Genomic DNA, 53,585 nt, shown 5'->3' on the forward strand with positions numbered 1-53,585 from the left:
ATCCGGACGGATTCAAGCATTCACGCCACTCCTGAAGTTGAAGCCAGACCAGGAATTCATATGGGGAGAAGAACAACGCAAGACATTGGAAGATATTAAGCGATACTTGGTCTCACCGCCAGTCTTGGTTCCTCCTCAAACTGGCAAGCCGTTTAAACTGTATTTATCAGCCGATGAAAAAGCTATTGGGTCGGCTCTAGTCCAAGAGTTTGAAGGCAAAGAGCGGGTAATTTATTACGTCAGTAGAAGACTCCTGGATGCCGAAACAAGATATCCTCCGGTAGAGCGTTTGTGCTTGTGTCTTTACTTCTCATGCACCAAACTCAGGCACTATCTACTGTCGGCAGAATGTGTAGTCATATGCAAAGATGACGTAGTAAAATACATGCTATCACTGCCGATATTGAAAGGACGAATCGGTAAATGGATCTTAGCTTTATCAGAATTCGACCTGCGGTATGAATCAGCAAAAGCCGTCAAGGGTCAAGTCATGGCCGATTTCGTCGCCCAGCACTGTGGACCGGAGATCGCCCTCATGGAACTAGCGCCTTGGCAATTATTTTTCGACGGGTCATCATGCGGGGTCGGATCAGGAATCGGCATCGTTCTCATATCGCCTCGGGAGGCAAGCTATGATTTTTCTCTGCCGATAGAAACCGCCGCTACTAACAATCAAGCGGAGTACAGAGCTGTATTAAAAGGCTTACAACTATTGAGAGAAGTCAAGGCCGATTCTGTTGAGATCTTCGGAGATTCTATGCTTATTGTGGATCAACTAACCGGAATGGCTGAGTGCAAAGATGACGTATTAAGAATTTATCATGAAGATTGCTTACAGCTTTTAAAAGAATTCAGATCGGCAGTAATCGAGCATGTTCCAAGGGACCGCAACGAAGAAGCAAACAAACTCGCCTAGCACGCATCTGGGTATCGGCCGATTCTGGGCGCTATGGCCTTAGAACTTGCAGCCGACGACTGGCGTAAAGAAATTGCCGATTACCTGAAGGATCCGTCTAAAAAGGTGGAGCGACGAGTACGCTTTCATGCCACCAAATACGTACTGCTCGAGGATGATCTGTTCTACCGAACGATCGACGGAGTCCTTCTTAAATGCCTTGGGACAGAAGAAGCCAAGACTCTAATGGGAGAAATCCATGAAGGGGTATGTGGAGCACACCAATCGGCACATAAGATGAAGTGGATGATCAGGAACAACGGGTACTATTGGCCTACAATCCTTGAAGATTGTTTCAAATATTATAAAGGTTGTCAGGAGTGTCAAAAGTTTGGAAATGTCCAACGTGCACCCGCATCGGCCATGAATCCCATCATCAAGCTATGGCCGTTCAGGGGGTGGGGAATAGACCTTATCGACCAGATTTACCCACCGTCAAGCAAGGGGCACAAGTTTATTCTGGTGGCCACTGATTACTTCACCAAATGGGTGGAGGCAATCCCGTTGAGAGCCGTGACATCAGCTATCATGGCCGACTTCGTAAGAGACCACATCGTCTACCGATTCGGCATCCCTCAGACTATAACAACCGATCAAGGAACAATGTTCACATCGGGGGAATTTGAGGAATTTATGACCGATATGGGCATCAAATTATTAAATTCTTCTCCGTATTACGCCCAGGCCAATGGTCAAGCAGAATCCTCCAACAAAGGAAGAATCAAGTTGATCAAAAGGAAAATTGAAGAATATCCGAAGAAGTGGCACCTATGTTTGACTGAGGCCCTGTGGGCATACAGGATGGCCTGTCATGGGGCTACTAAGTTGTCTCCCTATCAGTTGGTGTACGGTCACGATGCAGTACTACCATGGGAATCGAGGGCAGGATCGAGGCGTATTTCGCTCCAAGACCAGTTATCGGCCGATGATTACTCATCACTTATGAAAAGGGAACTCGACGATTTGGCTAGCCAACGATTGAGGGCCCTGATAAGCATTGAAGAAAATAAGAAGAGAGTAGTCAGGTGGTACGATAAGAAGGTCAAAGTCAAACAGTTCTCCCCCGGAGACTTGGTATGGAAGTTAGTACTGCCGATCGGGTCGAAAGATCCTAAATTCGGAAAATGGTCTCCTACCTGGGAAGGGCCGTATAAAATCGGCAGATGCGCTCCAGGAAATGCTTACATTTTGGAAACAATAGAAGGAGAGGAGTTTACTAGAGCTCTAAATGGAAGGTACTTAAAAAGATACTACCCTAGTATATGGGTCGGAGCGTAAGAAATTGACCGTAACGCAATCACACGTAGCCGATACAAATCGGTTCAAAACACATAAGTCGACCGGATTGGCCGATTACATTCATTCAGTACGGGCGACGGATTACATGGCCGACAAAACATTAGTCGCCCTTAGAACAAAAAATACGAAAAACAAATTAGTTGTTCTTCTTGGTCACCTGCCCGTTCCGCTCCAACTCATTCACGACACGGGGACGCGAAGCTCCGGCCGTCGCAAGGATGACTGGCCGAGGGATCAGACGGTTCCTATCGGTAGGAGTTCGCTGGCTGCCGTTCCTTTCCTCGAAATCCAAGATCGTGTGGGCTGCCGAAGCGACGTCGTCTTCAAGAACGTCACGATAATGGCCCCTGACGGTTGGGGATCGGCGACTACTTTCGCTCACCACAGAATCCAGAACCATACGGGCTTCCGCAGTAACATGATCTTTGAGTTCCTCTCGGTGGGCCAAGATCAGCGCCTTGTCCTCCGATGACAATGGGTCCTCGGAGTGGATGCACTCGATGGCGCGCACGAGCTCCGGGCTGAGACGTTGAGGCTGAGACAAAGAAGGGATAAGAAGGAACATTCTTTTCCTAAAATCTAAGGGAAGGTAAAGGTCAAGGCTGCACCTGATTAACAGAAGAAGAAGATGATGAAGCCATGATGAAGCAGTCGCGCCGATGTGAAGAAGAGGAGAAGTAAGATGAGAGCCAGGTTAATGCTATCGGAAGTGGGCGCCGAGGTCGATATTTATGGGAAAAAATGCGTGGAAATCTGGTGAGGCCACGTCCCATCGGTAATAAGAAGGTAGTAAATAGAAAGGGCGTCGCAAGGGACGGTCAAAGAAGGTAGTAAATGTTCGTACAGAACAGTCAGTGTTTTACAGATTACCCAGAAGGGTATCGATAGCCGTGATGGCCCGACGCCGGATCTGATCGGCAGAATCAAGAATCCGTTGGTCTTCTTCCGCCGATCCAGGGACCTCCGATGCACTGCGATGAAGTCTCAAGGCCTCATGAGCAAGTCGCTGCCTCTCCCGTGTCAAATCGGCAATAACAGAGGGTAGCTCTTGGAGTTTACTCTCTTCGGCACTGATTGCTTTAGTCACTTGCTCCATCTCCTTGGCAAGCTCCGCCCTTCGACGTTTGAGGCGGTCTATCTCACCGATGATCGCCGGGCGGGAGTCTTCTAGAACATGGATACGCCGATGCGTTTCTTGGGCCTGACGCTTGAAAGCGTTTTCATCTTCACGAGTTTTGGCCAGTTTTGCGCGATCGGCCATGTGACGAAGGGCCCTGAAGACTGGGATCCTCATGGATTCGATGAAGGCCGCCGGCGCCAAGGCCTCCTCCGCCTCCTCTGGTACTCGCCCGCTGACGTCACCGAAGAGTTGCCGAATCGGCGAAGCATCTTCTACTAACCGGCCGATGTCCCCTTGGAGGAGGGATCGGATGGTGGAAAGTTTAGCTCGAACGTCATCAGGAACGGAGCTCAGGGCGACTTGGCGGGAAGCGACTTCTTCGTCATCAGAAAGTGCAACCGCGAAGGAAAAAAGGCTGTTGTCGGGGGAGTCTTGTTCCTAAGAAAATAAGGAAAAAGAATGAATCGGCGGGGAATCAGAGCAAATCGGCTGGTTGAAAGCTGGTTTAGGAACTTACCATTTTAAAGCGGATTTCTTCATGCTGCGCTTGTAAAGCTGTCGTGTCTTGCTCAGTGGCCTGCACCATAGGTTCATCTGATGAAGAGGACTCCACGACAATCGGCGTGGTGCTCGGACCAGCCCCCTGAGAAGAAATCGGTGGTCGAGAAGCGCTCGGTGTGCCGATGGCCTGCGTCGAAGAGTCGATTAAGTACATTACGCAAATACCCGAAGGAAATCCGTAAGATAAGTACTGTACCTCAATGGATGAAGGCGGGGGCGCATTGGTGTCCGGTTGAGTTGTCGCCGATTGTGGTATTTCCATAGGAGTGCTCTAAGAAGTACAAAGTTAAGAAGAGTTAATATCAAAATGACAATCGGAGATAGTAAAACTCGGACTTGACTGTATAGCTTCCAACAATAATGATGCGGCAGCCACTCCGGCTTGTGTGATGGCTTGAGTATCGGCACTTTGACTGACCTGGGAAGGCGGTGCAGTCAAAGTTTCTGCCGATACAAGCACAGGAGGATCCGCCGATTCCGTGCGAGCCCAGACTCGGCGACTGGTCTTTTTAGTGGTCCTCTTATGAACTTGCTTTGATCGGCCGGCAATCACGTCAACAGACGGAGCGTTATAGCCGATAAGAGGATAGGTGGTATATGGATGGTTTTCTATCAACCGTCTGCTGCGGCTGTGCGTTGGAGGGATCCGGTTCTCGGCCTAAAGAAACAATAAAATCATTAGTGTTCAATCATGTTGAAAAGAATAAAAATCGGCTATGAGAAATACCTCGGCGTTTGGATCAATGTTGGTCGGATCCAGAAGATTGCAGTATGCTGATGCTGAGTTGCAAAATAGAAATTGCTTCCATTCGGCCCACCAAAGTTTGAACGGCTGGACGGCAAATGGAAATAATAGCCAGTCATTCAAGTTAATCGTACTGGAGTCCGGAATTCGGTCTCGCAACCGACCATAATCCAGGCCAGATGTGAGCACATCTCTGAACTTGATTCGGCCAGCAAAATACACTTGTATCGGCAGTTGACCCATGCCGAATTGACGTGCTACAGTAGACGGGTTGTAGAATTCGTACGTAGGGGCATCCTTCCCTGAAAAGAAGTTGGCCGGTAGGAGTCCTGGTTTGATCAGTCCTTCATAAAGATCTTCATCAAACCGGCCAGAAGTTGAATTGAAGCAGGTGGGGAGCTCAAAGACTGGGTTGTCTCGCTGGTACGGAAACCAAATGGATGCTTCTTCATTAAATCCATTATAAAAGCACCGAAAGTACTCGGCTACCTTTGTAGCAGAATACGCACAACCCGGAAAAGCTGACGCCGCTTCACCAAAGGACATGCATCGGCGACGCTCGGTGGGGTCCTCAGCCGATTCGATATTGGGGAACGTCATATGGTCCACTGGTTGCCGGGTGATTCTGCTCATGTAAAGGTTCAACCATAGATTGACAAACCACCAAGGCCCGCCTGGATTGCCGATCGGTTCTCCCTTGGAAAGTCTTGTACCGATTTGATGAAGCATGTGGTACACGGCACCCAATAGATGTTTCCCGAGAGGAACATGGTCCCCTCTGGACAGTGCTTCAGCTAAGGGTTGGGTGTTGGTTGTTGGACCGGCGGCTCTTCCACAAAAGAAGTGTTTTTCTAGCCACATCATCAGGAAAGCTGTGTGCTCCCTGTTATCAATGGTACCGGTCTTCTTGTTACTTTTGATGAAGCCTTTCCAGCCGTCGATTCCCCTTGTGTCCAGCCGATGTGACGTTGTGGTCAAAAGGCGGAAGGGTGTGTCAGGGGAAGATATGTCCAGGCCGGTCAAGAGGACCACATCGGCCAGTGTGGGGGTCATAGGACCGTGCCCAAATAAGAACGCATTAAGTGCGTCAGACCAAAAATAGGAAGCCGCCGTCACTAACGGCTCATTTTTCTCCATTTGAGACAGGGAGAGGTTGATGCACTGGCCGATTTTGAGCTCTTCCCACGAGACGCTCTTTGACGCGGCCATCCGTTGGTACCATTCCCTCCAACCTGGGGTTTCATTCGGCCAGGATCTGAAAGTACCCACCCATTGATCTAAGTTCATATCGGATCGTTTGAAGGGTATCCGGTCAGTTTCCGAATTTATAAGATCTGTCGGATCTGGGTCTCCCATAGGACCAAGGCAAACAAGGCCAGGACTTCCCGTGAGGTGAATAGTAATTCTATGCCTAACCGCCTAAAAAAGGAAAAGGAGTATGGAAATGTAAGAAACAGATCTAAGATAAATACGTTGCCGATAGGGGAAGGATTCAGTATTTACCTCTGGGATGAAGTTCTGGGTAATCGGTGTGGTCGCCGATGCGGATGTGGATGACGGGGCCGCGATGGGGATCGCCATTGGGATTTCTGATGAAGCTCCTTCATCTGTGGGTAGAGTGACGGTCGTCGCCATCACTACCGGAGGCGCTATTTTTGGAGCATCGCGTGCGGGAGAGCTGCCGGAAGGGGCCGCCATTGAAGGAAAGAGGGAAGAAGTAACAGGAGGTGGAGTTAGAAAGCTTCGGTGGCAAGGGAAAGTGTCGAAAGAAGAAGGATGCGCGCGCGTTGGGAAAAGAGACGTGAGCTTGAAGATGAGGTGCGGTGAAGCGCTATTTAAAGGATGCCTGAAGGGGGGGTAAAAATGGAATTTTCACCGCGCCGGCGTTTCGAGTTCTTTGGGGGTAGTGGCTGTCGTGGGCGCCCGTTTCAAAAATTGCAATGATCAGCTGGGAGACCGCGAAACGGGAGGAGATTTTCACTGCGGCCGTTTCGGAAGGGAGGTTATAAAGAATTTCGAAGTAAAGGACTGTGTTTTACTCCGAAACTGGGGGGCATGTGTTGACGCCAGATTTCGTCACTAGTAAAATCGGCATCAAGAAGAGAGGAATTCGGGGAAGCGCAGTCGGGAATCGGCCAAATGGTGCTATAGTGCGAAATCGGTCGGTGACTTTTGTCTCGCTTTAGGACGAATGCACCAGAGTCCCAATCGGTAATCTTTTGCCGATAAGGAATCGGCCGATTAGGAGGGTGAATTAATTGGGCCTGTATGGGCTTGGAAAGGGATGGAAGGATAAGGTGGGGGTCAGCCCACGAAGCGTGGAGTAACTAACCTAGCACGAATTGTGCTTGTAGATATTTGTTTTCTGTTTGAATTAGAGATAGGATTCTAGTCGGTTAAGAAGTTATCTGTATGGGGCTATAAATAGCTACCTTTGTAAATCTGTAATCATCAACCAATCAATACAACAAGCTACTTTTTTCCTCGTATTTACTTTCAGGCGACTTCGCTGTCACTTTTCTTTTTTCCACGAGTTCGTACGGGTTGGCAGGGCTGCATCATCTTGATCTTCGGTCGATTCTGTAAGTCCCGTTTATCGAGTAATATCTAAGCTTTAACTCCGGGCGTATCGCTGTTGTTTTGTTTAGATTTATTCACTAGTTATCGATATTTGCTAGATTCATAGGTTTTTACCTGTTTTTCTAGTTCTTTATCACCAGTTATCCAGCTAGGAATCGGTAGTATCGGCTTTCTGTATTTTCTATCGTTAGATTCATCTATTGCCGATTAGATCTGTTCCTAGTGTTGTTATCACAAGCTTTGTACCGATCAATTTAGCAACTTCCTATCTACAAGGCTATAGAGATCAGGCTGTCTTATAGCCGATTTTATTATCACAGTAAATCGACCGATTCGCCGATAAACTCTCTCGATCGGAAACTTAGCCGATCGTAATTTCTGGACCTGACACGTGTTCTTCCTTGCCAATCAACAGGTCAGATTGGCTGGCACGCCGCGCGAACCGCACCAGGGCATTCACCCGAACAGGAGCTAAGCAGATTCTCCCGGGTCGTGTGTCGGTTGCTAGGATTCGGTTGACCGATTTCTAGCACCAACAGACAACAATCAAAAAAAAGAAAAAAAGAAAGAAAGAGACCAGCCCGCACGGGAGAAGGACGTCGATCCGATCACATGGGTACGCCGATCTTTTTTTTACCGAAATACCCCTGTACTTTGGGTAAAAGTGTATGTGGTGCCTTGCTGTTTCCGAGTCATTTTACCCCTATTTCTCAGTTTTGGGGCACCCTAAAAAAAAGAATCAAAATAGGAAAACAATAGAGGTGCGCCCTTTCCACCTTGGCCGTTTCTTTTCCTCTATTCCTTCTGGTTTCACTTGTTACCAGCAACTTTTGTTACGTGTTTGGCACTATAATTCAACTTTGCATTATTGTTTGATTGTGCTAATCCTTCAATTGAGTGCAGCCTTCCCAGAACTCCACATAGTTCTACGACGAGCATATTTTGTTTCTCCAAGCAATCGCTCCTCCAATCTTTCGCGAGTTCCACCGGTTGGTTGCAGTTCGCCCCTGTGTGCGTGGTAAGAACGGATAAGAATTTGATAACAGCACTAGTGTGAGCGCCTTGTGAGCCGTTACACCCCTGTTTTGTCGTCGGTTTCGTTCTTGTATTTGCGCTAACCATGGCAGATGATGTCGACGCGGGGGATAACCAGCTGCAGGGCATACAGGCACAAGTTGAAGGGCATGTCGCCGACATTCAGACGATTCATGAACGGCTGGACTCGACGATCTCCTCGACCACCAAGCGGTGCGATCAGCTAGACATTGCACAGACGGCCGCTCAGGCCACACTCGACACAGTTGTGGCACGACTCGATGCATTGCACACAACAGTCACAGAGTTGCAGCAGGGTTATTGTGGTGACTCGGAACAGGATGATGGCGACCGTCGAGGCCGTGCCCGCCGCGTGCCACGCCGTCCCGGTAATGATTCCTTTTCCAAGATTAAATTTAAAATTCCACCTTTTAATGGCAAATATGATCCTGCTGCATATCTTGATTGGGAATTAGAAGTTGAACATAAATTTTCATGCCATGATATTCTTGTTAATTCTCAAGTTAAAGCTGCTATTAGTGAATTTACTGATTTTGCTTTAATTTGGTGGCATGAATATAAACACAAACATCCCAATACCATTCCAACCACTTGGGATCAATTAAAAGCTGCTATGCGCCACAAATTTGTGCCTTCTTATTATGCTCGAGATTTGCTTAATAAAATGCAACGTTTTCAGCAAGGTTCCAAATCTGTTGAGGATTATTTCCAAGAATTACAAATAGGCATGATTCGTTGTGGGTTATTGGAGGAAAACGACGCTGCTATGGCACGTTTTCGTGGTGGTTTGAACCGTGAAATTCAAGATATACTTGATTATAAGGACTACACAGATATGACAACATTATTTGAATATGCTTGCAAAGCTGAACGTGAAGTGCAGGGACGCCACTCGAAGACATATTCTAACTCTTTTGCAGGAAGAAGCTCGACATCCAACTCCGCACCCGCTCTCCCTGCGCCACCCACGCACACCACTACACCGCGAGAGAGAACGGCCAAACCTGCAAGCGCTGCCCCTTCCATAGACGCCGCCCCTCCCACAGGCCGTACACGGGATATTCAGTGTCATCGTTGCAAAGGATTTGGCCACGTGTTTCGGGACTGTCCGAACAAGCGCACTTTGCTTCTTTGTGACGATGGTGAGTACTCTTCCGCTAGTGATTCTGAAGCTACTCAACATGCGATGCTTGCCACTGACCATGCAGCTATGGAGGTACATGTCAACCCGGGCGACACCGATAGGTATGAAAGTCTTGTTGTGCAGCGTGTTCTTAGTACACAGGTTGCTCCGTCCGAGAAGAATCAGTGACACACTCTTTTCCATACCAAGGGCGTTGTGCAGGAGCGGTCGATTCGCATCATCATCGACAGCGGTAGCTGCAACAATTTGGTGAGTACCACGCTGGTTGAAAAGTTGTCTTTACCCACTCGTAAGCATCCAAATCCATATCACATTCAATGGCTTAATGATGGTGGGAAAATTAGAATTACTCGATCAATCCGTGTTCCTTTTTCCATGGGTGCTTATTCTGATTTTGTCGATTGTGATGTTATTCCCATGGAAGCATGCTCTCTGTTACTTGGGCGACCTTGGCAATATGATACTGATAGCTTGCATCATGGTCGTTCAAATCACTATTCTTTCATGTTTAAGGCTCAGAAAATAATTATACGTCCAATGACACCTGAACAAATTCTTAAAGATGATCTTGCTAGAGCTGCTAAAACTGCTAAACAACTTGAACCATCGACATCTGTTAATTCTGAAATCAAGTTGAATGCTCCTGTTTTGCTTGCTACACATGCTGATTTTGATGAGTTACGCGCTGCTCCTTTGCCATGCTATGCCCTTATATGCTCTAGTATGCTCGTTTCACTTGATGATGCACCATCTTTGGATATTCCCCCTGCAGTTGCTAACATTTTGCAGGAGTACGCTGATGTCTTTCCAAAAGATTTGCCACCGGGACTCCCACCACATCGTGGCATTGAGCACCAAATCGACCTCATTCCCGGCGCACAGCTTCCGAACCATAGCAATGAATCAATGAGTGATGCTAACGTAGCAGAACAAGTTAAGAGACCCATGGCAAGAGAAGCACCGCCACAACCACGAACATCGGCAAGGCTCCGTGAAATGCGGGAAATATTATTGTTGGACAATGATGAGCCTGTGACATATGCAGAAGCAATGATGGACCCAAACTCTGAAAAATGGCAGAGTGCCATGCAATCCGAAATAGAGTCCATGGGAGACAATCAAGTTTGGAACTTGGTTGACCCGCCTGATGGTGTTAAAGCCATAGAGTGCAAGTGGATCTATAAGAAGAAAAAGGACATGGATGGAAATGTTCACATCTATAAAGCACAACTTGTCGCAAAAGGTTTTCGACAAGTTCAAGGAGTTGACTACGACGAGACCTTTTCGCCCGTAGTGATGCTTAAGTCCATTCGGATTATTCTAGCTATAGCTGCATATTTCGATTATGAGATATGGTAGATGCATGTCAAGACAGCTTTCCTTAATGGAAACCTAGCTGAGGACGTGTATATGATACAGCCCGAGGGTTTTGTCGATCCGAAAAATGCTAGAAAGGTATGCAAGCTTCAGAGGTTTTCGACAAGTTCAAGGAGTTGACTACGACGAGACCTTTTCGCCCGTAGTGATGCTTAAGTCCATTCGGATTATTCTAGCTATAGCTGCATATTTCGATTATGAGATATGGCAGATGCATGTCAAGACAGCTTTCCTTAATGGAAACCTAGCTAAGGACGTGTATATGATATAGCCCGAGGGTTTTGTCGATCCGAAAAATGCTAGAAAGGTATGCAAGCTTCAGAGATCCATTTATGGATTGAAGCAAGCATCTAGGAGTTGGAACATTCATTTTGATGAAGTGGTCAAAGGGTTTAACTTCACCAAGAACGAAGAAGAGTCTTGTGTTTACAAGAAGGTTAGTGGGAGCTATGTAGTATTTCTAATCTTATATGTGGATGACATATTGCTGATTGGAAATAACATTCCTATGCTTGAGTCCATAAAGACTTCACTGAAAAATAGTTTTTCGATGAAGGACTTAGGGGAAGCGGCATATATTCTGGGCATTAAGATCTATTGAGATAGATCGAGAAGGCTTATAGGATTAAGCCAAGATACTTACATTGACAAAGTATTGAAGCGGTTCAGCATGGAAGAGGCAAAGAAAGGGTTCTTGCCTATGTCACATGGCATACATCTCAGCAAGACTCAGTGTCCTTCGACTGCTGATGAGCAGGATCGCATGAGTAGAGTGCCATATGCCTCGGCTATTGGATCTATCATGTATGCAATGATAAGTACTTGCCCAGATGTTTCATATGCGCTGAGTATGACAAGCAGACACCAGTCTGATCCAGGTGAGAGTCACTGGACAGCGGTGAAAAACATTCTTAAGTACTTGAGAAGGACTAAAAATATGTTCCTCGTCTATGGAGGTGAGGAGGAGCTCGTTGTAACAGGTTACACCGATGCTAGCTTCCAAACCAATAGAGATGATTCAAAGTCACAATCAGGATTTGTGTTCATGCTAAATGGTGGTGCTATTAGTTGGAAGAGTTCCAAACAGGAGACGGTGGCCGATTCTACGACAGAAGCCGAGTACATCGCGGCTTCGGAAGCCGCGAAGGAGGGTGTTTGGATAAGGAATTTCCTTATTGAGCTTGGTGTGTTCCCGAATGCGTCCAGCCCATTGAATCTCTACTGTGATAACAATGGGGCAATTGCGCAAGCAAAGGAGCCAAGGAATCACCAGAAGACCTAACATGTAATGCGACGATTTCATCTCATTCTAGACTTCGTTAACCGGGGTGAGATCAAGATATGCAAAATACACACGGATCTGAATATTTCTGATCCGTTGACAAAACCACTCCTGCAGGCTAAGCATGATGCGCATGTAAGAGCTATGGGTATTAGATACCTTCTAGATTGACTCTAGTGCAAGTGGGAGACTGTTGGAGGTATGCCCTAGAGACAATCATAGAGATGATGATATTACATTTGTATCAATGATTTATATATTGTGTTCATTGAATATCCATTAAAGGCTACTTGAATTGATTTGCAATTATGTGAATTGTATGGAAAACTCTTTACTTGTATGGTTATTCTCAAGTTGTCCCTAGTTGGAGTTCATGTGAGGACACACATGAATATTAGACTAGCACATGTATTAGTTGATGACTATGTTTCACAAGTCATGGACATGGAGATGTTAAACTAATAATGTGGGCACATGTGGAGACATGTGCTAGGACTGACCCAACACGAGAAGTAGTTCTCGCTTTACACAACAAGTACGCTTTATCCTTAGACCTGAGATTGTCGCATGTACTCGAGATGTGAATCGACTCACTTAGGGGCTATCAAACGCTACACCGTAACAGGGTAGTTATAAAGGTAGCTTTCGGGTTTGTCAGGAAGCATGCTGTGAGACATGGTCAATCAAGATGGGATTTTCCCCTCTCTGATTGAGAGTGATATCTCTGGGCCCCTCGAGTGATCGGATCCGAAAATGCATGGCCATGCTACGTACGGTTAAGAGTTAACCTACAAAGGGATTCCGAATCACAGGATCGAGAAAGAGCGATCGGCTTGGAGCTAGACCAAATATCGTGAGGCAAAGGGAATAGCATGTACGTAATGTTGTGACGGTTCGTCTGATATGATCTTTGTGTGCGTATAAGAGTTGGCACGTCTTGCTAGAGGTCGCTACCGACTATTGGGCTGAGTAGGAGTACTCGGGCCATGTCTATACGTATCCAAACCCATAGGGTCACACACTTAAGGGGCTGGATCCAACCACTACAGCTGTGGTCCACATGGGGATATGACTACTCCAGCCACAACGATCCATCCCAGATGACATCAGATGACTTGTCCGTGGATGAAGTCATGGCGCGGTTGAGGGGCCTGTTCAAGCATGCGAGAGAGATCCCGGCTATTGTTTTGGAGTTATGCGCCGCGAACCCGCCAAGTAGTGTAAGTACCCATTGCTTTAGCCCCCGAGTACTAATTTTTGTACTTGTTGATTTTCTAACTTGTCTTCTCATGCAGGAAGAAGTTCACTTGTTCTGCTCTGCTCCTCCTCTACCTGGATCGGATGGCTCTGACACCGCTCCATGTGTACACATGACTACCAAAGTACAAAAGGTAGTCGAGGAGGAGGAGTCGAAAGGGTGCTCCTCCTTCATCAGCTCTGACTCAGAGGCTACTGGGGAATTTGTGATCAAGGCCCGACCGTCGGACAAGGTTGGGTCTTCTTCTGGAACATCCAAGCATGAAGCTGAAGATGACCTGGAGGCTGGTCTGGTGCCGCCGCCGAACAAGAGGCGTACCATCACCACCAAGCGTGTGGCGAAGAAGTCTGTCACCGTCGAGGACATCCCTCCTCCGATAATCACATTTGAAGAAGGATAGGATCCTGAGGACCAAGTACTTGTAAGTAATTTCCTTACAACCATGTCTTACTAAATGTAACATTGGCAGATTGCATATAGTCGAGGAGGAGATAGAGGTGGATAATACGACTAAAGAAGTCGTGCAGCAGGAGCTGCCAATGATTAAGGAGGTCATCGAGCTTGATGATGACGATGAGCTTCCCATTGCTAAGGCCAACCCTGTTAGCGCACAAACTACCCAAGGAGTGGAGACGGCGGACAAGCCTGGCGAGGTTCAAACTGTGATCAAACAAGCCACGCCAAAGAAGCCGTCACCCACATTCAAGCCCATGCTTGGTAGGGGAGCCCTCCTTGATGATTAAGAGCTCCATCAAGTAAGTACTAAAGTGTCACTCGAGTACTGATTGTGACTTGACTTTGTTGTGTAGTGTGTCTTGACACTTGTCTTTTGTGCAGTAAGGACCGTCGAGAATCAAGGAATCAATGGTGACTTAAGGAATACAATTTAGATAGGTTCGGGCTGCTAGATCGCGTAATACCCTATGTCCTGTGTGTTTGTTTGTATTGATTTTAGATGCACTTGGAGTTGTTCTGTTTGAGGGGGGTCCCTGCCCGCCCTTATATGCACGGGAGGGCAGGGTTACAAGTCCTAGTCCTAGTCGAGTACGGGTACAGAGTTCCACTCGGTTTGCCCCGAGTAGTTTCTATACACACACTTAACTAGTCCGAGTGGGATACGCCTATCCCCTTGTCTTGATCATATCCGAGTACATCCCTTAGTGGGCCGTCCAGGGTCTACTCGTGGGCCTGGGATGCATGCCCGACAAGCCCCCGAGTACTTTGTAGTCGTGCGCCATAGTCTCGAGTACTGTGGGCACTATCTGAGTAGTTCATCGTAGAGGTTGTAGTGTCCGAAGTGCTCGAGTACTGTCGCGTGGCTGGAAGGTACTCTTCTTGTTCCTTTGAATTGCTTCTTATTCCAAGAATTTTATATGGTAGTGCGATGACAATCGCACTTCATATAGAGTAGCCCCCGAGCCTTAGGTTGAGTCGAAGAATCAGGCTTAGGATCAATCCTGCTTCTTGGCTGTTTTTACACTTAGTAAGCTGAAAAAGAAAAATCTGACCATCGGGTACGGTACCCGCAGCCCCCGAGCACTTAGGCGATTTTTGTCGTTGAAGTGGTCAAAACCCGTTGAAAAGAGTAGCCGTTGGTTGTTTAAGGAAATTAACCTACTTTAAACCTTTCTGTTGCGTAACTGACGCTTGGAATCCAGAGGTGGCGGAGATATAATTGGGGGAACCCCTTTCGGTTAGGTTTACACACCATTGTAACAGATCTGCTTTTCTTCCTCCCCTGCTCTTCTGTTCCGCATTTGCGCCATCGCGATTGTGTAGTGCTGCAGCCGCCATTGCTACTCCCTTGAGAGAGATCCGAGGTTGAGAGCATTTTTCTGAGGTTGAAACCGGCGGATGCGCACCAAGATGGGGAAGAAACCTGAGAAGGCTCAGGGCAAGGCTCCGGCGGCGGGCAAGGTGAAATCAAAGAAGGGGAAGGAACTGGTGTTGCCAGCACCGAAGGTGGGGCTGACGAACCAGATTGCGCCGCCGCCGCGTGGAGCGATGTGGCAGCATTCGGTGATGAAGAAGGAAGTTGTTCAGGCGCTTGTCGAAGCCAAGCTTTTGCAGCCGAAAGAGGTACTCGAGTGGCGCCCTGCTTTTGTGAATGCGTGGCAGTTCGAGGAACACCCCAACGAGTTGGTGATGCTTGCACATTTTGTGGAGAGGGGTTTGGCAGTGCCCACCTCCGACTTCTTCAAAGGTATCCTCGAGTACTATAAGCTTCAACTTGTACACTTGAACCCCAATGGTGTACTGCATATGTCAATTTTTGTGCACCTCTGCGAAGTTTACTTGGGGGTTCCTCATAGCCTTGAACTGTTTAGGAAGTTGTTTCACTGTAAACCTCAGCCTAGTGCACTTAGGACGGAGGTCTTTGGAGGCGCCGGGTTCCAACTCAGAAACTCGGGTGCGTATATTGAATATAATTTGACTGACTCCCATGGGGAGTGGAAAAAGAGATGGTTCTATATTGGGAACCATAATCCTCGCTTGCCGGCGGTTACTGGTCACGCGCCAAAGCACGCAGAGAACTGGGTGAGCGAACCTGAAGATACCTCGGAGCTCGACCATTTGTTGTACCAGATTACCGAGTTGAAAGCACTTGGTCTGACTGGGATTAACGTGGTGGCCAGTTTTCTCAAGAGAAGGGTTCAGCCTCTTCAGAAACGGGCTCACTCAGGGGGTGAGTACTCGGGATTTAACGACCCATCGCATATGTCCGCTGAGGATATATATCCGACGATGATGTGGAAGCACTGCTGGCCAAGTTCTTCAGGAACTATCAAGGAGTACCAGTTATTCCTTCAGCTCTTCGTCAATACGATGCTTGGTATGGCCCTTCACTTGACTTGTACTTTTTGAACTTTTGGAATATTGTTTGAGTGTCGACTTGTTTTTGTAGTCCCGAGTTCTTGACGGCTACTTGGCGCAATAAGAAGAAGAAGAATCTGTTGCTGAAGAGTCAGAGGACGAGCCCTCTCCTCCTGTGAAGAAACACCGAGTAGTCCGCAAGATGTGTGCTACTAAGTCTACCTCAACTTCACCTCCTGAGAAGTCTCAGGGTGCCAAGGTATGTAGCCATGTACTCACTTGTAGCTGATGAATTTTAACTTGTAATCTTGTGATCACTTTGTCTTTCTCAAAAGGCTGGCGATGCGGCACTTGGTGGTGATGAGGCTTCTTCCGAAGAAGTAGTCGTGACCGACCAGGGCGTTGGTATTGCATCTGTTGAGAAGGTGCCAGAGGGGGTGCCGCCAGCGGATGCTGGAGTAGCCCCCGAGCTGACAGCCCAAGCTCCGTCGGCTACCATGCTGCCGGTCCCTAACCAGGCAGTCCTGGGTTTGCCTGTCGGAGGGGCTGGTATTGCGAAGGAGGTATCGCCAGTAGTTGCTACTGGTTCTTTGTTATCCAATGTGATTGCTAGTGGTGAGTTTTCTTCCCAACTATTTTTTGTTAGTCCGAGTTTGCTGTAGTCTTGACCCTGTTGTTTCTAGGTCTTGGCGAGAAGACAGCGCCAGCAGCTGCTCTCATGGCGCCAATTACTCGACCACCTATCGCCGAGAAGAAGCGTGTGCGATTACCACCACGATCAACTCGGTGAGTTGTTTATCCTTGGTGTGCATCTTCGAGCTTTCTTGAGGCCGTGAGATAACTTTATATTTTGATGTAGGGATGCGGAGGAGACTATCCCTGTCGAGGTAGGAGCAGAGTCGTGTCCCCCAACTACGCTTTCTGCTCCTTTGGAGGATTTGATTGTTGAAGAAGTATCCAAAGTTGATGCTAGTTGTCTTGGAGCTACCATGTCTATGCTTCAAGAGGTGATCCGCTCAGTGGAGGACCCCTCGGCCGCTTCGGGTTCAGGAAATATAACTTTGATGACATCTACTGGCGGAGCTCTGGCTGTAGTGGACATAGAGAAATCCAAAGAACCAACTGTTGTAGGTATGTAACTGGGGTCTTGGTATTGTAGTTGTGGTATTGAGTTGACTGATGCTTGTGTCTTAGGTACCGCCTTGGGTGCGGCTCCGCACGCTGTGAAGAGTACTGAGGGTCCAGTACTTGGGCTTCCATCTGAGTTGGAGTTTCAGAGGGCCGTTGATGTTTTTCGTAGCTTCTAGGTGTGTTTTCTTTGCTTTGTCTAACAGAGTTAATGATTAATGGACTTGACCGATTGCGTTGCTTTGCAGGAGCTGTATGACCAGATGCAAAGGAACACTCGGGCCCTTCAGGAATGAAACCATCACTTGGAGCAGGAGTGTGCCCGACTTATAGAATTCTTGAGGGTTCATGAAGCTGGAGCGAAATCCTTTGCTGTGGAGCGATCAGATCATGAAGTCTTGCAACAGAAGCTGGAGAGCCGCTACAAGTCTTTGAATAAAAAGTATCAAGGTGAATGCTTTGTATGTTCCGAGTATATCTGACTGTAGTCGGTTGTTTGAACTTGTTCGTTTTGCAAAACTCAAACGGAAGGAGGCCACTGCGAGTAGCGAACTCCTTGACTGGAGAAATGCGCACGACCGAGTAGCAGATGAGGCTGAACAGCTTCGGGCCGCGCTGAGGGAAGCACAGGCTGCTTGCGAGCATCAGCGAGATAGGAAGATTCAGAATGGGGTGATGCTTGCTATGGCCATGGTGGCATGCAGAGATCATGTCCAGACCATAGGAAGACTTCAAGGTGAACTCCAAGAGTTAACTGTTGTCGCCCAAGACTTGGTGAACGCCATTGCCCCCTTGGAAGAGAACGCAGGACCTCAATCGCTAGTCGAGCGCTTGAAGGCTGCCCCGGGTAAGGTGGCAGGCCTCTGCAAGGCTGTTTGCAAATAAGTCCTTACTGTGGTCAAGTCATACTACCCGAGGGCAGATTTGTCGGCGGCTGGTGATGGCATTGCTCGCAACTGCACAGAAGAAGCTTATGCACAGTACCTCGAGGAGGCGGAGCCAATTGCGTCCAAGATTTCTGAATTTGTATCGCTGGAAGAGCCTTGATCTTTTATGCACTCTTGTAAGTGGCCGGGTACTCTAAACAATACTTTGTCTGATGAATGAATCCTTGTACATACTGTTGTTGTTTGAAGTGGTTGTCTTAACGTGGGCGAAGAGTAGTTTATTCCATCTCGCCTGACCCAAGGTCCCAGGGTCAGACGTGCCCGACCTCTTGAGGATGGAACTCCACCTCGCCCGACCCTTGGTCCCAGGGTCGGATGCGCCCGACCCCTTATCGCAAGGCTTTGTATCGCCCGACCCCTTGGCTTAGAGGGTTGGATTTATCCAAGCCCCGGAGACAAGGATGCGTTTTGAGCGCAAACCATGCTCGGCTGGAGTAGTTCTGAGCTTTGAGTAGGCGCGGTGTTTGTCGAGTACCCTGCTTTTTGAATTGGGGGTGCACGGGTGTATTGTACTCTTTTGTCCTTTGTGGCGTGAATGCTTTCACGTGGGTAGAGTCAAGGGTCGTCAGACTCATCGATCATGGGTGCATAGTAACTCCTGGGTGTTTTGGTAGTTGTAGCGCTTGGCTATAAATAGGCCACCTTTGGAGGTCGACCCGAATCAAGCTTCTAAGTAGCAATGGATTGCCTTCGGTTGTTGTTGTTTGAGTGTAGAGAGCCTTCAAAGAGTATACCGGTGCTAGAAGATTCCTCGTAGATTGAGACCACCTTCCCTCCACAGACTCTAGCCCTCGTAGGGATAGCCGCGATGCTAGAAGAATCCTCGTAGGAGGTTTCATCGCGCGCCTCATCTTGCAGCTCGTGATCCAGCGGAGTACGCGCTGGAACTCGCGGGTGATGGGTGATGAGTGACGCGGTCTTTATCCCGCTCACTGTGAGGTGGAGGTGTGGTCGTAGAGTGGATTGGCTCGGCAAGGCTAGCAAAAGAGCAGCCTTGGTTCCCTCTTGGCGCGGCGCGCGGGATTCATCATTGCGCTGCCCAGGCAGCGGCGGTGCAGGAGTACCTAGCGTTGCCTTGGGTAGAGGACCTAAATATGGCTGCGTTTTGCGCAGCTTCCTTGCGTGTAGGTCCCTTCCATTGTAGTCAGCAGACCTGAGTGGCTTTGTGATATTGTAAAAGCCTGAGGCTTAAATGCAGCCCGCCAGTAGGAAGTTGCTTGCAGTCTTTTTGTATTCCGAGTACTTGTACTCGTATGTAACTTGATGTATCTTCGGGTGTGAGTAAAAAATTACTTTGCTGCTGAGGCTTTGTACCAGAGCTAGGATGCCTGTTGAGTTGGTAGTCTTGTTTCAAGAGTAGTGTGTCTTGAAGTCGGTAGTCGAGCTGTTGGCTCGAGTAGTTGACATGAGTTTTTGCTTTGAAGCGATTACTCGGGTGCTGCTATGGGTAGTAGCGACAAAGGTGTTCTATATTCCAAGAGTTTGGTACTTGTTCTCCTGAGAGCTCTTGTAGTTTGTAGGATCCAGGTCCCATAACCTTGGATACAATGTAAGGGCCTTCCCATGGTGAATTGAGTTTATGCAACCCTGACGTGTCTTGGATTCATTTGAGGACCATGTCGCCTAAGTTGAAAGATCGTTCTTTGATGTTGCGGTCATGGTAACGCCTTAACCCATCAAGTTATCTGGCAGATTGCACTAGTGCTGCACATCTTGCTTCTTCTAGACTATCTAGATCTATCCGCCTTGTTTCTTCTGCTAGTTCTTCATCGTATTGTTCGACTGAAGGAGATTGCCACATGACGTCTGCGGGTAGTATAGCTTCTGAGCCATATACAAGAAAATAGGGAGAGAGCCCAGTAGTCTTGCATGGTTGGGTTCGTAGTCCCCACAGAGCATTGGGTAATTCCTTGAGCCATTTGGCTCCTTTCGTGTTGCCGACGTCATGTAGTCGTTTCTTAAGAGCTTCGAGTATCATGCCGTTGGCACGCTCGACCTGTCCATTAGCTTGTGGGTGAGCGACAGAGACGTACCGGATGTCAATGCCACTATTTTCGCAATACTCCCAGAAGTCATGGTTGTTGAAGTTGGACCCTAGGTCTGTGATGATCCTGTTTGGAAAGCCGTAATGGTGTAGGATTTCATCCAAGAAGTCGAGGACTCGGTCTGCCTTGGGGCAAGTGACTGGTTTGACCTTGATCCACTTGGTGAATTTGTCGATTGCCACGAGTACTCGGTTGAATCCTCCTGGCGCAGTTGGCAGTGGCCCTATCATGTCGAGCCCTCAGCAGGCAAACGGCCATGTTGGAGGTATTGTGACTAGCTTGTAGGCAGGAACATGTTGCTGTTTAGTGAAGAATTGACAACTCTTACACTTCCAAACTAATTGTTTAGCGTCAGCCAGAGCCATTGGCTAGTAGAAGCCTGCTCTGAAAGCCTTGCCGACTATTGTTCGTGAAGATGTGTGGTTGCCGCAGATCCCCTTGTGAATTTCTTCTAGGATTTCTTGGCCATCCTCTCGGGTAACACACTTCATGAGTACCCCTGATGATGCGCCTTTCCTGTAGAGCTTGTCTCCGACTAGAACGTAGTTTTTTCCTCATCGAGAAACTTGTTCAGCTTGTTTTTTGTCAGAGGGTAACTTGTGATCCTTGATGTAGTCGATGAAGGGTGTCCTCCAGTCGACTTCTATCATCATGATTTCTTGAGTGACATCAGTAGTCTGGACTACTGGCAGTGTAACTTGTTTAGGTATGGACGGCTTGTGCAGTTTGTGTACGAAAATTCCTGCTGGAACCTCTGCACGAGTTGAGCCCATTTTTGATAACACGTCAGCGGCTACGTTGTTGTCACGGACGATGTGATGAAATTCCAAGCCTGAGAATTTGTTTTCCAGTTTGCAAACTTCTTTGCATTAAGTGTCCATGTTGTCCTTGTTTCGATCCCACTCGTCATTGACTTGGTTTATAACGACTAGTGAGTCGCCATACACCAGTAGCCTTTTGATGCCGAGGGAGATTGCAAGGTGAAGGCCGTGTAGCAGTGCTTCGTACTCGGCTTCGTTGTTTGATGCCTCCCAGAAGATTTGCAATACGTATTTGAGCTGATCTCCTCTCAGGGAGATGAGGAGTACGCCTGCACCGGCTCCTTCGAGTTTGAGGGACCCGTCGAAATACGTTACCTAGTGTTCTGGCCACTCGACTGGTGTTGGTACTTGATTTTCAGTCCATTCAACCATGAAGTCGACCAAAGCTTGGGATTTGATAGCTGTCCTTGGCTTGAAGTCCAAGGTTAGAGCTCCGAGTTCAACTGCCCATTTGGAGATTCTACCCGTGGCATCTCTGTTGTGGAGAATTTTGCCGAGTGGGAAGTCAGAGATGACTGTGATGTTGTGTTCTTGGAAATAATGGCGCAGTTTCCGAGAGGTGAGCAGGATTGCGTATAAGAGTTTTTGTATCGGTGAGTACCGAGTTTTGGAGTCCGAGAGTACTTCACTGACAAAGTACACAGGTCTTTGGACCTTGTAAGCGTGGCCGGGTTCAGACCGTTCAACTACTATTGCCGTGCTGATGACATGAGTAGTAGCTGATATGTATAGGAGCAAGTCTTCATTTGGAGATGGAGCAGTGAGTACAGGAGGCTTTGACAAAAAGTCTTTGAGGCTCGTCAGTGCCTTGTCTGCCTCTTTTGTCCATTTGAACTTGTCTTGTCATTTGAGAAGCTTGAAGAAGGGTAGTCCCCGCTCTCCAAGTCTCGAGATGAACCGGTTGAGGGCTGCCATGCAGCCTGTGAGTTTCTGCACATCCTTGATGCTAGCAGGTGCTTGCATGTTTGTGATGGCACATATTTTCTCTGGGTTGGCTTCAATGCCGCGATGGCTAATGATGAACCCGAGTAACTTGCCAGAAGGTACTCCGGAGACGCATTTATTAGGATTGAGTTTCCATCGGAAAGCTCGTAGACTAGAGAAAGTTTCCTCTAGATCGGCGATGAGTTCCTCCTGATTTCTTGTTTTGACGACTACGTCCTCCACATAAGCTTCGACATTGCGGTGAAGTTGCTTTTCGAAGAACATCTGTATTGCTTGTTGATAGGTTGCCCCTGCGTTTTTTAATCTGAAGGACATTGTCTTGTAGCAGAAAGCCCCAAAAGGTGTGATGAAAGCTGTTTTAGCTTGATCTTCTTCTTTGAGGCTTATCTAATGATAGCCTGAGTAGCAGTCGAGAAAACAAGTAAAGCGCACCCAGCAGTGGAGTCGACCACTTGGTCGATCCTAGGTAGTCCGAAAGGGTCTTTAGGACAGTGCTAGTTGAGGTCGGTGTAGTCGACACACATTCTCCACTCATTGTTTTTCTTACGAACGAGTACGGGAATGGCTAGCCAGTCGGGGTGAAAGACTTCTTTGACGAACCCTACCGCGAGTAGCTTGGCTAGCTCTTTTTTGATTGCTTCTCGTCTATCTTGAGCGAACCGGCGGAGTCGCTGCCGTTTTGGAGTAGCTTTGGGATCAACATTTAGAGAGTGCTCGATCAGCTCCTTGGGCACACCGGGCATGTCAGCCGGTTTCCAAGCGAAGATATCGTGGTTAGCCCGAAGGAAACTGACAAGCGCGGATTCCTATTTAGGATCTAGCCCTATTCCAATCAGGGTTGTCTTGGAGGAGTCACCTGTCTGGAGATCGACTGGTTTGAAGTCTTGCTCGCTTGCGGGTTTCACCTTTATAGACCCCGACTTGTTTTCTGGGATCTCGAGTTTGGTTGGATGGAGTTTCTTTGAAGCTGTGAAGACTTGTTGCATGGGACTAGGTGCTTGAGAAGTTGTGGCGATCTCTACGGCTTCTGTGTCGCATTCGTAGGATCGCCGTAGATCTTCCTGTAGCGTTAGTTCCCCCTTGGGCCCTGGCACTTTGAGTACCAGGTAAACGTAATGTGGTACGGCCATGAATTTTGTGAGTGCTGGCCTTCCGAGTATGGCGTGGTAAGATGTCTCAAAGTCGGTGACTTCAAATCTGATATACTCGGTTCGGTAGTGTTCCTTAGTTCCGAAGAGGACTGGGAAGACAACTTATCCTAGCGGTATAGCTGCGTTTCCAGGTACGATGCTATAGAAGGGTGAATCTGTTGGGGTGAGCATTTCTGTGATGTCGAGGCACATTTTCCTTAGAGTCTTGGCGAAAATGATGTTGAGGCCACTTCCGCCATCAATGAATACCTTTGTCAGTTTCGAGCCTCCCACGACAGGGTCGAGTACTAGGGGAAACCGGCCTGGTTCTGAAAACTTGGTCCATTGGTTCTTCCTGGTGAAGGTTATGGGCACTTCTGACCATTTTAGCAGTGTTGGATCTGTTGGTTCTATCGCCATGATCTCCCTGAGTACGAGTTTGCTGGCTCGCTTGGATGCGGTGCCTGGAATTCCACCAAAAATGACATTGACTATCTTGGAGGTGGTCTGGAAGTCGCCTTCCTCTTCTTCGTCGTTGTGGACTTTGTTCTTGCCCTTGTCCTTTATCTTGCTGTATTCTTCAAGGGGTGGTGGTGCAGGTAACTCTTGCATGACTCGGCGCATGCTGTAGCAGTCTATCGCCGAGTGTTTGCTAGTCAGGTGCCATGGGCACTGCTTTTTGAGTAGATCGGTGAAGGTTGTCCCTTCATCGTTTTTACGGGATCCCTTTTTCCCGGAGTTGGTCATGGCAGCAACGGTGTTGTCGGGCTTCCTTTTGCGATTCTGATTACTCAAAAAGTTATTTCGAGTATCATTGTGTCGAGTTCTATCCTGGTCATTGTTGTTGTTATCGCGTCCACGGTTGCGATGGGAGCCAAACCGTTCTCGCTCTTTGTCTTCTTCATCTGCCCACTGTTGTATCATGACTTTAAGGTCTTTGACATTAGCTGGTCGCCGTCGATCGAAGTCTTGGTATGTCCATCTATCATAGAGTCCGTTCTGGAAACACTCGATGACGTCTGTTTCTGAAATGTCGACTATAGTTGCCTTCTTTTCAAAGAATCGTCGCAAGTAGTCGCGCAAGGTTTCACCTTCTTTTTGCTTAATTTGGCTCAAGTCAATCTTGTTGCCTGGTCTAGCCATGGAGCCGGCGTAGTTGTTGGTGAAAGCTTTTGTCAAATATACCCAAGAGTCGATTGACTTGGGTTTGAGGGACTCGAGCCACGTTAGCGGTGCGGGTTCCATGCATATGGGAAAGTGGATGACTTTGGTGTCGTTATTGCCCCCGGCTGCTTGGACTGCTAGCGAGTAGCATCGTAGCCGTTGAATTGGGTCTTGCTTGCCATCATACTTGGTGATTCCTGTTGGCTTGAACTTCTCAGGTAGTCTTGTCTTCATTACCCTATTTGTGAAAGCAGGAAAGTGGTTGTAGTTGTCGACTTCTCGCTCACGTCGACTGTTGAGTATTTCTCGTAGATCACTGAAGTTTAACACTTCGTGGTTCTTTCGAGTAGGGCGAATACTTTTTACGGAGTTAGTGCAGCTGACTTCTCCGACGTCCTTCTGGCATATTGGGGCATTTTGTTTACTTGGGCCTTGGCTGTGTTGCCGAGATTGGTTAATGACTTCATTGTCATTTCTTTGAGCATCGTTGTTGTTGGCTGCAGCACCTCTGTTGCCTTCTTGATGAGCTGTGATGCGAGGAACAGATGGGATTGGTGATTCTGCGAGTTGTGCGATTAGACCGTTGCCGCGCTACATGAGCTGAGCTGTGGCCTCGTTGTCTCCGTCTCGGGGTATGAGCGTTGTTAAAAGATTGATGGAAGCGATTGCTGCAAGTGGAGTGGTATGTTCCTGAGCCTGAACTGCATCAAATGCTCTTTCAAGGTTTGTGATGGGAATATTTGTAGCCATCGACTGCCGTCGCTCAGCTCGAGTAGGATTGTGCATCCTTATTTGGTTTCTTTGATCGGAGGTTTCATTTTGTGGGGCGTCAGCTGTTGACTCGCCTTTTGAGATGTTGTCGAGTTGTGCTAATCGCCTGGGGTTCTGTTCTGGCTAGTATCCGGGTTGTTGTTTTGAGTAATAACAAAAACTTCTCTGTCCGGGTAGTAGCTTCCGGAGCTTGATGTTGGAATCTCTGTGGAACTTTCCTCGTGGTTGGAAGTGAGTGGGACGCCTTCCTGGTACGGGAGGTTGTCTATGTGAGCGACAAGGCATGACTCGTAGTCACGGGCAAGGGATGGTCGCATTCCTGGCCAGTGAACGAATCTACCTTGTGATGTTGTAGTTATTACCAGACCTTGGGCTGGTCTGGATAATGGTATCTCTGGGAGATAGGCCGAGTCGGAGTTGTCATCTTCGTCATTCCTGAGTTTGAGTTGAATTCGAGTGAGGAAACTCTGGTGGGTTTCGGCTGCACTGCGAAGTCTGTTTGGAAACCGTTTTGGAGTCGAAGTCAATTTGAGGAGCGACTGGGACCAACTAGTCCGAACCGAAGTCGAGTCCGACGCGTAGTCGAACTCGAAGTTGTCGAGTTTGAAATTTTGGTTTTTGCTGATCGAATCCTCCGATTTCTTCACCTAGACGCTGACGATTTGGCGCCGGAACGATCCAGCGCCGTAGGTGATGCAGAGCCAGGATCCAAAAACGAAGGTTGCACCCGCTTCGTTGGTGAAGACGGGCTTGATGATGACCGTTGCCATTGAGTTCGCACTGAGAAACTCGATGAGCTCCCCTACCTGGCGCGCCAGATGTCGGTGTTTTAGACCGGCAACCCGCATAGGGGGTACCCTAGGTGGTATTTTGTGCGGTAAGGGCCGTTGAGAATCAAGGAATCAATGGTGATGCAAGGAACACGATTTAGACAGGTTCGGGCCGCTAGATCACGTAATACCCTACATCCTGTGTGTTTGTTTGTATTGATCTTAGATGCACTTGGAGTTATTCTGTTTGAGGGGGGGTCCCTGCCCGCCCTTATATGCACGGGAGGGTAGGGTTACAAGTCCTAGTCCTAGTCAAGTACGGGTACAGAGTTCCACTCAGTTTGCCCCGAGTAGTTTCTATACACACACTTAACTAGTCTGAGTGGGATACGCCTATCCCCTTGTCTTGATCATATCCGAGTACATCCCTTAGTGGGCCGTCCAGGGTCTACTCGTGGGCCTGGGATGCATGCCTGACAGCATGGACATTGGAGGCCCGAGCTTGAAGTCTGCAACCGATGGCAGCAGCCGCTCGGCCCAAGACCTCATCCCAGCGCCTACAATTCCGCCGTCATAGGAGCAGTCTGCGCTGGAAGTAGCTCCAGGTGTTGTATCCCTTGTAGCTGCACTTATGCATGATATTATTGCGTCACTGAATGTCACTTTCATGCCAGCCCCCGAGCTGCCTATAGCCGAGCCAATCAGAGCGACTACTTCTATCGTTGTGGCTACATTTGTAGCCCCTAAGCCAGAGGAAAGCACTGAAGCTGCCATGGCAACTACTTCTTGAGTCATGGCTACCCGTGTAGCCCTCGAGCCAGAAGTAGAGGCTGAAATTGTTGGAGCTCTCCAAATTTTTTCGTCCGCCCCACCTTCTGAGGTGGGACCATCTACTAGCCACGCCATGGCCTCCATCTCATCTTCTAAAGCATGTCCTTCGAGAAGTTGTGCCCTGGTTCCTCTTGGTGTGTCTATTGCCGAAGAACATGAGGAACCATGGGTACCTTCGAAGGCTATACTTGAAGAACTGCAGCTACTCGATGACCCGCTCCTCGATGTGGAGATGGAAGCCACAATAATGGAGATGTACTGCCATGTAGGCAAATATGCAGTGGTAAGTCTTCTTCTGCTTTGTCCATAATTAAAAATTAGTACCCGTATCTTGACATGAGTACCTGCTCTATTTTGCAAGATGTAATCAAATCCTCCCGCCAGAAGTCGGAGACGCTCTAGGGCTATGGAGACACCGTGATGCGAGCGCAAGCACTCGAGCGAGAGCTAGCCAAGGAGCAGGAGTACTCATCACGGCTGCTCATGAAGTACGACAGTCAAGCCGTCGAGTATCGCAATCTTGTTCAACAAGCTGCGGACAAGAAGGATCGCCTCCAGAAGCGCAACAAGATGTTGAATCATCAGCTGAAAGGTAACTTGTTATATCTCGCTGGTCATCGAGTATTGATTGTACTTTGACAAAACTGAATTGCTCCTTGTGTTGTTTTTGCAAAGCTCCAGAAGGTTAAAGATGATCTCCAAGGCTGAGCCACGGACTAGCAGAACTCATACTATAGAGTGACGGAGCAACACGACAAGTCATCCGCTCTGTACAATAACCTAGAGCACCTCCTGGAGAAGAAGCAAAAAATGTGCGCCGACGGAGAATTGGATCTGGTGAACGCCATGAAGTACATCCGGGAGTGCGAGGCTGAGCTAGAGGCGACCAAGCTTGCTTTGAAGGAGCTGACAGAAAGCCGCTCAGCCGATCACTAATATGGTGGAGCCCCTGGCGGAAGGCATGAAGACCCACCCTCTAGCGGAGATACTCAAGGAAGTTCCTGCGAAGATAACCGGGTACATCTAGAAGATGGCAGAGTCGGTCTCGAAGTAGTTGTTGGCAATGGTGAAGTCTTTCTACCCGCAGGCGGACTTAGCTCCAGTTGCGGAGGGGATTGCACAAGACTGCTCTGATGAGTAGTTCCAACAATACCTACAAGAGATGGCTCCTGTTGCCAAGGAAGTAGCTAGTCAAATAGACCTTGGGTAGTTTGTATGTAAAGACACTGAATCATTGTAATATAAACATGATATGAACGAAAATATAAATTCTTTGAAGTCTTGTTGCAAATTTCATTACTGTCCACTTGTTTGAATTCTTTGTTTTAGTGCATCTCCCAAACTACCCTGATAGTTGCTCGTACGGTAGTCATGAATGTCTACGCTCAAGGCTACTCTTGTGAGCCTCTTCAGATACACGATGCACAGTATGTTTAGGATGCAACCCCTTTCTACAGAGTGACAGTACTCAGGTATCTAGGTAGTCAGACTCTTTAGGCGAGTAGACTCCTTAGGACTTCGTCAGCTGAAGCCTACCCTTGCAACCTCTCTGGGTTGTTCGGATGTTGTGCTCCCGAAGACCTAGAACTACAGTCTTGTTTTTACAAGCTGCGACTAGATAGTCTTATCTAGGAGAAAACTTGAGTAGTATAGATGACTTCCGAGTTGCTAACGACTTCTTTTCTGCAAGATGTCGTTGATGGATGGACTTGTCCAAGGAGCTGACTAGCTTATGAATTTGTGTGCGAACTTGTTTTTGCAAGTCGCGTGTGGACAATTGCGTCCAACGAGTTGAATAACTCGAAAATACCTTTTGCAGGCTTCTGACTACAAGCCGCAAGTTGGGTGATAGTACCCGGGGAGATAAATAGCTCTGTGAACCTACTTTTACAAGTTGCAATCAGGCAGAGACTAGTTGTTTTACGATGAAAAATAAATATGCTTTATTAAATTGTAATTGTACAATTGAGGCCGGTGGCCAATTTACATGAATATGCAAACTATGGGTAGAATTGACACAAGTGCTTGATGTTCCATGAGTTGTTGAGTTATTCACCAGAGAGAGTTTGTAGCCTATACGACCCAGGTCTAGTGACCTTGGAAACGATGAAAGGACCCTCCCATGGCGAATTTAGCTTGTGCGGCCCCTTGGTGTCTTGGATACGCTTGAGAACTATGTCGCCGGTGTTGAACGAATGTTCTTTGACGTTTCAATCATGATAGAGGCGGATTCCTTCAAGGTACCTTGCTGACTGGAAAAGTGTTGCATGGCGAGGTTCTTTGAGGCTGTCTAAGTCTAGACGCCTTGTTTCTTCAGCTGCGCCCTCTTGATACTGCTCGACTACTAGAGACTGGCAGGGAGAATGGCTTCTGATCCGTAGTCTAGGAAGTAGGGTGAGTACCCTGTAAGCTTGCAAGCTTGAGTGTGAAGCCCCCAGTGGACATTGGGATAGCTACTTGAGCCACTTGCCCCCTTAGAATTTCCAATGTTGTGTAGTCTTTTCTTGAGAGCCTCCATTAACATCTCATTGGTGCGCTCAACCTGGTCATTGGCCCGCGGATGAGCAATAGAGATGTACCGGACGTCGATCCCACTGTTCTCGCAGTACTCCCATAACTCTTGGTTGTTGAAATTGGAACCCAGGTCTGTGATAATGCATTTGGGGAAGCCATAGTGATGGACAATCTCGTCGAGAAAGTCGAGTACTCTGTCTGCTTTGGGGCAAGTCACTAGCTTCACCTCGATCCACTTGGCAAGCTTGTCAATCGCCATGAGTACTCAGTTGAACCCTACAAGCGCCGTAGGTAGAGGGCCAAATATGTCTAGCCCCCAGCATGCGAAGGGTCAACAGGGTGGTATGGTGATCAATTTGTAAGCAGGGATGTGTTGTTGCTTGGTGAAGAATTGACACCCTTGGCATCGGCGGACTAGTTCTTCAGCATCAGCGAGAGCTGTAGGCCAATAAAATCCTGCTCTGAAAGCCTTGCCCACGATCATTCTTGAGGATGCGTGGTTGATGCAAATGCCTTTTGTGGATTTCCTCAAGTATGTTCTTACCATCTTGTCGTGAGACGCACTTCATGAGTACTCCTGATGATGCGCCTCGTATCTAGAGCTTGTCTTCGACTAGAACATAATTCTTGTTGCGTCGTGAGACTTGTTCTGCTTCTGTCTTGTCTGAAGGTAAATTGTGCTCCTTGATATAGTCGATGAAGGGGGTTCTCCAGTCTACATCGATCATCATAACCTCTCGGTATGGTACGTCATGACCTCGATTGGTGGTTTTTGATGGTGCCAGCTCCGCTATGGATGGCTTGTCTAGTTCATGGATGAAGATCCCAATTGGAACTTGAGCACGAGTAGATCCAAGCTTTGATAAGATGTCCGCGGCTACATTGTTGTCACGGACCACTTGGTGGAACTCCAGACTAGAGAACTTGTTCTCTAACTTGCGTACTTCCAGGCAATACGCATCCATGTTGTCCTTGTGGTGATCCCACTCGTCGTTGACTTGATTGAATACCACCAGTGAGTCATCGTAGACTAACAATCGCTTGATTCCAAGTGAGACTGCCAGGCGGAGCCCATGCAGAAGCGCTTCGTATTCAGCTTCATTGTTGGATACCTCTCAGAAGATCTGCAAGACATATTTGAGTTGTTTGCCTTTGGAAGAGATTAAGAGCACCCCTACGCCGGCGTCCTCCAGCTTGAGTGATCCGTCAAAGTACATGACCCAATGTTCTTCCTGTTGCATCCCGATTGTGGAGGATTTCTCCCAAGGGGAAGTCTATGATGACGGAGATGTTGTTTTCCTGGAAGTAGTGTCGTAGCTTCCACGAGTTGAGTATTATTGCATATAGCAACTTTTGGACTAGCGGGTACTTGGATTTGGAATTTAACAGCACCTCGCTGATGAAGTTGACGGACCTCTGTACTTTGTATACATGGCTTGATTTTGGTCTTTCGACCACGATCACCGTGCTGATGACATTGGTAGTCGTGGCAATGTAGAGCAGCAAGTCTTTATTAGGATTTGGAACCGTGAAGACCGGTGGCTTGGATAAGAAGTCCTTCAACTATTGCAGGGCTTGATCTGCCTCCTCGGTCCACTGGAATTTATCTTGCTACTTGAGTAGTTTGAAGAAGGGTAGTCCCCATTCTTCGAGTCTTGAGTTTAATCTATTGAGGGCCACCGTGCATCAAGTCAGCTTCTAAACGTCCTTGATGCACGATGGAGCATGCAAGTTGGTGATGGTAGAAATCTTCTTGGGATTAGCCTCGATCCCTCGGTGGCTGATGATGAACCCGAGTAGTTTTCCGGAGGGCACGCCGAACATGCACTTTGTTGGTTTCAGCATCCACCGGAATTCTCGCAAGCTTGCGAAGGTTTCTTCTAGATCCGCAATGAAGTTGTCAGGATTTTTAGTCTTTACGACCACATCATCCACGTACGTCTCTACGTTGCAGTGTAGTTGATTCTTGAAGCACTTCTGGATGGCTCGTTGATATGTGGTGCCTGTGTTCTTCAACCTGAAGGACATTGTAGTGTAGCAGAAAGCTCTATATGGGGTGATAAACGCGGTCTTGATTTGGTCTTCTTCCTTGAGAGCTATCTGGTGATACCCCGAGTAGCAATCAAGAAACTAGAGTAGAGCGCATCCAGCCGTCGAGTCGATGACTTGATCAATCATAGGGAGCCCAAAGGGATCCTTTAGACAGTGCTTTTTGAGTTCTGTGTAGTTGACACACATCCTCCACTTGTTGTTGTTCTTCTTCCGCACCAAGATGGGATTGGCTAGCCACCAGAATGATAAACTTCCTTTATGAAGCCCGCCGCGAGTAGTTTGGCCAACTCCTTTTTGATTGCTTCTCTTCTATCATGGGCGAATTGATGTAGTCGTTGTCGTTTTGGCGTAGCTTTGGGATCCACATTTAGTGAGTGCTCGATCAACTTCCTGGGCACCCCCGGCATATCCAATGGCTTCCATGCGAAGATGTCTCGGTTGGTCCGAAGGAAGCTGACGAGCGCGGCTTCCTATTTGGGATCTAGCCCTGAGCCAATCAAGGCTGTCTTGGAGCTGTTGCCAGTCTTAAGGTCAATGGCTTTGATATCAACTTCGCTTGCCAGCTTGACCTTGGTGGGCCCCCGACTTCTTCTCTATAATTTCGAGTTCTGATGTGGACAGTTTCTTGGAAGTGGCAAAGACTTGTATCATCGAATTTGGCACTTGAGTAGTCGCTGCCAGCTCCACGGCTTCTGTGTTGCAGTCGTATGATCTCTTCAAGTCTTCGCGCAGGGAGACTACTCCCTTGGGTCCTAGCATTTTGAGTACAAGGTACACGTAATGCGGGATGGCCATGAACTTGGCCAATGCAGGTCTTCTAAGGATAGTGTGATTCGAAGTCTTGAAATCAGCTACCTCGAACTGGATGTACTCTCTCCGGTAGTGTTCTTTAGTCCTGAAAGTAACTGGCAAAACCACCTGACCAAGGGGTACAGCCGCGTTGCCTGGGACAATTACGTAGAATGAAGAGTTCGTCGGGGTGAGCATATCCGAAACGTCGAGGCCTATCTTCCTCAAATTCTTGGCGAAGATACGTTGACACCACTGCTGTTGGAGATATGCCCTAGTGGCAATCATTGAGATGATGATATTTCTTTGTACCCATGATTTATATTGTGTTCCTTGAATATCCAATTAAAGCTACTTGAATTGATTTGCAATTATGTGAATTGTGTGTGAAACTCTTTACTTGTATGGTTATTCTAAAAGTTGTCTCTAGTCGGAGTTCATGTGAGGACACACATGAATATTAGACTGGCACGTGTATTAGTTGATGACTATGTTTCACAAGTCATGGACATGGAGATATCAAACTAATAATGTGGGCACATGTAGTGACATGTGCTAGGACTGACCCAACGCGAGTTACATAGTTCTTTCTTTACACAACGTGTACGTTTTGTCCTTAGACCTGAGATTGTCGCATGTACTCAAGATGTGGATCGACTTACTTAGGGGCTATCAAACGCTACACCGTAACTGGGTAGTTATAAAGGTCGCTTTCAGGTTTGTCAAGAAGCATGTTGTGAGGCATGGTCAGTCAAGATGGAATTTGCCCCTCTCTATTTGAGAGAGAGATCTCTGGACCCCTCGAGTGATTGGATCTGAAAATGTATGGCCATGCTACGTGAGGTTAAGAGTTAACCTAGAAAGGGATTCCAAATCACAGGATCAAGAAAGAGTGGTCGGCTTGGAGCTAGACCAAATATCGTGAGGCAAAGGAAATAGCATGATGTTGTGATGGTTCGTCTGATATGATCTTCGTGTGTGTATAGGAGTTGGCACGTCTTGCTAGAGGCCACTACCAACTATTGGGCTAGTAGGAGTACTTGCGCCATGTCAATACGTATACGAACCTATAGGGTCACACACTTAAGGGGCTGGAAGCCTAATTCGGATATGATCTGAATTGGACCAGGTTTAGGAGTACTAATAGGCCTAGGACCCACAGGCCCAATAGGAACCCCTATATATTGAGTGGTGGGGGTGCCCTAGGGTTTAACCTTTTGGTCGAACCACAGCCACGCCCCCTCCCATGCCCTCACCTTTGTTGCAACTCGTGGACCTAGCAGTCTAGCTTGCGATGCTTCCTCCCTACACGTGTGGATACCTTGGAGGTGTTGCATCTGCAGCACTTGGACGAGCCGCCACACGAGAGCCTGACAAGCCGACAACGAGCTTGACGAGCCGCAGCACGAGGAGGACGTCGCTGCACGTGGATGAGCTATTAAGGAGCTGCTCGACGTCGACGTGTTCGACTGCACTATGTCGACGCGTGATTGACTTCGCTGCCCTGACGCGTTTCTACAACTTCCGCACATGTGCGTCGAGTGGTAATCCCGTGATCTATAACAGCAGTAATTCCTGGTTTACGTGGTAGAAAAATTTTGTTTTGCGCTAGCATAGCCTACCTCGTATCTCTACAACTGCCGCCATCAATGAGTACTTTTGTGAGTCTGGAGCCTGCGACTACTGGGTCCAGGATGAGAGGATAGCGTCATGGATCCGAGAAGCTAGGCCACTGATCCTTTTTGGAGAAAGTGATTGGCACCTCAGACCACTTAAGGAACCTAGGTATTGCTGGTTCAATGGACATAATCTCTCGGAGGGCTAGTTTCTAGGACCGCTTGGTAGCAGTACCCGGTATGCTGCCGAAGATGACGTTGACGGTGTTGGACGGGTTCTGGAATTTCCTATTGTCACCATCATTTTCATCTTCTTTGGCCTCACCCTTGTCCTTTGTTCTTGAAGGTTCTGGCAAACCTTTCATAACTTGCGCAGACTATAGCAATCCAAAGCAGAGTGTTTACTGTGCGAGTGCCATGGGCACTGCTTTTTTAGGAGCTCGCTGAATGGAGTCCTTTCCTGATTCCTACCACCTTTTTTGGAAGATTAGGACATCACCATGACAGTGTTGTCTGACTTCCTCTTGCGATTTTGACCACCCGAGTAGTTCCCTCGGTTGTCATTATTAGGGCGTTCGTTACGGTTCTTGTCATTGCGTTGGCCATTATTGTTCTAGCCTCTATTATGACTAGACTTGAACCTCTCGATCTCCTTGTCTTCTTCATCTGCCCAGGCTTGTATCATGATCTTGAGAGACTTGATATCTTTGGGGCATCTCCTGCTAAAATCTTGGAACATCCGGCGGTCATAGAGACTATTCTAGAAGCAATCTATGGCGTCACGCTCCGTGATGTCCATGATAGTGGCCTTTTTGTCGAAGAAACGACGTAGATAACTAGCAGGGTCTCGCCTTGTTGCTGCTTGGTTTGAGATAAGTCGATTCTATTGCCAGGACGCTGCATTACCCTTACGAAGTTATTTGTGAACGCCGCCTTGAGGTGCTTCCACGTGTTGATGGAGTTCTTCTCTAGAACTCGAGCCATATGAGTGGTCCTGCCTCTATGCAAATGGGGAAGTAAATGACCTTGGTGTCTCATTCCCTCCTGACGCCTGTACTGACAACGAGTAGCACCGCAGCCATTCGACTGGGTCTTGCTTGCCGTCGTCTTTGGTGATACCCGGAGGTTTGAACTTGTCGGGTAGGATCGTCTTCCGTACTCATTTTGAGAAAGCGGGGAACCCGTTAGAATCCTCTCCCAAGTACTCGACTTCCTACTCGCGTTCGCGGCGGCGTCCTTCAATGATTGTATGGGCATTGCGGCTGTTGTTGAGCTTCTGACGAAGGTCGTGTACTAGGCATTCAGGCTCTAGATGGGGCCCACGGTGACCACAGCCTCCCGAGGGTTCTACCTGACTACCCTCTGCTCTGGCTTGGCTTGGTCTGGGACCCTCAATTCTTGCTCCCTCGTTTCAACTTGGTCGCCTATGGCTACTGCCATGATAGGCTGAGGTGTGTCGAACCGAGTGTATTGGGCTTTGTTGATTGAGTTGCTCGTACACACGTTCTGCCAGCTAAGCTAGTTGCTTGGTGTACTTGTTTTGTGGCATTGCCCGGGTAATCAGGTCAATGGATGCAATGGTGGCACGAGGAGTATGTTGTTGGCACGATTGAACTGCTTCAAACGCGTGATCCAAGTTCATGATCGGTAGTTCAGCTGCAAGGCGGCGGTGACGCTCTGCTCTTGCAGCATTTCTTGCTCGTCGTCGATCTCTTTAAGCTTGGATTTCTTCTTCGGCTATGTTGGCGGTGAGCTCATCTTGCGAGACGTCATCTGGGTGACGCTCGTGTCGCGGATTCCTCTCTAGTTGCTCTTGATCTTCGCCTTCTTCAGCAGCAATGATTGTGAGGACTTCCCACTTCGGAGAAAAGCTTCCCGAGCTCGACGTTATGATCTCTGTGGAGCTGTCTTTTTCATAGATGGGTGACAGAGGGGTACCTTCCTGGTACGGAAGGGTGTCAAGGTAAACGACAAGGCATGACTCGTCGTCCTTGGCTAGAGCAGGAGGCTTCATGTTGGGCCGGTAGATGAATTTGCCTTGTGGAATTGAAATGATAACCAGGCCCAGTTGTGGACCTGATAACGGAGTCTCCTCATCCAAATCCAAGTAGTAGTCGATGTCCTCGATCAAATTCGAGTTGAATTGTGATCAGGTCCGAGTTGAATTGTGATATGGATAGGGTAGCCTGGTAGGCAACACCCGAGTTTCAAAGTCCAAACAGGAATCGACTTGTATTGTAGACCGATTTGCATGATGGCTTAAGCGCTAGCTCGTGGGAACCAATCCGACTAGAGGGAGAAGTCGAGTTGTACTCGAATTCGTCTCCCAAACCTTTGAATAGGTCAAAAATTTTGTTGAATTTCTCGACAAAATCCTCCAGAGCTTGGCGCTGAAGGTTGATGCCGTACTGCTTCTTCTCCGGGGCCGGTGCAATGTGGCAGTGGAAGTTTCCAGCACCATCTGCGATGCAAACCTAGGAGCGGAAGATGAATGTTGCGCCGACTTCGAACGTGACGGTGGGCTTGATGATAACTTGAGCCATCGAGTTTGCCAATGGATTCTCAGCGAGGACCCTACCTAGCGCGCTAGCTGTCGGTTTTTAGACACGGGAACCTACCGAGGGGGTGCCCGAGGAAGTGTTTTATGCGTGGGGCTCATCGAGATCAAAAAACTCAAAGGTGAACTCGAACACACGATTTAGACAGGTTTGGGCCGCTTAGATCGCGTAATACCCTACATTCTGTATGTTGGTTGTATTGTATTGGATTGAGTTTGTTTGGAGGGGGTCGCTGCCTCGCCTTATATTGCCAGGGCAGGATCACAGGTTGGTTGTTTACAAGAATACTAGTCGGATTTGACTAGAGAGTCCTACTCTATTTGCTACGAGTAGTTTCCTAATCCTCGACTAGTTCTTGTCTTCCATGTTGATCACGCCATCCTACACCGTAGTCTCCATATTTGACACATCTCGGTGTACAACCCTGTATCTAGAACTGTCCAAACCTTCTATGGGGCCATAGATGTATGGACAACATATACTTTTCTTTTTTTCGCTACTTTCAACCCGTTTTGGCCTGATAGATTTGGCCCGATCTTTTTTCCCGTGTCGGGGGAGAATTTTGGTAAAACTAATAGAGATGGAGGGTTTGAACAACGAACCTCCAACTTTTATACTACCATTGCACCGTCACATGGTTTGTGATTCTTATTAATTATTGATCTATTTAAACAATTTCATCTGTAGCCAAGGTCTACAATATTTATTTCATGTAACACTAAGGTGTACAAATCTTTTTATTTACCTTTTCTTCTTTTTCTCTTTTCTTTTTTCTATACTAACTTTTCTTTATTTTTATTTTATTTTCTTAATTTATCCTTTATTATTTATATCTTTCTCACATTTAATTTAGTTTTTTATTTTTTATTTTATTTTATTTGTTTCTTTTTTCCTTATATTTTATATTATTTTGTCTTTATTTCATTTTTATTATTATTATTATCATATTTTTATCTTCTTCTCTTTTTATTTTTGTCTTGTTTTCATTTTGATCTCTTTTATAACTTGTTTTCTTTTCCCTTTTACTTTCTTTATTTATTTTTCTTATTTTATTTTATTTTCCATTCTCCTTTTCTTCTCTTTTAGTTTTCCATATCAATTTATTTTTCTTTTTAATTTTCTTTGTAATTATATATATATATTAATTTCTTCTACATGCATAAAAATTAATTTTTCAAAATACGTTAGGATTTGTTCTTCATGTTAAATTATTTGTTCGCATGTATGCATTTTGTTCAAGTTTATAAACTTATTTGCTCTTATATATATTGTTCGATAGTAAGAATAATTTGTTTATGCTATTCAATTAGTTATTCATTTTTATAATAATATTGCTTATGGGAAAATTTAAATTCCAAGTGATACATGGTTTTACGGGAGGGGGAAGTAGTAGCTGCAGGTCTGTCAAGTCGACACTCGGACCACCTCGCTACCAGAGAAACTCCAGAAGAGTTGCTTTCCAAGTATGAAAATTATGGTTGAGTTGCTATCTGGCTCTTCATTCCATCCAATTTGTCAAACTTCTTACACTTATCAAAACTTTGGCAAGTTAATTTGCCTTGCCAAAGTGTGGATTCTATGCGTAGTAATTGTCAGAACGGAGAGTGCAAAATGTAGAGGTTGTGCGAAATGGAGAAGCTGTTGGAGTGGATGCAGAGTATATATTTTTGAGAGAAACCTAAGGTCCCGTTTGGTAGAGCTTCGGCTTCTCATAAAACGGCTTCGGCTTCTTCGGTGGAGTGGCTTTTGTAGTGAAGTTGAAGCCGTTTTGCAAAACGTTTGGTAAAACAGCTTCTCAATGGCAATATATGTAATTTTATGATCACTTAATGCTTGGAGAGAGAGAAGAAGTCGGTGAAGCCATTTTTTTCGGCTTCTCCTCTCTAGTATAAGCCGTTTTGCGGTTTCTTCCCGACTTTGGTGGTGAAGCCGTTTTGAAATTCGCCCTTTGGTAGGGCTTCATCAAAAATCGGTAGAGAAGCACTTTGAGAAGCCCTACCAAATGGGATCTTAATGTTGGAATTTGGAGAGTGGAAAATGAATAGTACGTTGGAACGAGATACTCAGTACGAAGTAATTCAGATTAGATAGAGAGTTAAATGGAGAGAAAAAAATAGATAGTCCGTTAGAGATTGTCAGCGTGCGACGCCGCGAGATCGGGAATCCCCTGCCCGGCCTGCCTGTTCCTGAATCTGCCCCGCACGAAAATTCCCCGACCCCTCACGCGCAGGCGCAACCCATCTCACCTCGCCGCCCTAACCCGCCACCACCGCTGCACGAGGCGTCCACACGCCGACGGCCGTCACCACCGCCACACCGGGACGGCGGTTGCTGCGGCGGCAGGATGGGGGTGGACTACTACAAGGTGCTGCAGGTGGAGCGCGGCGCCTCCGATGACGAGCTCAAGAAGGCGTACAGGAAGCTCGCCATGAAGTGGCACCCGGACAAGAACCCCAGCAACAAGAAGGAAGCCGAGGCCAAGTTCAAGCAGATCTCAGAGGCCTACGAGGTTCGCCCGCTCTCTCTCCTGGCCCTATTGCGCCTCTGATCTGTGCCGGTGCTCGTAGCTGGTCGCCGAGGAAGAGAAATGGTGTTCGATTGAGGATGCGGTTCCCCATTTCCTCTAAATACGGACTGGATAGCTATAAGTTACAACGGTGTGCTCGCCATTGGGCAAACAAGGCCCTTTTGTGCGAAAAGATCTAATTCTCGCCTCCCATATGAGCTCTGGTGCCTTTGGTTCTGAAGCAAATGTAAGATTCGTGTTTTGCGTAGTTTGTGGAGTCAAACAAGAGACTCTAGTTTGGATACCATGGCATTATTTCGATGTTGACATTCATCAGTCATTTCCAGAGCTTGTAAGTTAGCTCCATTTGTTTATAATCTTGCCACTTGTTCAACTCTTGATCCGTGACTTGTTATCCATTTTTTTGTGCATGGGCAATTGTTTTGATTTTATCATGCTATGGATTAGGATCAATTTATGCATCTATCACTGTGGCACCAGTGAGCTAATTGCCACTTATGTCTTAGCTGTAAACATTTACACTTGATCTTGCGTGTTTTGCTCTTGCAGGTGCTAAGCGATTCACAAAAGCGCGCTGTCTATGACCAGTACGGAGAAGAAGGGCTCAAGGGTCAGGTTCCACCTCCTGGAGCAGGCGGTCCCAGTGGGTCATCCTACTATGGTGGGAATGCATCGACATTCCAGTTCAACCCTCGCAGCGCGGATGATATTTTTGCCGAATTCTTTGGGTTCTCAAGCCCATTCTCAAGCATGGGTGGCATGGGAGGCATGGGTGGAGGTGCTGAGAGGGGCATGAGGGGTTCAAGGTTTGGGATGTTCGGCGATGACATATTTGGGTCCTACCCTCAGTTCCCTGGTGAGGCATCAATGCATGTTCCACAGCGGCCTCAGAAAGCTTCTCCAATTGAGAACCGATTGCCATGCAACCTTGCCGATTTGTACAAAGGTACCACCAAGAAGATGAAGATCTCACGGGAGATTTTAGATGCTGGCGGGTGAGTGAATATTGTTACGTGCTTTAAAATTAATAATTGTTCTTCCAGTGTTGCATTAAACACAAAACATGAACTTATTTTTGTGATATTGTGTTTCGTACACAGCTAAATGTGCAGAACCTGAAATCTTCATAGTATTCGGTAGCTACATTAGATATTTTTATTATATAACTGAGAACAACTAAAATTGGAACCCATTGCCTTGCACCATGTAAGCTTTTAAATTGCACTGCAGTTTCTTTAACAACTTCCAATTTCCTAACTTTGCTCCATAAACTTAAACTCAAAGATTAATTCTTTAGAGTCACTCAGTCTCAGCTTACTTATTTAGTGTTTACTTTTACTTGAGAGGAAATTGAAATATTATTCATATTGAAATAGAGTGAAATATTATTGATAACTGAAATCAACCTCCTGAGTTTGGTACAACTTACAAAAGTTCTGGGTACAATTAAGCGAAATAACAGTCAAATGCTTTACTGTAGAGGGCTACAGGCACTCAGTTCTTCACTATGATATGAGTGAAATACCTTTTGAAAAATAGACGCCCATAAGAAATCTTGGAACCTTGTGATGTTTTTTACCACTGTAACCACTTTTGTTAGGAAGGGGGGGGGGGGGGTACTGTGCCAACCTCTCTGATTGTGTCACTAGGTCTTGCTAAACCAAGTTTTTTTCCATTGCCTACCTAAGAGAGCCACCTACTTGACAAACCTACCAAAGAAAACGGAACTCAATGGACCAAGTGAGACAGACAAACAACCTCTAGGGCCTATGTTGGACTGAAATAGGTTTTTATAATCAGAAACATATGTGGAGCAAAATTTGTAACCATGGATTCTATTACTCTGATAACTGCTTTTATTAAGTTAATATGCAGACCACATTTGTTTACTTATGTGGAAGAAAAATATTACCATTTCAGGCATGTTCTATGGATTTGACTGAACTGGCACCATATGTTAAAAACTAAGGTTGTGAATTGTGAATATAGTACTCAATTGTGGTTCCTTTGTGTCAGTTCAGTAGATAAAAACCATGACCAACGTTTTATTTATGCTTTGCTTACTTTCAAAACTATGCATTGTTGCATAGTCAGATTGATAACATACCAAAGTCTCCTTTTGTTGGGGATGAATTACAATGCACTTGTAACCCTTGCATCATAATTATTGTAGAGAAAGAAGCTTTAAGGCTGGCAACTTCTAAGAAAGAAGGGGCTGTAGAGTATTTTCTAGATAATGGAGGTAATCTTCATCCTCTGCACCAACCAGGGATGCACACAGCCATTTTATCTTTGAAATGTGAGCACCAAGATTTGAGCCCTTGTGGCACAGTCATGCATTCACAGCTCCACCACTACACCAAAGGTGCTTCATCTGTCTTGCTACTATTCAAAGGCAATACAAAAGGATAGTACCTAAAGGGAAACAACAAGCACGGAAACTAATTGCTGAAGTTGCTAAATTAATGTTTCCTGCATTATGCACCAATATGTGGCTACCTTGTGCACACCTGGCTGGGGACCGCATGCTAAAGATATTGATCTGATGTCCTGGAGTTTGCTTATGGTTTAACTTTTATCATTCTTTTACAGTTTAATTACATAAGGGAACTAATAACCCATATTGTCTTGTTTGTCGTTCAGTCTAAATGTCTCCTTGACTAGTGTTTTGTGTGATTTCCATTGTAAAATTTTGAATGTGCAGGGGTTCACGTGTTCTTTTTATTCATGCTTTTCTTGAAAATAACCGGTTTTTTTATATTGCTTTGAATGACAAATGCAGTAAATTAAAATTTACTGAACATTGCAATCAAATAAGAAACAAGTGAAGTATCAGAGCCATGCAATTCTTTTAATAAGATGTGTTTACGATCTCACAAGGTTATATCCCTTCACATATCTAAAATTGTATTTTTACATCGATGATCTATTTGCTGTCTGAACACTTATATTTTTTCTGGTAATGATTATTTTGTATTATAACAAATCATGTTTACAATTAAAGTTATCTTTGAATCTGATTCCAGTATGCTTTATGTGAATCTTATATTGTATATGCCAACACATTCCTAATATTGTATTTTTAAATTGATCTGTTCGAACGCTATATTGTTTTTCAAGCAATGATTGTTATAATGTTACAAACAAATAACATGAGCAGCTAAAGTTATCTCTGAATCTGATTTCAGTTACGTGTATCTGTCTCAATGTGATAACTTATAATGCAACCAGCTAATTCACTAACCTAGACGTGAAGCAAAAAGCAGTAATGTAGATAAGGGAGTGTGCATGTATAGTACTTTTGGATGAGGGGAAGAGGGAATGTGCTGTAACGAGGAGACTTTTTTTGTGTCATATTAAGTAATTTATATTTGGTGTCCCTACAACTACAAGAGTTTCGTCTCATGTTTGCTTGCAAGAAATAGGATAATAATTGGTGCTCAACTTTATTATGGGTTCTTTGAGGAAAAAGTACAAGTTTTCCATTGTGGTTGCAGTGAACTATCTGATGAATTGGACCTTTATTTCCTTAATACGTGACCTTGATATTTTTATGCGCCCAGGTAACATTTACAAGGCCATGTTGAAAATGCGTCATGGTCAATTTTCAGTCTAGTCATGTCAGGGTTGTCAAGTTCACTATTGACCTTTTTGCTGATTACGGATGACATTATGTGGCCATATTTTCAGAAGTTAATATAGATAATTAGATATGTAGCCATTTTGACACATTTATATTGCTTCCTAGTTTAATGGCGCTCAGTAGTATTTGGAAAGTTGAATTGTTTCCTAGTTTGATAACATTGAATAGTACTTGGAAAGTTGAAGTTTCAAAAATTTATTTGAATAGAGACATATGTGGTATAATCTCTCGTGCTACATAAACTCAAGGGCTTCTTGTGGATCCTAGTAAAAGATCACATGCTACTTGGTGTGTATATCAACCCGCCACATTCATTAAGTTTTTTTTCCATATCAAGAAACTGTGAACTCTGTGGTACATGAGTTTGACAAAAACTTAAGTGGGTAACTTCACTCTTTGACCAAATCCCAAAATTTACGACTCCTCATGTGATGATACTGTGATCTTCACCAAAACAGTCATGCATTAGCCTTGAGCAATAAACTCACTATCCTGCACTTGTGCCTTCTCTGTTTTCAGAGACTGTCAATCCTTGTATCAACCGTCATGGCTTGACGGTCTTATTCGTTTAATGTATCAGTCATTTCTTACTTTCAATGGGATTTTCAGTTTACATTATGTTTCTGTCATTTATATTTCTCTGACAAGTTGAACAAATGGCAGCCTTCTCTTGCCTGAGTGCAATTCACCTTAGGAGTTTATTTAGTATTTTTGGTTACCTTTTGCTAGTTCCCATCTTGAATGGAACACAGGGATGTTAAACATAAGATTGTTTAGGCAATAAGCTTGATTTTTTTTTCCCCACATGTCTTTCTTGAATTGTCTTCTTATTATCTGACTTGGCATATTTGTGTTGTTTTCTATGACCATTTGTTAATTTTGGCTAGCCAATGATCAGCAACTCTTTATTCATTTGGCAGGAGAACTATGGTTGTTGAGGAGATCCTAACAATCGACATAAAACCTGGATGGAAGAAAGGGACAAAAATAACATTTCCTGAAAAGGGTAATGAGGCTCCACACATAATTCCTGCAGATATTGTATTCATAATCGATGAGAAACCACATGATGTTTTCACACGAGACGGGAATGATCTGATCATGACTCAGAAAATTTCCTTGGCTGAAGCCTTGACGGAATGTACTGTTAATGTAACAACATTAGATGGTCGGAACCTAACAGTACCGATAAACAACGTCATCTACCCTGGCTATGAGGAGGTTGTTCCCCGAGAAGGCATGCCGATTCCGAAGGATCCTTCCAAGAAGGGAAATCTTAGGATCAAGTTCAGCATCAAATTCCCCTCGAGGCTGACCTCCGAGCAGAAAGCAGAAATCAAAAGGCTACTAGGTTCTTGAGGAGTGGACACAGGATGATCTTTTTTGGCGTTGCATTGGTGAGTCCAGTGTACATTCAGTTGTTAGCTATGAATACCAAGCAAAAGTTCCGGTTTCCTTGAGCTGTGCTGCTGCTGGTGCTGGCATTTTGATGTTTTGAGCTTGAATGTTAAAATGTTATTTTTTTGGCAGAATAATTTCCATGGAAATAGATATTTCAGCGTGACCTCGCTGTGATGATGTGCATTTTACACCTAGCAAATGCTAGATTTTGTTTTGGCTGGGCCTATGTGAGTTTTTTTTAAATAATACCACTGCTGATAATATTTACCCCATGAAAAGATATTGGGATAAGGTTAAAATATGAATTTTGAATCATGGAAATAGCTTTTAGTGGGTTCTGCCACTAGCAATACTGAATTCACAAATCACAGATGCCAAACAGCAAAGACATTTCATCATAATACTATTATCATAAACCATCTAATTTGCATAAGTTTTGTAATCCTTCGACACTATCAATACTGAATTCACAAGTCACATGTTTCATTAAAGTTGGTGGTAGTAAACTAGCAATACGTATACATTACAAAAGGCCCTTTTCATTCAGGGGCCAAAAACAGAGCACTGTGCTACATAAAACAGAGTATGCTACAGGTTGCTGTTAGCCTGTTACACTGTAATAAGAAACGTTTGAAAGAATCAGAACTGCTAGGGAACTCGCAAGTTGTAACTAGAAAACTTCTGTTTGCTGATCCAAGAAATGTCGATCGAGATCACACTTCACCTTGCTCTTGGCACCAGCAACAGGCTCCACCTCGACGACCATGGCCGGCAAGTGTTCCGGAGTTGCGGTAGCGACGTCGTCGTCGTCTTGCACGCCTGTCGTGTCACAGAAGCTGTCGAGATCGCCCCACCCCAAGAAGAAATCATCCGTCGTGCAGGATTCTTGATCCGTCGGCGGCGGGAGATCAGCCGCCGCTTCCAGCGCCGTTGTCTGGATGTGCCCCTCATGGTAGCCGGCCTCGGCGCCGGCCGGCGATGTGGGAGGGCAGCGCGGCGAGCCGATGTCGCAGAGAAGCTGAGCCAGCTGCAGCCCCCATTGCTGCTCTTCGGTAAGAGATTGCCCCGCAGGAGGTTCTTGGCTTGATCCGAGTTCTGATGCCAGTAGCAGCGCGCAATAAGCCTCAATGGATGATCCCTCGTGGTTGCCGAACTGTTCTTGTGACTGGCTTGTGAAACATTCTTGATTCTGAGCGAGTTCTTGATCCGGCGCGAAGGGTTCTTTCTTGCTTGATCCGGCTTCAGCGCACCAAGGATCCAGGACGGATGATTCTTGGCTGAATCCGGTGTCCGAGCCCAAGAAATCCCCAGCGGATGATGTCCCGTAGTTGAGGAACTGCTGTTCTTGATCCGGCGTCGCCGTAGTTATCACGGAAGACGCCGTGGCGGCACGCTTGTGCTGAGGCGGCGCGGCTTGCAGTTCTAGCTCTTGGCCCTCGCCCTCGCCGTCGTCGTCGTCGGGCATGCGCTGGCGCTTCTGGCCGCGGCCGGTGAAGGCGACATGGCAGACCTTTACCGGGGACGGGCCTTGCGGCAAGGCGACGGTGTACTCGTGCAGGACCCACCCCGTACTGCCGCGCCTGGCGTGGGCCTCCTGCAGGTTGAGCGCGTACTTGCCCCACGAGACCTGCTCGCCGCCGGGCAGGTGGAGCGCCTCGTCCGGACAGCGCCTCTGCCCCGCCCACGTCCAACGGCTGCCGCAGCTGCGGGCCTGGCGGGCGCCGCCCTTGGCGTCGTCGTTGCTGGAGATCTTCTCGAAGAAGTAGGCCTCGTCGTCGTCGGTGCGGCGGTGGCGCTTGAGCAGCTTCCAGGGGTGGCACGAGCTGGTGGCGGCAGCGTCGTCCTCGATGATGACCCCCGGGACCGCGGGCGGCTGGCCGAGGGCGCGCGGCAGGAGGTAGAACTCGACAAGCTCCTCGTCTGTGGGGTCGAAGCGGACCCCCGGCGGGAGCCCTAGGGCCTCCGCCACCGACATGACTGGATGCGGAGGGAGGGAGGGAGGGAGAGAGGAGCGGGGGACGCCACGAGGCTTGGAGACGGGTGTGCGCGTGGGACGGCTGCGGCGATCTTGGGTTGGTTTTATAAACATCGGCTGCACTGAGGTACTACTACTACCATCGACGGGTCGCAGAATCCGACTTCCAAGCGGAAATAAATGTTTCCGTTCTAACCTGCCTAGCGAGAACGGGAGCCACATGAAATGGTCCTCATCATAGCAAAACATTACATCGGCCATTCTTTTTTTTAGGATATGTCCATTCTTTATTAATAAGAATTATCTCAAAAAAATTAATAAGAACAAGATCTAGCAAGCCACTCGTATATCCTTTGTTTTTTTGACAAAGTTTGTATCCTACTCTCTCCCTGTTAAGACTACCATCAAAAGATAAGTCACAAGTGGAGTTTGGAAGGGATTATTGTTCATTAGGAGAAAACATGAAAGAGAGTTTACCTTGTGGATTATTTTGATCATAAGAGTGAAAACATATATGTTGGGTATTAGAAAAGGAAGATATATAATTTTGGACACGTGCTCGTCAATAGCTTTTTTTTCGAGTTCGTCGATAGCTAAGCGCACATGGTGCCTTCATCAATCTCAAAATCGACATATCGGCTTAGTCTCTCGAATGTGCTTATAGAGGTATAGTTACATGTGTATTTATACGGGTGAGCATACGTGTGTATACGTGAGCATTTTCATGTGTCTTGTGTTTTAACAAAAAGAATTCTGAACACTTGAAGAGACAACAAAAGTCGATCCCGAGTCTCAACGTTATTCCTTCTGCATGTGCACCCTGATCTAAACCACATCCTGCACTTGATTAATCCTTCTCTCATTCTTTATCTTTAATTTCTCTCTTGACCTTTTCTTGTTTTCTTTGCCTTTTCAATTCTTGCACAATTATTATCCTCTTATTTTATAGAGGCCGGGGATAGATTAGCCTCCTGCCACTCCTAAGAACGTGGCGTGAGAACCCAGGTTCAAACCTTGGCCGGTCCACTCTACCAGTCCAATTCTCATTATCCTCTAATTTTAGCCCTACTTTACTTATAATAAAACCTTCTCCTACATCAGAAAACACCAGGGCCCACTTGGGCCGGGTTCTTTGGGTCGGCCGGTGTATATGTCGCGGAAAAGGACTTCAGTTGGCGTCCCCCTCTTTCGTTTTATTTATAGCTTTAATTTCTATTTTTCTGGAAGTCATCAGGTTATCATGAACAGTGTAAGTATGGTTTTTCACCAATGGATGGCAGGAGCGAGGTGGCAACTTTGCAAGGCGGAGCCAACAGAATTGAAGTGGCGACTTCGCTAGTTGGAACGAGCGGGAGTGGAGTGGAGACTTCGCAAAGCGACTTCACGAGCAGGGTAGCCGAAGACCGCTTGGACTGGGCGCGGGCCGTGGAGTCAAAAGGCAGCATTGCCGGGCTGGGCAATGGCGATACGTCCAAGGAAAGAGCGAAGTGGCTGGGCCGTTTCGAGGTTGTGAGCTGGCACGTGCTTAGTTGTAAAGTGATGAGTCGTAAAGAGTGTGGCTAAAGCGGCGTAATGTTACTGTAATGCCCTCGAATATGCTTCACATAAAATGAAAAAGGAGGGTGATGCATTGTAAAGTGTAAAAATTACAGTCCTATGAAATGGGGCCGTCATGAATGGAAATGGACACGTTCGGACGGAGGGGGAGTTTCCCCCAAAGTCACTTGAGAAGTTCGGACGGAGGGGGAGTTTCCCCCGAATTCACTTTCTCAATTCTTTGTCTTTCTTGTCATCTTCATTTGGAAACTTGTTGACTCCGCTTCTGGGATGGTTTTCTACCCCAACAGTTTTGGTGCCCACCGTGCTTCATTCCTTTAACCGCAATGGTGCCGAACAAGAAAGCAAAGAATACCAATACGCAGAATGCTGCTAATGACCCATCGGCAGCAGCAACGAATCCCCTGGACAATGTACCAAGTTCTAGGCGGGTACGAAGACAAAGTGAAGATGAAGTTGAGGCCGAAGACATCGTTGACGGCTAGTTCGAAGTCAACTTGAGTGATACTAGAGTGGAAGATGAAGACTTGGCGGCTCTCAAGCGAATCGAAGTAAGATTATTGAAGAGGTTCAGAGATGCATAGTCCACGTCCAACGTCCAAACAAGAGCGCAAGCCAAGGCAGCCATAGCGAAGGCAAAGGTGCCACAACAAGGTGACCCAGAGGGAGAAAAACTCAAATACCAAGCTATGTTCAAAGAAGTAGTGAAACAGAGAACCGTGCTAGAACGGCTGTAGAGAGAAAATGCAGTATACTGTAAGGCAAAGAAGAACACAGTTGCAAGAGTAGATGAGTATATTACAGGCACAGATCAACTCTTTGCAAGCATAGAATGATAACAACCCAATTCAAGTCGAAGAGGGTCAAGGTGATAGCGAACAATATTGGAAAGATGATTCAAGTCTTGAGGCGTTGGCGGAATGTACACCGCAGTGGAAGCAGAAGGGAAATGCATATCCTTACAAGCCGAAGCTAATTTCACCTTTAACAATTGATCTAAAATTAGCAGACTGACCTCCAAGATTTAGGATGCGAGTGTCGATGCTAGAGTACGACAGGGAGTCAGACCCAAGGCACTTTGTTTTGAGATACAATGCTGCAATTTCTTTGGGAGGTGGAAATGACTACGCAAAAGCCAAAGCACTAGTGATGACGCTTAAAGGCTCGGCCCAGCAATGGTACACATCGTTGCCAAAAGGAAGTATTTCTTTGTGGGATCAATTTCGGGACAAGTTGTTTGACAATTTTCAAGAACTTCAGCCTCAAGAGTAAACTTCGGGAGATATCCATAACATCAAGCAAGGGGACAAGGAATATTTGCAAGAGTACATGAGAAGGTTTGTGAAAGCGAGAGCAAAAGCGCCACAGGTGCTAGAAAACACAGTGATTGATGTTGTTATAGCCTTATAGGAGGGCTAAGGTTGGGACCCTGTGGAGAGTACTTGGACAGACAAAGGCCAAAGTCTGAAAAGCAACTCTTTGAAATAATGCAAGAGTACTGCAAGTCTGATAGAGGAACATAGAGGAGAATAGATGAATACAACGCACGAAAGAGAAATGACAAACCGAAGCAAAATTGGCAATCGCAGTAGTCAAATAGCCAAAAATTCCAAGCGTACCTAGTGATGCCAAAATTTTAGCATCAAGAAAACACTATCAACAATGTTTCTACGCAGCCCAACTTCCAAAAATCTTCATATCAGTTCTCTAGAATGAGAGGGGGAGTCGTATGAACTCAAGAGGAGGTCATTCAGAAAGAGGTTCCGAAGTAAACAAAATACCATACTGTTGGTTGCATGGGAAAAACAAAGGACATTGGACAAATGAGTGTAGAGCAGCACAAGAGGCGAGGGAAAAAGAAGTCGCAAAGCAAAGAGAGGCAGAAGAGCAGGCGAAGACAGTGAACCACACTTTGTCCACCTTTCAGTCAGCTGCTTACAGCTCCGCGCCAAATTGGCACTCATATCAACAACCAAATTACTTCGCACAAGATTTTTATCCACCTCCTCCACAGTACAGTCAAATGAGACCACCTATCCCAGTTCAACATCAAAAATACTTCGCACAACACCCTATCAAGGAACAAGATCGTTCGGGCTATAGCGTAAACGTGACCAATGCAATTTGAGGGGGATGTAACTTTCCAGTATTCAAAAGCAAGAGACAGAAGAAAGATCACATCCGCAAAGTCAGTCACGTCTCTTCGGTTCGAGCATTCAGATCGAAGTGTTCTCACATTCTAATAATTTTTACAGAGGCAGACATGAGGTTAGACAAGCTCCCACATGAAGATCCACTAGTGATCAAGGCCATCATGGGAAAAAATACAAAGCATTTGTTGGGCAATGACGTCGGTGGAATTTTGGTAGATATTTGTTTGGCCATCATAACCTATGACTTATTCAGAAGGATGGGCTATAAAGATAGCCAAATGAAAACAACAACAAAGCCATTATACCATTTTAGAAACAAAAGAGTGGAGGCCCACAGCACAATTGAGATGAATGTAAGCTTAGGTGAGGGCGCACTGATGCGAACAGAGATGGTCACCTTCAATGTGATTGATATCCCATACTCTTATTTGGCAATTTTTGGCAGAGGAGTTTTCAACAAGTTTGCTGCCGTAATCCACATGCCATTCTTATGCATGAAAATTCCAACACAGAACGGAGTGCTCACTGTGTATGGAGATCAGGAGAATGCTAGGGAAAGAGAGCACAACATTGGGACAGATTAGATACCAGTACATATGATAGAAGAGGAAGAAGAGGAAGTCAAGTTCAAAGAGCAAGATGAGAAATCAAAAGATGAAGAAAGAGTTCCATTGAGCATACCAAAAGAGTACAATTGTGTGGAGATGTTTTGGACAAGACAATCATTATAGTAAGAGACTTTTCCGAAGAAGAAGAACAATGCTTAATAACTTGTCTCAGTAATAACCAAGATGTGTTTGCATGGAGCAAAAAAAGATTTGCAAGGTGTCCCGCGAAGTGTCATTGAACACAAGCTAGAAATGGATCCAAAAATGCCATCGCGAAGACAGAAGTTGAGGGTGTTATCCTCGGAGAAAACTTTAGTAGCGTAAAGTGAAGTCCAAAAGCTGTTAGATGCTGGAGTGATATGCGAAGTGCATTATACTACCTAGTTTTCGAACATTGTCATGGTCCCGAAGAAGAATGGAGATTGGAGAATGTGCATAGATTTCACATTGTTGAACAAGGCGTTCCTAAAGATGACTACCCCCTGCCAAGAATACATATACTAGTTGACTCCGCAGCAGGCTGCGAAATGATGTCTTTACTTGATTGTTTCTCTAGGTATCTTCAGATTTGGATAAGGAAAATTGATGAAGAGGAAACGAGCTTCATTACGCCATTCGGAGTATTTTGTTTCATGAGAATGCCAGAAGGACTTCGCAATGCCGGACCAACATTCAATAGAATGATTCAAATAGTGTTGGGCCCTCAATTGAGAAGAAATGTCTCTACGTATGTTGATGATATCGTTGTGCAAAGTAAAAAGAAAGAAGACCACATCATAGACTTGTGTGAAACGTTTACAATTTTGAGAAAGTATGATCTCAAGCTTAATCCAGAGAAATGTATCTTCAGGATAAAGAAGGGAAAGTTGTTGGGTTGCATGGTGTCAAAGTCTAGCATCCAGGAAATCTCGAGAAAATTGAGGCGACCAGAAAAATGAAGTAGCCAAGAACAAAAGGAGATATCCAGAAATTGACAGGCAGAATTGCAGCTCTAGGGTGTTTCATTTCGAAGTCAGCAGAAAAAAGTTTGCCATTCTTCAAGCTACTGGCAGCGAAGAACAAATTTGTTTGGGGCGCACAAGAGCATAAAGCATTTGATGAGTTGAAAGCGCACCTAGAAAACATGGCACTTTTGACAAGCCTAGGAGAAAAGGCAAAGTTGTTATTGTACATCGTAGCGTCCAATCTGGCATTGAGTACGGTGTTAGTAGAAGAAAGAGAAGTTGATGGTCACATGAAGCAGTTACCAGTGTACTTTGTTTCTGAGGCTTTTGCGGGTGCGAAGAGGTTTTATTCTGAGATGGAAAAGATGGCTTATGCAGTCGTGATGGCTTCCAGGAAGCTAAAACACTACTTTCAGAGTTATACAATCACTATGTCAAGGTCTTTCCCTTTGAGAGACATTTTCGAAAACAAAGAATCTTCAGGCAAAATTGGCAAGTGGGCAACAAAGTTGTCATAATATGCAATGAACTTCACTTCATGGTCTGCAATCAAATAACAAGTCCTAGCTAACTTTGTGGCAGATTGGACTCCGTCTGATCAGTATGAAGATAACCAAGAGCCATAAGAGAAACCCTGAGAAATGTATTGTGATGGGGCATATTGTGATGATGGAGCAGCGGCATCAGCTGGTATTGTTGTCGCGTTTAGGAATAAAGTTGAGGTATGTAGTGCGCTTGAGTTTTCAGGGCACACGAATAATGTTGTGGAGTATGAGGGGTTGTTGTTGGGACTTCGTAAGGCAAGAGAATTGAGGGCTAGGAGATTGATAATCAGAATAGACTCTGATCTTATAGCAAACCAAATTGGCAAATCATACAAAGCAAAAAACCTAGAGATGGCAAAGTACCTGAAAATAGTGAGATCAATGGAAAAATACTTCTTCGGTTTCACAGTGAAAAGAATACCAAGAGAAATGAATGGTGAAGCAGATGAACTAGCGAAGAAGGCAGCAACAAAAGAGCCATTGCCTCCAGATGTATTCTGCGAAGTGGTGAAGTAGAAATCGATAGATTGCGATGAAGCCCCAGTAAAGTTTGTGAATGCTATCACGAGCAAAGATTGGCAAGCACCCATAATCACATTTTTGAGAGGTTGTTATGAGCCAGAAAGCGAAGTGGACAACACAAGAATGGACTTGAGGGCAAGAAGTTATCTAATGAAGGGGGAAGGTTTATATAAAAGAGGAGTATGCACACCGTTGCTAAAGTGTGTATCACAGAAGAAGGAAAAAACTTGTTGCAAGAAATACACAAAGGAATGTGTTCTTCGCACATTGGCACCAGAAAATTGGTGAGCAAAGATTTTCATTAAGGATTCTACTGGCCAGCAACCATACTCGATGCAGAAGAAATAGTGAGAAAGTGTGATAATTGCTAGAAACACGACAATTACAGCAAGACTTTGCCATAAGAAATACAACTGCTTCCGCCTATTTGGCCATTTGCAAGAGGGGGTATTGACATCGTGGGCCAATTACCAGTGGCACCAGGAAATTACAAGTACACAATTGTGGCAGTAGAATACTTCTCCAAGTGGATCGAAGCCAAACCAGTATAGACGATAACTTTGCGTGTGATTCAAAAAATTTTATGTAAAAATATAATATGCAGATTTGGAGTTCTGCACAAAGTCATAGTTGACAATGGAAAACAGTTTGAAAGCTCCTAGTTTAGGCAATTCTATTTTTAGGTGGGAATGAATTTATGTTTCGCCTCTGTCTATCACCCGCAATCAAATGGCGCCGTAGAAAGAGCCAATGGAATAATCTTCATTGGGATCAAGAAAAACATAACTGATATGCCAAGAGGTAAGTGGGCCGAAGAGCTACCAAGAGTGATCTAGTCACATAACACAATAGAGATGAGAGCAACAAAGTTCTCTCCTTTCATATTGCTATATGAAGAAGACGCAATGGCCTCAGAGGAAATAAAGCTAGGCCCACTACGCACAGAGCATTCCCCTATAAGCGAAGACATGGATGTGACATTAGACACAAGAGAAGAAGCGAGAGTGCAAGCACTTCATAATCAATCTTTTTATCAAGATGAAACAAAGAGATTGAAGAACAAGAAAGTGCATCCAAGAGAAATCACAACGGGAGACATGGTGCTGCGAAGAAAAGCTAAAGCTGTGGGGAAACTACAGTCAAAGTGGGATGGGCCATTCTTGGTAACAGAAACAAGGTCAAGGGCTTACGGACTTCAAACACTAGAAGGCGAAGAAGTATCATACTCTTAGAACAAAGACACGTTGCAAAGGTATTGGTTTTGAAGGAGTCAAAGTAGCATAGTTCTAGCATTGTTTTTTAGTTTCTTTTTTATTTTTAAGTTTTTGTAATTTAAATTCCGCAATCTTTGTATCGGAAACATTAAGCGAAGCCATACTCTTTTCCTCACGGGGAGAGTCTTCATTGGGATGCAATACTCAGTGAAGATGTGAGGTTT

The 53,585-nt window shown here is 46.1% G+C and overlaps 2 protein-coding genes across 3 annotated transcripts; one reads left to right on the forward strand and one right to left on the reverse strand.

Annotated features, from left to right (window-relative positions):
* Nucleotides 1–29,087: 29,087 nt before the first annotated feature.
* LOC101776400 (uncharacterized protein K02A2.6-like) lies at nucleotides 29,088–29,516 on the reverse strand. Its single transcript, XM_004954778.1, has one exon. The coding sequence runs from the start codon at nucleotides 29,514–29,516 to the stop codon at nucleotides 29,088–29,090; it is 429 nt and encodes a 142-aa protein (XP_004954835.1).
* An 8,878-nt stretch (nucleotides 29,517–38,394) lies between these two features.
* On the forward strand, nucleotides 38,395–44,031 carry LOC101776241 (dnaJ homolog subfamily B member 4). 2 transcript variants are annotated; one of them, XM_022823347.1, is made up of 4 exons: nucleotides 38,395–38,781; nucleotides 39,349–39,794; nucleotides 40,973–41,041; nucleotides 43,363–43,496. In XM_022823347.1, exons 1-3 carry the CDS (start codon nucleotides 38,617–38,619, stop codon nucleotides 41,001–41,003), a joined length of 642 nt encoding a protein of 213 aa, XP_022679082.1. In that variant the 5' UTR covers nucleotides 38,395–38,616; the 3' UTR covers nucleotides 41,004–41,041; nucleotides 43,363–43,496. The 2 variants fall into 2 exon arrangements, with proteins under 2 accessions (XP_022679082.1, XP_004952323.1); XM_004952266.3 differs by lacking the exon at nucleotides 40,973–41,041 and having other exon boundaries at nucleotides 38,398–38,781; nucleotides 43,363–44,031.
* The last annotated feature ends 9,554 nt before the right edge of the window (nucleotides 44,032–53,585 follow it).

Source organism: Setaria italica, chromosome I, assembly GCF_000263155.2.
Source record: "Setaria italica strain Yugu1 chromosome I, Setaria_italica_v2.0, whole genome shotgun sequence".
NCBI classification, from domain to species: Eukaryota; Viridiplantae; Streptophyta; class Magnoliopsida; order Poales; family Poaceae; genus Setaria; species Setaria italica.

Bases quoted from the DNA above. Each gene is read 5' to 3' on its own strand.
- LOC101776400 (XM_004954778.1), bottom strand. From the start codon at position 29,516: ATGGCGATTGACAAGCTTGCCAAGTGGATCGAGGTGAAGCTAGTGACT.
- LOC101776241 (XM_004952266.3), top strand. From the start codon at position 38,617: ATGGGGGTGGACTACTACAAGGTGCTGCAGGTGGAGCGCGGCGCCTCC. The intron at 38,782-39,348 runs GTTCGCCCGCTC...TTGCTCTTGCAG, and splicing joins AGATCTCAGAGGCCTACGAG to GTGCTAAGCGATTCACAAAA. The intron at 39,795-43,362 runs GTGAGTGAATAT...TTCATTTGGCAG, and splicing joins GAGATTTTAGATGCTGGCGG to GAGAACTATGGTTGTTGAGG.